At 43.7% G+C, this 72089-nt stretch overlaps 1 protein-coding gene across 1 annotated transcript; it reads left to right on the forward strand.

Annotated features, from left to right (window-relative positions):
* Positions 1 to 221: 221 nt before the first annotated feature.
* On the forward strand, positions 222 to 45050 carry LOC124038232 (ras guanyl-releasing protein 3-like). The gene is given in 18 exon segments (XM_046353829.1): positions 222 to 629; positions 16249 to 16432; positions 17720 to 17822; positions 20445 to 20507; positions 21453 to 21584; positions 21689 to 21836; positions 22218 to 22391; positions 30737 to 30808; positions 30810 to 30854; positions 31393 to 31668; positions 31864 to 31944; positions 32086 to 32199; positions 32579 to 32694; positions 34735 to 34882; positions 36593 to 36629; positions 36752 to 36901; positions 36995 to 37359; positions 44317 to 45050. Coding segments are annotated over 17 exon segments (2103 nt in total). The 5' UTR covers positions 222 to 629; positions 16249 to 16362; the 3' UTR covers positions 44326 to 45050.
* The last annotated feature ends 27039 nt before the right edge of the window (positions 45051 to 72089 follow it).

Consider the following 72089-nt stretch of genomic DNA (forward strand, 5'->3'; position numbering starts at 1 on the left):
TGTGTGTGTGTGTGTGTGTGTGTGTGTGTGTGTGTGTGTGTGTGTGTGTGTGTGTGTGTGTGTGTGTGTGTGTGTGTGTGTGTGTGTGTGTGTGTGTGCGCGCGTGTGTGTGTGCACGTGTGTGTGTGCGTGCCTGTGTGTTTCAGCCCTTGAGTGCCATGCATACAGGGACCTTTGAAATGTTTGGATCCTTTTTTGTGTGTGAGAGAGGGAGAGGGAGCGCTCAGAGTGCTCAGAGAGGGAGAGGGAGCGCTCAGAGTGTAGAGCACAGACAGAGAAATGGAGTGTGTTCAAGAGAATGTGTTCAAGAGAGTGTTCACTAGAGAAAGAGAGAGAGAGCGAGAGAGAGCAGGCACACAGACACAGAGGGCTGTGATCACATGCTTCTTTCTCTGCACAGCACGCTGTTTTTGTTTAGCCTTTCTGGTGCAGCTGAGAGCGAGAGTCGCTCACACTGTCAGAGAGCACCGCTGCCTAAGCTTGAGTGGAAAGTTTCCACAGCATGACCAGAGTCAGGACTCTACTACTCCTGCCTAAGCTTGAGTGGAAAGTTTCCACAGCATGACCAGAGTCAGGACTCAACTACTCCTGTCCCACTGAGAGTAAGCCATACCGAAGAAGAGACAGAGGTAAGAACAATATGCGACACAGCAAATTCAGCTCCAGCTGAGACTGGAGACTCTCACAGTGTCTGTCAGACTCAGCAACTGAACTATAACGCACATCAACAAAGGCTCTTTTCACCTGAATGTTGAAGTTGAGTAGAGATTTCAGGGAGACGGGCAGGAAAAGAAGGTGGTGTGCTGTTGTTGGAGGATAAATATTTGATTGAGAGAAGTTGGTGGAACAGGTGTTTTTGGACAATGTGTTTCCTAAAGAAAATCGGGGAGAAATCCCACCCCGTTTGTTTGTTAATGAGCTCTGGAAATGAGTTGCTACCATTGCAGTAACTTATAACTCTGCCAAAAATATGACCGAGTGTCAGCGTCTGGGGCACATAGAGAGATGCACTACTTTAATTTAGCCTCAAGGCCAGTCTGATAAGCAGTGTTGCAAGTGAGGTGGTATTTGCTGTGAGCGTGTGTCCGTGTAAAAACTTAACAAAAAAAGTGTGTGTGCATGTTGATGTACACTGAACAAAAATATAAACGTGTCAACTGTTCGTCTCATTTTTCATGAGCCGAAGAAAAAGATCCAAGAAATGTTCCATATATGCACAAAAAAGCAAATGTATCGCAAATTGTGGGCACAAATTTGTTTATATCCTTGCTATACCCTTGTTAGTGAGCATTTCTCTTTTGCCAAGATAATCCATCCACCTGACAGGTGTGGCATGTCAAGAAGTATTTCTGTCTGTACTAGAGCCCTTTTGTGGGGGAAAACTCATTCTGATTAGCTAGGCCTGGCTCCCCAGTGGGTGGACCTGGCTCACCAGTGGGTGGGCCTATGCCTTCCCCACCCATGGTTGCGCCCCTGCCCAATCGTGAAATCCATAGATTAGGGCCTCATTTATTTATTTCAATTGACAGATTTTCTTCTTTGAACTGTAACTCAGTAAAATCTTTGACATTGTTGCATGTTGCGTTTATATTTTTAAAATCAGTATACATACTGTGTGTGTGTGTGTGTGTGTGTGTGTGTGTGTGTGTGTGTGTGTGTGTGTGTGTGTGTGTGTGTGTGTGTGTGTGTGTGTGTGTGTGTGTGTGTGTGTGTGTGTGTGTGTGTGTGTGTGTGTGTGTGTGTGTGTGTGTGTGTGTCCAAGACATTAAATTTAGCTTTGCCCTGTGTCACCCATGGCGTGTTTGAAGCGTGGCTGATGACATCACAGAGGGGTGGCTCCTTGACAGCCTCATTGAGATTTATAAAAGAACATGAATTTAAGAAAAGGCAGTTAACATGTGGGGGTTGTGGGGGGATGCGGCAACTTACCTACAGTGAAGATGATCACACATCTTGCACACAAGCTGTCCTTGTGTAATCAACACAGAGGATGCTAAAACAGTATAGCAGTTTAATTAAGTTAGTGTAATAGTTGATGATATAATAGCTATATTGGGTAAAAATATAGTAATACTATGATCATAATGCATAGTAATAGCGTTACCACTGCAGACTTTCTATGCGTCAATGTTCGGCAGTAGCAACAGTAGCTATAGATCCTGAGAGAACGGAGGACACTATATTCTAGTCACATGCTTGTTTTATTATTCCTTTCTTTACCTAACTTTTCTGTCTCTCTCGCTAAGCTGTTAGATAGGCAACATAAAAGATCATTCCCCTTTTGAAAACGTAATGTCAAAGTACATCTGGAGCTTGTGACTAGACAGAGAGTGCCTCAGGCACTTGACAGTCCTCCCCACACCTATATTGCCTGTCAGGTCCCAGTCAGATACCAGCCTGAGATAGCCAGGTACTCCTCTCTTCCTTCCCTCTTTCTCTCTCCTCTCTGTCTCTCGATCCCTCTCTCCGTTCTCTCTTTCCTCTCCCTCGCTCTCTCTTCGATCGGCACCCCTATCTGCTCCACCTGCACCTGCCAGCTGATTAATTATGACCAGCAGACAACTGAGAGGGAGAGATAAATCACTACCATGGGAGAGTGCTCTCTTCCTCTGTGTCTTTTACTGTCTCTTCTCCACCGTTCTCTTTATCTCCCTCTCTTCCTCTTCCTCTCTCTCTTTCTCTCTCTCTCTGTCTCTCACACACACACAACGGCGTCATGCCCCCATCAACACTGTCTCTCTCCTCCTCCACTGACGTAGCATATCTTTGCTCCGTGGCACATCAGAAGGAACCACTTACTGAGGAGAATGGGGGGGGGGTAGAAGTAGTCTTTGCATGGTCCAGTCAGTGTGCCCCCTCTGCAAAATACCACAGACAGATCTTTTTTTATTATGATGATAAAATGTGGTCTTAAAGATTAAGTCTGGTACCTGATTTAACATAAAAATAAATAAAAAAATAGGACAAACCTGAGGGGAAAGGTTCACAAATGTTCACACACCTCTTTTCTCTCTCTCTCTCTCTCTCTCTCTCTCTCTCTCTCTCTCTCTCTCTCTCTCTCTCTCTCTCTCACACTCTCTCTCACACACTCCTCTCTCTTTGCCTCTCCCTCCTTCTGTTTCCAGCAAGGCTACACAGATTGTTATTTGCAGAGCAGCCGTGGGCCGGGGCTTTTGTTTCCAGTAAACCCTGGGGCTATTTATAGAGTGTGTGTGTGTGTGTGTGTGTGTGTGTGTGTGTGTGTGTGTGTGTGTGTGTGTGTGTGTGTGTGTGTGTGTGTGTGTGTGTGTGTGTGTGTGTGTGTGTGTGTGTGTGTGTGCATGTGCGTGTGCGTGTGCGTGTGCGTGCGCGTGCGTGTGCGTGCGCGTGCGTGTGTGTGAGCTTTGTCTATCAATACTTGCCGATGTCTAGTTTGACTGGCCTCTGACCTATATATTTATAGTTTTCTGTATAATTGTCCAGTCAGACAGAACTCTTCCACCCCAAAAATGATGTCATTGTTCTTCCCTGCTTGTCCATGAATACCCCTCGGAAAATTAATTGAGGCCCTCTAGGTTCTGGGCCCTCCTCGTTGAGAATCCCTTTTCTAGGGGGTCCTCGGAGTGTTCTTGTGCACGCGCCAGTTCTGCCACCATTTGATCGGAGGAGACAGAGAGAAATATCCTCACCACCACGTATGACATTGGTGTTAAAGCAAAAAAACACGTAGTCCCCCACCACAGACACCGGTGGACCATGTTTAAGTACATTTGTTTACAGGTAGCTGCACACCACAGCTCATGTGAAATAACCAGCTTTCCCACAATGCAACACATTCTACTGTAAAGTTGTCCACCTCATCTCTCTGGGACAATCCCACTGGATTCGTAAGAAAACTCCTCATCGTTGGAAACACATTATTTTTTTGTTGATGACATATTCTGTTTGTTGCCAAACGCTCTGAAATTGAGCGAGCTTGAAATATTGGCGTATCTTGACAAGAGAACCTAGTCCAGAATGAAGACTCGCATACATTAATCATAACGTGCTACATAATAGATTAAGTGAACTGCATGACAAAACCTGGAGAGGATTCTTAGCAAACAGCCCACCATGCTAGCTCACTCACACACATACTTAGGCAGACAGGGATGTACACACACACACACACACACACACACACACACACACACACACACACACACACACACACACACACACACACACACACACACACACACACACACACACACACACACACACACACACACACACACACACACCAATCTACTCATGGGGTTGTTACATAATAAGAAGTCAGCATATCACTTAAAGAGACAATGTGCTGATCAAACCATAAACAAGCCGCCACTCAGCCACTGATTTGATAAATACACTCCCCTTGTTTGGACATTGAAGTTAAAACTTTTGATTTGGCTCTGTACTCCAGCATTTTGGATTTGAAATGAAATATTTGAGGGTATTTTCCTACATATCTGTTTTATCGTTTAGAAATGACAAACTTGTTGGATGCATTTGCAGTTTGTTTTCGTTGTGTTTCAGATTATATTGCGCACATTGGAAATGAATGGTAAATAATGTATTATGTCATGTTGGAGTCACTTTTACCCGAAATAAGAGTATAATATGTTTCTGAATACTTCTGCGTGAATTTGGATGCATTCTACCATGATTACGGATAATCTAGAATGAATCATGGATTCATGGAGGAGTGAGAAAGTAAGAGGAACAAGGATCCCCCCCCCCGTTATGATTGAGAGGTTAGAATGTCTTGCAAATGCATCCAGCAAGTTTGTGGAGTCGCAAGCTTGACGTAGTCATTGTGTGCTTGGAATATGGGACCAAATACTACACTTTTGACTACTTTAGTACACATTTATACTGCCTATAGAAAGTCTACACTCACTTAAAATTAAAAGTCACAGTGGGATTGAAATTGATTTTATTGTAATTTTTAGTCATTGATCTACACAAAATACTTCATAAGGTCAAATTAAAGAGAAAATTCTACACATTTTTACCAATTAATACAAATGTAATAACTATATAAATATAGTCGTTGCATAAGCACTCACCCCCTTTGCCTTAACAAATCGCATAATAAGTGATAGGGACTCACTCTGTGGAATAATAGGGGCTTTGACATTACTTTTTTCATGACTACACCTTCCTCTGTTGCCCATACATGTGACATCTGTAAGGTCCCTCAGTCAAGTATTGAATTTCAATAAAGAACTGCAGTGATTGGTAGATGGATAACATTAACAAGACATTGAATATCTCTTTAAGCATCGTCAACTGTATAATTATGCTGTGGATGATGTATTAAACAGCCCAAACACATCACAGATGCAGTGGAACCTTCTGAACTGAGCTGCAGGAGAGGAAGGAAACTGCTCAGGGATGTCAAAATAAGTCCATTGGTGATTTTAAAACAGCTAGAGTTCAATGGCTGTGATGGGAGAGAACTGAGGATGGATCAACAACATTGTAGTGAATAAACAATTATGACCTAAATGACAGAGTGAAAAGAAGATTAAAAATATAGAGAATATTCTAAAACATGCATATGTATGTACCAATGCAGTAAAGTAATAATATTAAAAAACATTGAAAGGAATACACTTTTGTCCTAAATGAAAAGCCTTATATTTGAGGAAAATTCAACACATCACTGAGTAATTGCCTCCTTAATTTCATGTGTGGTGGTGGCTGAATCATGGTATGGGAAATGCTTGACATTGGCGAAGACTGGGGAGTTTTTTAAAAATGAAACGGGATGGAGATATGCACAGGCAAAATCTGAGAGGAAAACCTACTTCAGTCTGCTTTACAGACACCGGTAAAGGAATGGACCTTTCAGCAGGACAATAATCTACAACACAAGGCCAAATCTACACTGTAGTTACTTACCAAGTGAATGTTCCTGAGTGGTCAAGTTACAGTTTTGACTTAAATCGGCTTGAAAGTCTTTGGCAAGATACGTAGGGGATTGTGGCTGAGAGACTGGGCTGGAGAATTTGAACTACTCTCAAATTCATAGACAGTGCAATAGATGTAAAATTACAGTTTTAATTATGTTTTGAGGTGCTACAGTGTTTGTTTACAAATGCATAGTTTTTTTATTGGGTTCTGATTGGGTTAGACAATTGAACTAAGCGTATGGGCATTCATACAGTTGAAGTCGGAGGTTTCCATACACTTAGGTTGGAGTCATTAAAGCTCGTTTTTCAAACACTCCACAAATGTCTTGTTAACAAACTACAGTTTCAGCAAGTTGGTTAGGACTTCTACTTTTTCCCAAAATGGTTTACAGACAGATTATTTCACTTATCATTCACTGTATCACAATTCCAGTAGGTCAGAAGTTTACATACACTAAGTTGACTGTGAATTTAAAGAGCTTGGAAAATTCCAGAAAAGTTTGTCAAGGCTTTAGAAGCTTCAGATAGGCTAATTGACATCATTTGAGTCAATTGGAGGTGTACCTGTGGATATATTTCAAGGCCTACCTTCAAACTCAGTGACCCTTTGCTTGACACCATGGGAAAATCAAAAGATATCAGCCAAGACCTCAGAAAAATAGTCTTGCTCATCCTTGGGGGGAAATGTCCAAATGCCTGTAGGTACCAACTTTATCTTTTCAAACATTAGTATGCAAGTATAAACACCATGGGACCACGCAGCTGTCATACCGCTCAGGTAGGAGACGCTTTCTGTCTCCAAGAGATGAACGTACTTTGGTGCGAAAAGTGCAAATCAATCCCAGAACAACAGCAAAGGACCTTGTGAAGATGCCAGAGGAAACAGGTACAAAAGTATCTATATCCACAGTATCACGAGTCCTATATCGACATAACCCGAAAGGCCACTCAGCAAGGAAGAAGCCACTGCTCCAAAACCTCCAAAAAAAAAGCCCGATTTCGATTCGCAACTGCACATGAGGACAAATAATAGTACTTTTTAGAGAAATGTCCTCTGGTCTGATGAAACAAAAATAGACCTGTTTGGCCCTACTGACCATCATTATGTTTGGAGGAAAAAGTGGGAGACTTGCAAGCGGAAGAACACCATCCCAACCATGAAGCACTGGGGTGGCAGCATCATGTTGTGGGGGTGTTTTGCTGCAGGAGGGACTGGTGCACGTCACAAAATAGATGGCAACATGAGGAATGAAAATTATGTGGATATATTGAAGCAACATCTCAAGACATCAGTCAGGAAGTTAAAGCTTGGTTGCAAATGGGTCTTCCATATGGACAATGACCCCAAGCATACTTCCAAAGTTGTGGCAAAATGGCTTAACAAAGGATAGGATATTGGAGTGGCCATCACAAAGCCCTGAACTGAATTCTAAAGAAAATGTGTGGGCAGAAGTGAAAAAGAGTGTGTGAGCAAGGAGGCCTACAAACCTGACTCAGTTACACTAGCTCTATCAGGAGGAATGGGCCAAAATTCACCCTACTTATTGTGGGAAGCTTGTAGAAGGCTACCCGAAACATTTGATCCAAGTTAAACAATGTAAAGGCAATGCTACCAAATACTAATTGAGTGTATGTAAACTTCTGACCCACTGGGAATGTGATGAAAGAAATAAAAGCTGAAAGAAATCATTCTCTCTACTATTATTCTGACATTTCACATTCTTAAAATAAAATGGTGATCCTAACTGACCTAATACAATGAATGTTTACTAGGATTAAATGTCAGGAATTGTGAAACTCAGTTTAAATGTATTTGGTTAAGGTGTATGTAAACTTCCGACTTCAACTGTATATTATTCAGGAATCCATGAGTATATATGATGAACTTAAAAGTCCAATAATGGATGTAGCAAACATAGATTTCCCCTTTAAGCCCTGTTTATACCTGGTTATAACATGCTTTGTGTTTCCTGATCTTGTCCACATTCTGATTGTGCCCACATTTCACGAGGTTACACATGATGTTGAAATGTGTCTCTTAACCACCGTTGTTCCTGTAAAAAGAAAGCGAAGATAATTTAACTAAATGACTATCACCCCGTAGCACTCACTTCAGTCATCACGAAGTGCTTTGAGATGCTATTTAAGGGCCATATCATCTCCACCTTACCCAACACCTTACACCCACCTCAATTTGCATACCGCCCCAACAGATCCACGAACGACGCAATCTCCCTTGCACTGCACACTGCTCTATCCCGCCTGGACAAGAGAAATAACTATGAATCCTGTTCATTGACTACAGCTCAGCCCTTGTGGGGCCACACAAGGGTGCGCTCTCAGCCTCCTCCTGTACTCCGTGTTCACCCATGACTGCATGGCCATGCACGCCTCCAACTCGATCATCAAGTTTGCAGACGACACAATAGTAGTAGGCTTGATCACCAACAATGATGAGACAGCCTATAGGGAGGAGGAGAGGGCCCTCGGAGTGTGGTGTCAGGAAAACAACCTCTCACTCAACGTCAACAAAACCAAGGAGATGATTGAGGACTTCAGAAAACAGCGGGAGCACCCCCCTATCCACATAACCGGGACAGCAGTGGAGAAGGTGGAAAGTTTTAAGTTCCTCGGCGTACACATCACTGACAAACTGAAATGGTCCACCCACACAGACAGTGTGGTGAAGAAGACGCGGCAGCGCCTCAGGAGGTTGAAGAAATGTGACCTGTCACCTAAACTGTGGCTTGTCATCCAAACTTTTACAGATGCACAGTCGAGAGCATCCTGTCGGGCTGTATCACCACTTGGTACGGCAACTGCACCGCCCACAACCGCAGGGCTCTCCAGAGGGTGGTGCGGTCTGCACAACGCATTACCAGGGAAAAACGACCTGCCCTCCAGGACACCTATAGAACCCGATGTCAAAGGAAGCCCAAAAAGATCATCAAGGACAACAACCACCTGAGCCACTGCCTGGTCGCCCCTCTACCATCCAGAAGGTGAGGTCAGTCTCTCTGGGACCGAGAGACTGAAAAATAGCTTCTATCTCAAGGCCATCAGACTGTTAAACAGCCATCACTAACACAGAGAGGATGCTGCCTACATACAGACTTGAAATCATTGGCCACTTTAATAAATTAAAAACTAGTCACTTTAATAATGTCACTTTAATAATGTTTACATATCTTGCATTACTCCTCTCATATGTACAGTATATACTGTTTTCTATACTATCTACTGTATCTGAGTCTATGCCGCTCTGACATTGCTCATGCATATACTTATATATTCTTAATTCCATTCCTTTACTTAGATTTGTGTGTATTAGGTATTTGTTGTGAAATTGTTAGATATTACTTGTTAGATATTGCTGCACTGTCAGAACTAGAAGGACAAGCATTTCGTTACACCCCGCAATAACACCTGCTAAACACGGTGTATGTGACCAATAACATCTGATTTGATTTGATTTTACAACAAGTCTAGAGCCTAACTTTCATACGCACGCAACACGTGAGTTTGAAGTTTGGGGAAGATAACTTTCACCGTAAAAATGCACCTTCATAATAAAAGCATTACATGCACAATCGCTTTTGCAGTCACTTTGATGATGGTTTATCTTGTGTATATTCCCCTGGTGTACATATGTATAGATTGCATTTTGATAGTGCTACAGTGCTATGTGGGTTGTTACTTGGATTCGTTGGATTTATTTCTTGCCTTTCTTTTCTGCTGTTTTTCTTTACATTTTTGCTGCTTGACATTTGACTGCATTGTTAGGATCTAGTGATAATGATGATCTAGAGGGTGTAACTGTTCAGCATGGAATCCCGTCCCTAGTGTGTTTTAACGTGTACACATGGGCTTGTTACTGTGTTGTCATCAGTTGCTGTTGTTACCTCAGCCAGTAACCTCAGGCACCTCAGATACATGATTGGGTTGTGTAGAGGTGTTGGTATCAATAGTGTGGTGGTCAGGCAATGGTGATGGGGGTAGTTGTCAGAACAGGTGGGATTGTAGAGGTGTGTGTGTGTGTGTGTGTGTGTGTGTGTGTGTGTGTGTGTGTGTGTGTGTGTGTGTGTGTGTGTGTGTGTGTGTGTGTGTGTGTGTGTGTGTGTGTGTGTGTGCGTGCGTGCGTGCGTGCGTGCGTGCGTGCGTGCGTGCGTGCGTGCGTGCGTGCGTGCGTGCGTGCGTGCGTGCGTGCGTATTGAGGTTACTTTACCGGATTCATCCTATCCTCCTGATAACAACAAATAATATAAAACTGTTCCATATTTATATAGTGCCCTCAAAGCTGCTATATGAGGACACCCTTTGTGTTGAAATTTGAAATTTCCTTAGTACTCCAATGTTTACCCCAAATGCGCCCACATTCATATAGCAGTGTGTCTAGCTGTGGGATTGCCTATAGTGACCATTTAAGTATTTTAAAGCTGTATAGAGAGGGGTCTCAAGGGTAAAGCTTCCTGAAAAACAGACAGATTACCTGCTGTCAATCTGTGACAAACAGAAGGACACATTACACACTTTCTTGGAATATGAACACGAGTGGCAAGAAATATATAGCCTTTGCACCCAAGGCCAATCGTATGGGATCAATTCGATTCAATTCAAGGGGCTTTATTGGCATGGGAAACATGTGTTAACATTGCCAAAGCAAGTGAGATAGATAATATACAAAAGTGAAATAAACAATCAAAATGAACAGTTAACAGGGATCCATGTCATCTAACTGTAGCTAACATGTCATCTAACTGTAGCTAACTGTAGCTAACATGTCATCTAACTGTAGCTAACATGTCATCTAACTGTAGCTAACTGTAGCTAACATGTCATCTAACTGTAGCTAACTATAGCTAACATGTCATCTAACTGTAGCTAACTGTAGCTAACATGTCATCTAACTGTAGCTAACTATAGCTAACATGTCATCTAACTGTAGCTAACTGAAGCTAACATGTCATCTAACTGTAGCTAACTGTAGCTAACATGTCATCTAACTGTAGCTAACTGTAGCTAACATGTCATCTAACTGTAGCTAACATGTCATCTAACTGTAGCTAACTGTAGCTAACATGTCATCTAACTGTAGCTAACTGGTCATCTAACTGTAGCTCTACAGGCTTTCTGCTTCCGCCCTTGGAGCCGGAGCATACACACGTACTTGTACATCCATATCCGAACAATCAATCAAATATTTATGAGGCATATAGGAAATGAGTCAAACATGAAAATGCAAGATTATAAATAACACATGACCCTTTCCTTCACGATGGATGCTCTGTTTCGGCTCCTGCGCCTCTTTAATGCAGGAAGGAATTCTGTTCACCTCGAATTGACATTTTCAGAACAAGCTTCCTTCCCTCTCATTTCTCTATGGTTCACTTGTGTTGTGGATGGCATTATGAAGTAGCGATACTGAGTCGAGCAGGGCTTCTTTTCAACAGAGAAGTGTTTTCACTTACTGTACCTCCCGTCTGCCCACATTCACTTCCATTTTCATATGCTGTAGTACCTAATAGTACTAAGTACTGCTATAGTACTAAGGTGCCCATACCTAAGTAGTTTCCGTCATATTGCTTCCATCCGTCCGCTCCTATCAGCTCTGGACAAGGGGGGTGACTAAAGGTGGATAGAAGGGGTCAAGCTTTGGAGTGTCCTTGTGGAGAGTAGGGCTGGAGTTGCCTGCCTCCACGGTGGCACGGAATGGACAATTAATCAATTTTCTGATCCAGGTCCTCCTCAGGCTCAAGGCAGCAGACTCTTCACGCGAGGAGCCGTGTGCTGCACGCTTCTGTACACCACTGCCCTGATGTGGCTACCACAACATTCTGCTCACATTTCATTCTGTTAATCACATTTCAGAGCTAAAGGCTCTTCGACATGCAGAATGTTTTCCAAGCACCCACAGGGTGGTCTTAAGGATTCAAAGATCAACAGTGTCATGGGTATATATATAGAAGACACATAAGGGATGTTTACCCCTGGGCAACAAACTCAACAGTCATTCGGTGTCATGTAACTACTGCACGTAAGATACAGTAGTCGGTGCAATAATATTACCTACACGCTCCCTGCTGTATTTGTGGAAGTATAAATGCGAGGTCCTAATGGATTTACCAAATGGAGGTGTTGCTAACATTCGTGTTGCCATTAAGTGAGTAAGTAGCCTTGAATGAGCCTTGGCTTGTGTGCGCTAGAACAGTTAATATCCTGTTTCTGTAGTATGAGGCAGCTTGATGTACAAGTACACCCCCTGGACAGGACACTAGTCTATTGCAGGGCCTTACCCCCAATCTAACTCCTTATTGCTGAGAGCCAAGGACAGACTCATCCCAACCTTTCAGGGCGGACACTCGAACCACAAGGCTACTGTGGTTAGTCTATCTAGAACCTAAAAGGGTTATTTGGCAGTCCCTATAGGAGAACCCTTTGAAGAAACCGTGTTGGTTCCAGGTGGAACCATTTTGACTGGACATGCTTGTGGAGAAACATGCCGTTTCCAGTTGACAGCTGATGCTTATGTTGGTTCTGTCTGTCCCTCTGCACTATGGGGTCAGAACAACATTTACAGCATAGACTAATTATGTCATTCAGGACGCTACTGTACAACTCTGTGTTCACAACTGTATTGACCAAATAGCTCACTGTATGCTTTGAGCACAAAATGTATGGTGAACCTGGAGTCAAAGCAGTAGCCAAGTTGGAGACCTTTGGTTGTTGGTTTATCAGTGCTCCTCTCAGCTGATTGAAGTGTGACCCTCCAAGGCTGCTTGGCATTTGGCTTTTGTCTGCACTCTGGCTCTGTGCGGAGCTACACAAAGGCAGACTGTGTGACTGACTGCACAGGGAGTTGGAGGTGAAATACCCAGAATAAGGGGTAGAAGTTTGTAGGATTTTAGACCAATTGTTATGGCTCTTGTAATTGCTTCAAAGTCCATGAAGTGGAGATCATGTTGCAGATCATGATGGAAAACAGTGGTGCATGATCAACCTCTTATCCGTTAGGAGGGCTGCTGTTAGTGCCTTTATGCTTATTAATCAACTGTAATTGCTTGAGATTAACAAGCTTGGGCATATCTGTCATGATGTCCAGTTCGGCTCTAAGCATCTGCTGTTTTGTTTCAGTGCAGTGATAGGCTATTGGCTAGGTAATAACGTAACAGAGTCACATATTTCCACTGAGTTGAATGTTGATCAAATCTTCCTCACGCTTTTGCTCTTCCCTTTGCATAGACTATTGACATAATATGTATTTATCAATATATATATATATATATATGCATACTATTCAAATGCAATATATACTGTCTGTTGTAGAACATTTACATTTCACATTTTAGTCATTTAGCAGACGCTCTCATCCAGAGCGACTTAATCACGGAACTAGTGTACATCAGTTTGTTACATTTCAAATGCACCTGAAACTGTGGTAGGCAGGAGGCTTGAGATGGGATTGAAGTAGGTAGCTTGACATGAATCTCCATGGCAGAGTTGATTAATGTTCGCACCAAGGCAATCCGAGACAAGGCCTTGATTTACGTATGTTTGTCGCCGAGCCTTAATTAAGAAAGGTCGCATTCAGTCAAGGCCATGGACATCATCCATCTTAACATTAACGACGATGAATCGGAGTCGAAGGACACATAGTAGTCAGTACGGTAACACATCCATTCTATGTCCATCTTTTAAGATCTTATCAGCTCTGTCTGCAGCTAGAGAGAGCTCACTAATCATCTTACAGTCAAGGGACAAGGGCTTGATTTCATTTCCAGAAAAAGCATGTGACGCGCGCACGCACGCACGCACGCACGCACGCACGCACGCACGCACGCACGCACGCACGCACACACACACACACACACACACACACACACACACACACACACACACACACACACACACACACACACACACACACACACACCACTCCTGACCCTAACCCCCGCCAATAATTAGCCAATCAGCGTTGAGCTGAGCTCAACTACGGGTTGTCCTGGTGCAGCAAAATGCTCACCAAGGCAGGCCATGTCTGGTCTGTTTGGAGGTCAGTTTGGATTTGGCTTCACACCAATCAAATCACATCCTAAGCAAAACGTCATTTTCATTTCTGGTCTGTTTGAAGGCCAGTTTGGATTTTGCTTCTCACCAATCAAATCACATCCTAAGCAAAACGTTATTTTCATTTCTGGTCTGATTGTGTTGATGTCCTGCTGTATCTAGCTTGCTAAATTAGCCCTTTCCTAAGCCATGGATGGAGATGGGATTTGGATCATTGGCTTGTACAAATAATTATGACGGCGATTCTGATCTAACCATAAATGAATATGTTGTGCCACTGGCCTGAGATGATGGAAGTGCAATATGAAGCCTAGCCCTTTCAGGCTCACGTTAATTAGCAATCTAACTTAGCTGGTTGATTGTTGCCCATGTGAGGAAGTCAGGCATCAAGCATTTGATCTAGGTAGCCTATGACAACAAAAACTAAAAGTGCATTGTATGACAGAGCCATAGACTGCTTTGCCAACATGAAAGAGAGGAGGATGGCATTGTCGTTCAACTGCTATGCCACTTTGTTTACATACTCATCTCATATGTATATACTGTACTCGATACCATCTACTGTATCTTGCCTATGCTGCTCTGTACCATCACTCATTCATATATCCTTATGTACATATTCTTTATCCCCTTACACTGTGTATAAGACAGTAGTTTTAGAATTGTTAGTTAGATTACTTGTTGGTTATTACTGCATTGTCGGAACTAGAAGCACAAGCATTTCGCTACACTCGCATTAACATCTGCTAACCATGTGTATGTGACAAATACAATTTGATTTGATTTGGTTTGATTTGAACTTGTTTGCATGTAGGGTGAGTCAAAAAAGAATAATATTTGCAAGCAAGCACACACACACACACACACACACACACACACACACACACACACACACACACACACACACACACACACACACACACACACACACACACACACACACACACACACACACACACACACACACACACACACAGACAGAAATCAGTACCAGTCCACATGATATTTCGCAACATAAATAGTTTTTGGTATCTATAAGTTGGTTTTCAGAGTATTAAACTATGCATATATATATATATAGCCTTGTTGATTTGATGATGTTTGAATGTTTAAATGGAAATGGTTCTGGAGTAGCGGAGGCAGCGCTCCTGTTCTCTTTGTGCTGACTTGCGGTAACTCTGTGGTTCAAAATCAGTAGTTGTTTCGTAAACTGTCGAAAACAACTTGCTTTACCATTTTGCCGGTCATATAACTGTTTGTTACAGGCAATGTTTGCTTTGGGGACTTCACAGATGTTGTTCTCTGGTTTAGTAATGAATCAAACATACGTGTGGTTGGATTTATTCCACCACTGTGTGACTGTTGTCTTTTTGTTGTCCCGGCCTTCTTGTACATCACGGTGGTGATGGGTTATAGAACGCACAACGCAATTATCACAATATAGGTTGTAATATGTTTTTTTTACTGGCTTGTCCTCCTCAGTGATCTTACCCACGTCACCACTACCGCAACCAATCCAAATCAGCCACGGTTTCCAAAACCACCAACCAAATCTTTCGATGACGCCACCTCTAATGTCATCACTACAGACAACTCGCTCTGCTATATCAACCTTTATTGTTGTGTTGTAAAATCTCATCTGAGAATCTTTAAAAAATAGAATAACATTCTAAAATGACATTGTCTGTACTTTCTTTAACTTTGTGTTGGCATCAGTGGCGATACGATATGAACTGACAATCACTGATATTCTTCAGACAGAGAGAAACCACAGTATCCAGATTACATAAACCCAGTCCCCAACCAGGCCATTGCAGTTTTGTCCGGCTCACTGGGCCTGAAGAGTATTATGCAATTTGTATGGAATCATGAGCTGTTTTGGTGGTATCACGCACTGAGCACATCAGAAAGTCATTAAACATTGATGGCTGCCATGGGAGTTCTCAGAAGACTGCCCAGCTCCTGCAGATGTGGAGGACAGGAGCATGACGCTGGAGGAATCCACTGAACCGGCTTTTTTCACTAGCCACTGTTGTCTATTGAAAAACCTAGTACAGCATCCATGTCGTGGTCATATGTAACGTACATGGAAATACATCTGGTGAATTGACTGTGTATATGTTCACAATTAGAACAGCAATTATGATCGTGTGCTGATGAATAAACGACATCCACACCCATGTCTCCATGTGTTTACAATAATCCTATGAAGGGATGTAAGCAATGTTTGTTTAGCCTGGCGTGTCTCCTCTTCTCACAGAGAGCTCCTGAGCAGGCTTTGACCCCTGACCTCCAGGTGTGGAGGTGTACCATGTGTTCTCCCGCTCGGGGGGCGTGAACCCATCTCTGCTGTGAGGAGTCGTCCTGTGGGACCATGGGAACATCGACGCTGGGGAAGGCAGCCCCCCTCAACATGCTACTGGATGCCTGCGTCCAGGCTTTTAGTGAGTGACCAATCAAATCATGTGACATTTTATTTGCCACATACACATGTTTAGCAGATGTTATTGTGGGTGTAGCAGAATGCTTGTGTTGCTATCTCCAACAGTGCAGTAATATCTAACAATTCACAACAATACACACAACCTATAAGTAACATAATGTAATTAAGAAATATATAAATATTGGGACGATCAATGTCGGAGTGGCATCGACAAAAACACAGTAGAATAGAATACAGTATGTACATATTAAATTAGTAAAGAAAAAGATATAAACATGACTAAAGTTACTAGTGTTCCATTATTAAAGTGGCTAGCGACTTCAAGTCTATATATATGTATATATGGCAGCAGCCTCTAAGGTGCAGGGTTACGTAACCGTGTGGAAGCCGCCTAGTAATGGTTATTTAACAGTCTGATGGCCTTGAGATAGAAGCTGTTTTTCAGTCTCTCGTTCCCAGCTTTGATGCACCTGTACTGACCTCGCCTTCTGGATGATAGCGGGGTGAACAGGCAGTGGCTCGGGTGTTTGTTGTCCTTGATTCTCATTTTGGCCTTCCTGTGACATCGGGTGCTGTAGGTGTGCTGGAGAGCAGGTAACCGCACCACCCTCTGGAGAGCCCTGCGCTTGCGGGCGGTGCAGTTGCCTGGTATGGCACAGAAACACAATGGGGAAGCTAACTCAGTGGTGTGTGATGTGATCCATACCGTATACACTGAGTGTACAAAACATTAGGAATGTCTTTCTAATATTGAGTTGCACTCCCTTTTGCCATCAGAACAGCCACAATTAGACTGGGCATGGACTCTACAAGGTGGCGAAAACATTCAACAGGGTTGCTGGCCCATGTTGACTCCAATGCTTCCCACAGTTGTGTCAAGTTGGCTGGATGTCCTTTGGGTAGTGGACCATTCTTGATACACACGGGAAACTGTTGAGCGTGTAAAACCCAGCAGCGTTGCAGCTCTTGATACACTCAAACCGGTGAGCCTGGCATCTACTACCATACCTCGTTCAAAGGCACTTAAATCTTTTGCCTTGCCCATTCACCCTCTGAATCGCACACGTAAACAATCCATGTCCCAAATGCCTCAAGGCTTAAAAATCCATCTTTAATCTGTCTCCTTCACTTCAGCTACACAGGTGACATCAACAAGGGATCCTAGCGTTCACCTGCATTCCCCTGGTCAGTCTATGTCATGGAAAGAGACCGGGTTTAGAATGTTTTGTACACTCAGTGTAGATGTGTTCTCATTGTTCCTTTTCTATGGTGTGATCCCTCTCCACAGATGACAATGGGGAGTTGCAGTCCAACCCGCTCCCTCGCACTCTGCTGCTGATGCATCGCTGGTATGTCACGTCCACAGAGCTGGCCGGGAAGCTGCTCGTGAAATATCCATGTAGATTCTCATCAGACCAACAAAGAACAGTTGTCATATGCCATTTAAAGCCTTTGGTGGTGTTTAGAAATGGCAGAGTATATACTGTAATATGGGCACTATGGAATGCTGTGTTCCCTGACTGTGCCAAATGTATTTTCTGGGTGGACACTGACTAACCCTGAGTGACTTTTCCTGAGTATACAAAATATCTTGTTTATTTTGAGGGATAGTTTTTCAGTCAACTGTTTGTGTCATTTCTAGCAACCAATTATGATTGGTTGATCGCACAGCTCTGGGTTAAGGCAGATTGTCCTATCAAAGCTACTGGAAGAATTAGACGTGTTAAGTGCAAGTGCATTTGAGAGCAAAGTTAGAGATGGAGAACCGCTTCAAAAGGAAGAGCAACCTGGATCGAATCGATAGCTATTAGCGTTCCATTCCTCTTTATGATTTGTACCTAGTGTGCCTTGACTGTGCATTTGAATCTGATTCAGTTAGCAGGGTCCTGGACAGTGTTTTCCTGGAGACTCCATACCACTAAGTGGTTTGATGTCTTTGCTTCTGGTTAGACACCCTGAGATATTACAATGCCTGGCGTCAGGCCTCTCCACTGACGAACCCCATCTTATCCCTGCTGCTGGTTGGAGTAATGGCTGTGGTGCTCCTGATGGAAGATTCCCCTATTTGCAGATCTACAATCAGATTAGCCATCACCCTAACTCCAATCCTAACCTTACCGTAAGGAAAGTGCTACAAATATCTAACCTGGGACCAGTTTGCAGAAACTCTCACCTTCTCCATGCGGTATGAAGCTGCCTCAGAGTAGAGCCAGAGCAGAGAGCCTCTTTCATGTGACAGAATACGAAGGCACTATTCTGCCCTTTCTCTCACTTTTTGCTTTTGCATTAACCCAACAAAATATACAGTACTTATCGTTGTCCTTCAGATGTTGCTGAGATGTATTTTTAGCTCCTACACCTAATGTGTATCTCATTGAATTGCCTCCACGTTTGTGAGTTAGCCCATGAGAATATATTTCAGTGTTCTGGAGAGAAGGTGAGACCAACTGATTGTGTGTGTTTTCCACAGTCATGTATACATCCAATAAGCATCCATCCTGACCCTCCATGGTGGGAGAGTTTCATAGTACCACAAAGAAGGCAGAGGTTAGTCTTCTCTGCTGCATGGTTGGGACTATATCCTGGGCAGAGAAATAGCTGGGTTCCTTTTGAAAGTGATAGTAGGCAGGCTACGCTCCAGACCTGGCTCCCTGCCCAAGGCCTCTCCAAAGCTACTTCTAAAGAGCTGCAGGTAACTGCCAAAATAAAGGAAACACCAACATGAAGTGTCTTAATAGGGCGTTGGGCCACCACGAGCCGCCAGAACAGCTTGAATGCGCCTTGGAATAGACTCTACAAGTGTCTGGAACTCGAGGCATGCGACACAATTCTTCCACTATAAAAATACTTAATTTGGTGTTTTGTTGGTAGTGGAAAACACTTCTCAAACGTCGCTCCAGAATCTCCCATAAGTGTTCAATTGGGATGAGATCTGGTGACTGAGGCATGCACACACACACACACACACACACACACACACACACACACACACACACACACACACACACACACACACACACACACACACACACACACACACACACACACACACACACACACACACACACACACACACACACACACACAGTCTTGTAGAGCTAACCATTTGGGGACACACAATTCAGTCCCATTCAAAATCTTATTTTCCCTGACCCCTAAACCTAACCCCAAACCGTACCCTTACCCTTACCTTAACCCAAAAACCTAACCTTAACCCTAACCCTAAAACTAACCCTAGCTCCTAACCCTAACATAATGCTAAACCTAACACTAATTCTAACCTTAACCCTAAACCCCCTTGAAATACCGTTTGACCTCGTGGGGACTAACAAAATGTCCCCAGTTTGTCAAATTTTTGTTTGTTTGACTTCTGGTTGACTTCTGGTCCCCACAAGAATAGTTAAATACGTCAACCCCCCCCACACACACACACACACACACCTTTAAACCCCCTATGCTCCTTTTGAGACCCCTCTTTCAAAGTCACTGAGATCTCTAGCCATGGTTAAAGTTGCAAAATTCCGGGCACTTTTTTATACATGATCCTAAGCATGTTGGGATGTTAATTGTTTAATTACCTCATTAACCACACCTGTGTGGAAGGACCTGCTTTCAATATACTTTGTATCCCTCATTTCTCAAGTGTTTCCTTTATTTTGTCAGCTACCTGTATATTTCGACGGTTCGAGGAGGAAAAACATTGGCAAGTGACAATTATTTAGAGAATGTGCACATGCATTGGTAGAGAGGTTCATAACATGGCCAGACCTTTCATTGTTTTTACATTTCCACATACTGGGCATTCCTCTTTGAACACTTAAGTTATTCTTCATTAGAGGAGACATTTTGTCCAACTGATAAATGTGCAGCTGCTTCTCATGAAAGCTGCTGTTTTATTGTTGTATTTTTTGGGGGGGGGGGGGTTGTTGGAAATGTGGAATGTGTGTCCATTCGTAATAGGGCTTGGGACACGGTCTCCAAAAAGTGCTAAACTGTCCTTGACACAACCCCACATACCGTGACTGCCAGGGGGATGAGTGCCAAAGAGCGAGACTGAAGATCTGCTATTTAATGAGGTAAAGAAAACACTGCTACATGCCAATGAGTTTCTTGCTCTTTAGTATTGAAGATGTTTTGTATTGCTAGGCTGAAAATGCCCTGAGGGTTGTAGGCTCCTCTCTTGGGGCTCTGTGACTGACTGGCTGGTGCAATGAGAGTTGAGAGGATGTCATTACAATTGATAAGCCAGTGGCTGTCCTCATGGGACGTGGACCGCCGCCTGCCATCTGAGGTGGAGATACTGTGTTGTGCGAAAGCGTTCAGTGAATTAGGAGTCTGGTGATCTATTATTTACCCCAAAAACGTCCTCAGGCGATCTTCAACAGAGTACACAGACACTCATTTTCACTGGTAACCCCTTTAAAGCGATTCTCAACCACCGTCTGCCAATCCATTAAAAAATGTGTCCTATTATTTTGTGTGCAACCTTTACATGAAAGGAAATACTAAATAAATCATCTGAATTTAATGTTAACTACTGTAACGAGGGGCCATACTAAAGTCCATGTTATATTTTGCATTGAATTTGTATCTGAAGGGGGAATACCACAATGGCCATTCCCTTGTCAATGGTTCTCTGTATTCATTTGTTATTTCCACATTAGGGAAACATGATTTGTTGGGTTGATAAAATCTAGGCCACGTTTATGACCATGGTTGCTGGACTTGCCCATCTCACCACTCCCCTTAGCCACATCACACTACAAATCACTGAGCAAGGAGCCCCCGGCAGTCCTTGTGCAGGGTCAGTACCCTCAACTCTACCTTCTCCTTCTGAGACTATGGTGTCATTGTGAATCATTCCTATTCTATTGGCACTGCTGCTTGGGGCTACACACTATGATGTTCAGCCAGACTGCCCAGCCATAATGCCCACATGCAAACAGTAAACATATTGCGTAACTGCTAACATATTAGTGCTAAATCAGCCATCCGCGTGTGTGTGTGTGCGTGTGTGTCAGGTACTGGATTACGGTGTTTCCTGCAGAGTTTAACCTGGACATGGGCCTTATACGCCTCACTGAGGAGTTCAGAGACGTGGCGGCTCAGCTGGGCTGTGAGGAACACTACAAACTCATTGACATCTCCACCATGTGAGGAACTACCCAAGGATGGGCACGTGCACGCGCACACGCACACGCACACGCAGTCAGTAGAGAGTTTCCAGTTTCAACAGACTGTGTGTGTTTCTTTCTAGCCCGTCATATGACTGGATGAGAAAGCTGACCCAGAGGAAGAAGCAAGCCAAGAAGGGCAAAGCCTCACTCCTCTTTGACCACCTGGAGCCCATGGAGCTGGCGGAACACCTCACGTTCCTGGAGTACAAGTCCATCAGGAGGATATCGGTGAGTGTCCCTGGTGGAAAAAGACTTGTGCCCTTTCCTCCCTATCTAACCCCTGTGTGTGACATTCCTCAAGACTCTTTCCAAGAGTGCTTTTTCCACAGAACTCTTTTTTTCCTTCCTGTTACTAACTACAGAACAAAGCTTTGGCTGTCAACTAACTTCATCCCCAGGATAATTGCGCACCACCACAGAGTATGTTCTTAGATACGTTTTGCTCTACGTTTCAGTTTGTTTTATTTGCTGGGCAGTTCACTTGTAAATTCACCAGCGACTGAGGGCACACTGTATACTGAATATGCCAATGACGCCTGTGTTATTAACTCAGCGGTACTGTACATGTCACGTACACTAACTCTCTCTTTCTCCAACCCCCAAACCCAGTTCACAGACTACCAAAGCTATGTGATGCACGGATGTCTGGTGGACAACCCAACGCTGGAGCGCTCCATCGCCCTGTTCAACGGAGTCTCCCAGTGGGTTCAGCTCATGGTGCTCAGTAAGCTGACACCCCAACACCGTGCTGAGGTCATCACCAAATACATCAACGTGGCCCAGGTAAGAAGAGGGAGATGGTATCTCTCTCTCTCTCTCAAATCAATTCTAATGGTTTATTGGCATGGGAAGCAAATGTTAACATTGGCAACGCAAGTGAAGTAGATAATAAACAAAAGTGAAATAAACAATAACAATGAACAGTAAACATTACACTCACAGAAGTTCCAAAAGAATAAAGACATTTCTAATGTCATATTATGTCTATATACCGTGTTGTAACGATTTGCAAATAGTTCTCTCTGTCTCTCTCGCTCTGACAGCTGGGGAGGTGCTGTTTCACGCTTCTTCATTTTCTCCACTTACATCCAATATTCCAAAACTCCTCACAATTTAGAGTGTAAAACCCACCCACTTTGACACAGGCAATTGTAAAGGAGGTTAGGGCAATTTATTGAGGCATACATTCTCATTAACTGTACAGCACTAGCCTCCAGAGTGGTGCAGTGGTTTAAGGCACTGCATCACAGTTTCTAGCTGTGCCACTAGAGATCCAGGTTCGAGTCCAGGCTTTGTCGCAGCCGGCCCGCGACCGGGAGACCCATGGGGCGTGTCATGTTTTGTCTTAGATTGTCTTGTCATTTTGCTTTTCCCTCTGTTCATTTTCCCCCTGCTGGTCTTTTTAGGTTCGTTCCCCTTTTTCTCTCTCCCTTCCTCTCTCTCTTCTCTCTATCGTTCCGTTCCTGCTCCCAGCTGTTCCTATTCCCCTAATCAATCATTTAGTCTTCCCACACCTGTTCCCTATCCTTTTCCCTGATTAGAGTCCCTATTTCTCCCCTTGTTTTCCGTTTCTGCCCTGTCGGATCCTTGTCTATTGTTCACCGTGCTGTGTCTGTGTATCGCCCTGTCGTGTCGTGTTTCCCTCAGATGCTGCGTGGTGAGCAGGTGTCTGAGTCTGCTACGTTCAAGTGCCTTCCCGAGGCAACCTGCAGTTCTTGATCGAGTCTCCAGTCTGTTCTCGTCATTACGAGTGGAATTATGCCTTATGTTTGTAAATTTACTTTACTGGATTAAAGACTCTGTTTTCGCCAAGTCGCTTTTGGGTCCTCATTCACCTGCATAACAGAAGGATCCGACCAAAGAATGGACCCAGCGACTACAGATGCTCGTAACACTGCCGTCGAGATCCAAGGAGCCATGCTCGGCAGACACGAGCAGGAATTGTCTGCTGCTCGCCATGCCGTGGAGAACCTGGCCGCTCAGGTTTCCGACCTCTCTGGACAGTTCCAGAGTCTTCGTCTCGTGCCACCTGTTACTTCCTGGCCTGCCGAGCCTCTGGAACCTAGGGTTAATAACCCACCTTGCTACTCCGGGCAGCCCACGGAGTGCCGCTCCTTTCTCACCCAGTGTGATATTGTGTTCTCTCTCCAACCCAACACATACTCTAGCGAGAGAGCTCGGGTTGCTTACGTCATTTCACTCCTTACTGGCCGGGCTCAAGAGTGGGGCACAGCTATCTGGGAGGCAAGGGCTGATTGTTCAAACAATTACCAGAACTTTAAAGAGGAGATGATTCGGGTTTTTGACCGTTCAGTTTTTGGTAGGGAGGCTTCTAGGGCCCTGGCTTCCCTATGCCAAGGTGATCGATCCATAACGGATTACTCTATAGAGTTTCGCACTCTTGCTGCCTCTAGTGACTGGAACGAGCCGGCGCTGCTCGCTCGTTTTCTGGAGGGACTCCACGCAGTGGTCAAAGATGAGATTCTCTCTCGGGAGGTTCCTTCCAGTGTGGACTCTTTGATTGCTCTCGCCATCCGCATAGAACGACGGGTAGATCTTCGTCACCAAGCTCGTGGAAGAGAGCTCGCGTCAACGGTGTTTCCCTGCTCCGCATCGCAACCATCTCCCTCCTCTGGCTCAGAGACTGAGCCTATGCAGCTGGGAGGTATTCGCATCTCGACCAAGGAGAGGGAACGGAGGATCACCAACCGCCTGTGCCTCTATTGCGGATTTGATGGACATTTTGTCAATTCATGTCCAGTAAAAGGCCAGAGCTCATCAGTAAGCGGAGGGCTACTGGTGAGCGCTACTACTCAGGTCTCTTCATCTAGATCCTGTACTACTATGTCGGTCCATCTACGCTGGACCGGTTCGGGTGCTACATGCAGTGCCTTGATTGACTCTGGGGCTGAGGGTTGTTTCATGGACGAAGCATGGGCTCGGAAACATGACATTCCTTTCAGACAGTTAGACAAGCCTACGCCCATGTTTGCCTTAGATGGTAGTCATCTTCCCAGTATCAGATTTGAGACACTACCTTTAACTCTCACAGTATCTGGTAACCACAGTGAGACTATTTCTTTTTTGATTTTTCGTTCACCTTTTACACCTGTTGTTTTGGGTCATCCCTGGCTAGTATGTCATAATCCTTCTATTAATTGGTCTAGTAATTCTATCCTATCCTGGAACGTTTCTTGTCATGTGAAGTGTTTAATGTCTGCCATCCCTCCCATTTCTTCTGTCCCCACTTCTCAGGAGGAACCTGGCGATTTGACAGGAGTGCCGGAGGAATATCATGATCTGCGCACGGTCTTCAGTCGGTCCCGAGCCAACTCCCTTCCTCCTCACCGGTCGTATGATTGTAGTATTGATCTCCTTCCGGGGACCACTCCTCCTCGGGGTAGACTATACTCTCTGTCGGCTCCCGAACGTAAGGCTCTCGAGGATTATTTATCTGTGTCTCTTGACGCCGGTACCATAGTGCCTTCTTCCTCTCCGGCCGGGCGGGGTTCTTTTTGTTAAGAAGAAGGACGGTACTCTGCGCCCCTGCGTGGATTATCGAGGGCTGAATGACATAACGGTTAAGAATCGTTATCCGCTTCCCCTTATGTCATCAGCCTTCGAGATTCTGCAGGGAGCCAGGTGCTTTACTAAGTTGGACCTTCGTAACGCTTACCATCTCGTGCGCATCAGAGAGGGGGACGAGTGGAAGACGGCGTTTAACACTCCGTTAGGGCATTTTGAGTACCGGGTTCTGCCGTTTGGCCTCGCCAATGCGCCAGCTGTTTTTCAGGCATTAGTTAATGATGTTCTGAGAGACATGCTGAACATCTTTGTTTTTGTCTATCTTGACGATATCCTGATTTTTTCACCGTCACTCGAGATTCATGTTCAGCACGTTCGACGTGTTCTACAGCGCCTTTTAGAGAATTGTCTCTACGTGAAGGCTGAGAAGTGCTCTTTTCATGTCTCCTCCGTTACTTTTCTCGGTTCCGTTATTTCCGCTGAAGGCATTCAGATGGATTCCGCTAAGGTCCAAGCTGTCAGTGATTGGCCCGTTCCAAGGTCACGTGTCGAGTTGCAGCGCTTTTTAGGTTTCGCTAATTTCTATCGGCGTTTCATTCGTAATTTCGGTCAAGTTGCTGCCCCTCTCACAGCTCTTACTTCTGTCAAGACGTGTTTTAAGTGGTCCGGTTCCGCCCAGGGAGCTTTTGATCTTCTAAAAGAACGTTTTACGTCCGCTCCTATCCTCGTTACTCCTGACGTCACTAGACAATTCATTGTCGAGGTTGACGCTTCAGAGGTAGGCGTGGGAGCCATTCTATCCCAGCGCTTCCAGTCTGACGATAAGGTTCATCCTTGCGCTTATTTTTCTCATCGCCTGTCGCCATCTGAACGCAACTATGATGTGGGTAACCGCGAACTGCTCGCCATCCGCTTAGCCCTAGGCGAATGGCGACAGTGGTTGGAGGGGGCGACCGTTCCTTTGTCGTTTGGACAGACCATAAGAACCTTGAGTACATCCGTTCTGCCAAACGACTTAATGCCCGTCAAGCTCGTTGGGCGTTGTTTTTCGCTCGTTTCGAGTTTGTGATTTCTTACCGTCCGGGTAGCAAAAACACCAAGCCTGATGCCTTATCCCGTCTGTTTAGTTCTTCTGTGGCTTCTACTGATCCCGAGGGGATTCTTCCTTATGGGCGTGTTGTCGGGTTGACAGTCTGGGGAATTGTAAGACAGGTTAAGCAAGCACTCACGCACACTGCGTCGCCGCGCGCTTGTCCTAGTAACCTCCTTTTCGTTCCTGTTTCCACTCGTCTGGCTGTTCTTCAGTGGGCTCACTCTGCCAAGTTAGCTGGTCATCCCGGTGTTCGAGGCACTCTTGCGTCTATTCGCCAGCGCTTTTGGTGGCCGACTCAGGAGCGTGACACGCGCCGTTTCGTGGCTGCTTGTTCGGACTGCGCGCAGACTAAGTCGGGTAACTCTCCTCCTGCCGGTCGTCTCAGACCGCTCCCCATTCCTTCTCGACCATGGTCTCACATCGCCCTAGACTTCATTACCGGTCTGCCTTTGTCTGCGGGAAGACTGTGATTCTTACGGTTGTCGATAGGTTCTCTAAGGCGGCACATTTCATTCCCCTCGCTAAACTTCCTTCCGCTAAGGAGACGGCACAAATCATCATCGAGAATGTGTTCAGAATTCATGGCCTCCCGTTAGACGCCGTTTCAGACAGAGGCCCGCAATTCACGTCACAGTTTTGGAGGGAGTTCTGTCGTTTGATTGGTGCGTCCGTCAGTCTCTCTTCCGGGTTTCATCCCCAGTCTAACGGTCAAGCAGAGAGGGCCAATCAGACGATTGGTCGCATACTACGCAGCCTTTCTTTCAGAAACCCTGCGTCTTGGGCAGAACAGCTCCCTGGGCAGAATACGCTCACAACTCGCTTCCTTCGTCTGCTACCGGGTTATCTCCGTTTCAGAGTAGTCTGGGTTACCAGCCTCCTCTGTTCTCATCCCAGCTTGCCGAGTCCAGCGTTCCCTCCGCTCAAGCGTTTGTCCAACGTTGTGAGCGCACCTGGAGGAGGGTGAGGTCTGCACTTTGCCGTTACAGGGCACAGACTGTGAGAGCCGCCAATAAACGCAGGATTAAGAGTCCAAGGTATTGTTGCGGCCAGAGAGTGTGGCTTTCCACTCGCAACCTTCCTCTTACGACAGCTTCTCGTAAGTTGACTCCGGGTTCATTGGTCCGTTCCGTGTCTCCCAGGTCGTCAATCCTGTCGCTGTGCGACTGCTTCTTCCGCGACATCTTCGTCGCGTCCATCCTGTCTTCCATGTCTCCTGTGTCAAGCCCTTTCTTCGCACCCCCGTTCGTCTTCCCTCCCCCTCCCGTCCTTGTCGAGCGCACCTATTTACAAGGTACGTAGGATCATGGACATGCGTTCTCGGGGACGGGGTCACCAATACTTAGTGGATTGGGAGGGTTACGGTCCTGAGGAGAGGAGTTGGGTTCCGTCTCGGGACGTGCTGGACCGTTCACTTATTGATGATTTCCTCCGTTGCCGCCAGGATTCCTCCTCGAGTGCGCCAGGAGGCGCTCGGTGAGTGGGGGGTACTGTCATGTTTTGTCTTAGATTGTCTTGTCATTTTGCTTTTCCCTCTGTTCATTTTCCCCCTGCTGGTCTTTTTAGGTTCGTTCCCCTTTTTCTCTCTCCCTTCCTCTCTCTCTTCTCTCTATCGTTCCGTTCCTGCTCCCAGCTGTTCCTATTCCCCTAATCAATCATTTAGTCTTCCCACACCTGTTCCCTATCCTTTTCCCTGATTAGAGTCCCTATTTCTCCCCTTGTTTTCCGTTTCTGCCCTGTCGGATCCTTGTCTATTGTTCACCGTGCTGTGTCTGTGTATCGCCCTGTCGTGTCGTGTTTCCCTCAGATGCTGCGTGGTGAGCAGGTGTCTGAGTCTGCTACGTTCAAGTGCCTTCCCGAGGCAACCTGCAGTTCTTGATCGAGTCTCCAGTCTGTTCTCGTCATTACGAGTGGAATTATGCCTTATGTTTGTAAATTTACTTTACTGGATTAAAGACTCTGTTTTCGCCAAGTCGCTTTTGGGTCCTCATTCACCTGCATAACAGGGCGGCGCACAATTGGCCTAGCATTGTCCGGATTAGGGGAGGGTTTGGCCGGCAGGGATGTCTTTGTGACTCCTGTGGTGAGCACGCTGACATGTATTGTGTTTCCTCTGGCACATTGGTGTGGCATGTTTCCGCGTTAATCAGGCATTATGGCTAGAAGCAGTGTGGCTTGGTTGGATCATGTTTCAAAGGACACATTCTCCTCTTCCGAGTCCATACGGGAGTTGCAGTGATGAGACAAGACTGTAAATACCAATTGGATACCACGACAAAGGGGTAATATTTTTTTAAATATATAAACTGTACACACTTGAAATGAATAGGGGTTTCTTTCACCACCTTTTTGTGCAGAACATCTCTCATTATAAGTATGTGAACATCCCGAATGAGAAAGAGGAAGGGAAAGGGACTCATGTACCATATATTAATCAGACAGTTTGCTGAGCCAGACTTGCATTAAATCATCTGTATCAATGGAGCTGGAACATTGTCAATTAGATCATAAGGTCATTGAAATCTACTGCTGCCCACATACTTTATTTTGTCTTATAGAAAGTCTTTCTCTTATGCCATCCTCATGTATTTTTTATTTGATTTGATTTGACAATTTAAAATACATAACAATGTTACACCCGGCAACAGATACATATACAAAATACATATACATATATAAAAACGACATGGCACAAAGTCGGTGGCACTGCCTCTGGTGGCGTAAGAATGTGAGTCATTTACACGGAACCCAAACCGGCTAAGTACGTGCGCCATCGTGTGCCATCGTGTGCCATCGTGCATAAATCTATTTTGTCGCCCCACACCAAACGCAATCACGACACGCAGGTAAAAATATCAAAACAAACTCTGTAACAATTACATTAATTTGGGGACATGTCGAAAAGCATTAAACATTTATGGCAATTTAGCTAGCTAGCTTGCACTTGCTAGCTAATTTGTCCTATTTAGCTAGCGCATGCGAGTGGTGGAGTCAGGGTATTACTGAAGTAAAATAGCTTTTAAGATGCATGGGGACTATGACATACAGGATGTTGTGGATCAATCTCAATTTCAGATGAATGACCCTTTCATTAACCATTTCATCCACTAGAGTTCTCTGAGTTGAGAAAGGCCATCATGAGAATGAGGGCTAAGGTTCAGTGTTACCCTTCTTATCAACAATTGAAGTCTAGTCCTATAGCTTATTGTGAGAAATTGTATTTCATAATGCTGTTTAGCAGGTTGCATATCACAACATATCTCAACATTAATCCACGAGAACTTTCACAAAAATCATTACATAGGTGACCTTGAACTCGAACCTGCATAGTATTTTCAATAGTTATGGTGGCACATTGTCGTTGAATTACTTTTGATCCATCCCCTTGGTCTTTTTGCGATAAACCAAACAGATCAGTGCAGGCGGAATCCTTGCGCTATCTGACGTAAGACAATGTTATGTTAGCACAGGGCATCCCTCCAGCAATAACGTTTCATCATTATGTGATTCTCCATGTCTAATTGCTGTGTGCAATGGGGGGGGGGCATGCTATTAGGCCTTTCAATCTCATCAGAGACCGGTGGCTTCTCTCTACCATTATCATCTACCAGGATTTAGATAAAGGAATTATTTAGAAGACTAATGACAAGCACTCGTGCTCATGTCTGCCTCCATTGCTTATGCAGGTCATCTGTCAGCTACAATGAAATGGCCTACCCTTTAAATGCAGAAGCGTGACCGTTTAACTCAAGAGGGCTCTTAAGTTTTTTTGTAAAGCTTCTCGCATTTTAAATAAGATGTTCAAGCACTTTCCCCTCATGCAATTGATTCCATAAGCACAGTGTAAAGAGATCAATTTATGTTGGTTTATGTTATTTTAGGTACAGTTTTTTTATTAAGGTTATTTTAGGTGGTCTCACAAGTGGTGCAGCAGTCTAAGGCACTACATCGCAGTGCTTGAGGCGTCATTACAGACCCGGGTGAGTTCCCAGGCTGTGACACTACCGGCCGTGACCGGGAGTCCCATAGGGCGGTGCACAATTGGCCCAGCATCGTCCGAGTTAGGAAAGGGTTTGGCTGGGGGGGACTTTACTTGGCTCATCGTGCTCAAGCGACTCCTTGTGGTGGGCCGGGTGCCTGCAGGCTGACGTAGGTTGTCAGTAGGACAATGTTTCCTCTGACACATTGGTGTGGCTGGGTAAAGTGGGCGGGTGTTAAGAAGCGAGGTTTGGCGGGTCATGTTTCTGAGGAAGCATGACTCGACCTTCACCTCTCCCGAGCCATTTGGGAAGTTCCAGCGATGAGACAAGATCGTAATTGGATACCACAAAATTAGGGGAGAAAAAGGGGGTAATTTTTAAAATATATTTTAGGTTTGTTTGTTGTTTATTGTAATTTTTTCTTGCACTGTTTTCTCTTCCTAGTTATCTCTATTTCTCTCTATCTCTCTATTTCTCTCTCTCACTCTACCTCCAATCTCTTCCACTTTGTTCCATGCCACTCTGTCCTTCAGAAACTCCTCCAACTGCAGAACTTTAATACACTGATGGCCATGGTTGGAGGTCTGAGCCACAGCTCAATTTCCCCGTCTGAAGGAGACCCACTCTTATCTAGCACCCGAGGTCAACAAGGTCAGCACGTACGCCTGCATGTGCTCTGTCACAGCCTCACTAATATCATCTGATCGGGTTCTACACTTGAATTGACTTTAGATCATGGTCATAATCATTTAGCGTCTGCTAAGGAACAATGTAGGTCAATTCATCAACTGCCATGTAGTGATGGTTTCAGAAAACACACCACTCAGAATTGGCATCATCTTCATTTCCTGCCATTTGATGTTACATTCAGTGTTGGGGAATTGTGAACCACATGTAATTTAATTACATTTAGCAGAAGATTGGTGGTAGTTGAACTAAATTAAAATCTTGGTAGTGTTTTCAATAGTTCATAACTTTTTTTGCCATGTGGTGTAGAGACTCCAGCACATTTTTTAAAGGGAAGCTTTAATGTAGCTTAACTTCTTCCAGTGTGAAGTAATTGGTAGCTTGGTGAACTATATTTTCATAGTAGATTCCCCGGCACTGGTCACTCTCTCTGTAGCTTTCCGGTGCTGTATCTAATATTGATACTGTCCACTACTTCCTGCCGTCCTACCCCTCCCATCAGATCTGGAATGAGATGACGGAGCTGGTCTCCTCCAATGGGAACTACTGTGCTTACCGCAAGGCCTTCACAGACTCCGAAGGCTTCAAGGTCCCCATCCTGGGAGTCCACCTGAAGGACCTGATCGCCGTGCACGTGGTCTTCCCCGACTGGGTGGACGACGACAAGGTGAACATCGTAAAGATGCAGCAGCTCTACCTCACCTTCAACGAGCTGATGTCCCTGCAGAGTGCTGCAGCCCAGGTGGAACCAAACATGGACCTCATCTACCTGCTCACTGTAAGTGTCCCGGCCTAAAAGGTCCCCCGTCAACAGGAAATGGACTTGTTAACCGTTCTGTCACATTTTTCATTTCAGTGGGTCTCAAACCACATTTTGTAGGATCATACAGATGAGTAACATGATCATAAATGGCTTAGATATTGCAGAAACACAAAGTCTATTTTCATGTTTAATCTTAAGGGATTTCCCCAGCTCTCTCTAGACCTTTACTACACTGAAGATGAGATATATGAGCTATCCTTGTTAAGGGAACCACGGAACCCAAAGTCTTTGGTAAGTCTCCATGTTGGGGTCTATAGGCTGCATTGTTGGATCTATGGCTATTATAAATATCAACTGAAATGTATAAAGAACAGAAATAATATTGGATACCTGAGTGGTCCTATCTTCACTCCATCTTAACCCACTCCACAGCCTACTTCTCCAACAACCCCCAACAAGCCAATGGCCCCTCTGGACTGGGCATCAGGGGTGACAGCCAAACCTGACCCCAATGTGGTGAACAAGCACATCAGGAAGGTGGTGGATGTAAGTTGCTTCCATTACAGTAACACTGATCTGCGTAAATAAAGGCACCTGCATAAAGTCCAGGAGGACATAGCTTAGCTGTGGTCTGAACTGAAATTCTTATTTACTGATGAAATTACATTGTAGTAGAAATCTAAGTTTTCAAAAAAAACAACAAGACATGTTATTATCTATAAAATGAGTTACCCATTCAGAAATATCTCATAAATGACTTCAAGAATCAATCTGTGGCTATTTCTGTCACAATACCAAATATTTGAGTAGGTACTGTATATGAACCATTTCCACAATGGTTCACAACAACTACTAAAATATGAATCACACAATTGCTGGTGCTTGAAGTCATTGAAGTCCTTTGTTTTTGTCTTATTCTGGGAAGTCTGTATTCAGGAACTATGACCATGACCATGATGGATACATCTCTCAGGAGGACTTTGAGAGTATTGCTGCCAACTTTCCTTTCTTGGACTCTTTCTGTGTGTTGGACAAGGACCAGTGAGTGACCCTGTCTACCATTGACATTTTAAAGCTTCAGAAGTGTCACAGCTAAGTCACCTCATCCTCCTCTTCTATCTCCCTCTTTCTGTCACCAACAAACACTCTCTCACATCGCCTCTTTCTCATTCATACACACACAGGCACCAAGCACGCACACGCGCACACACACCCAACCCACACAAGCACGCACGCACCCACCCACAAATTCAAGTTCCACACCTGCAACCACATTTTGACATTTCCACACTAACCCATCTCCTCATACATCTCACCTTGTTGGCCCTTCACATATGCACCCCATATTTCTCTCACTCTCTTTTATACACAAACACAGTAATGTGATTCTTGTGCCTAATATTTGCCCTTAACCTCTTGGTCCTACCTGGCACGCAGGCGTCCCATCTAGAGCTCTGGAAATGCAAATGCGCTACGCTAAATGCTAATAGTATTAGTTAAAACTCAAACGTTCATTAAAATACACATGCAGGGTATTGAATTAAAGCTACACTCGTTGTGAATCCAGGCAACAAGTCAGATTTTTAAAATGCTTTTCGGCAAAAGCATGAGAAGCTATTATCTGATAGCATGTAACACACCAAAAGACCCGCAGGGGACGTAAATAAAATAATTAGCATAGTTGTCACTACACAAACCGCACAAATAAAATATAAAACATTCATTACCTTTGACCATCTTCTTTGTTGGCACTCCTAGATGTCCCATAATCACTATTAGGTCTTTTTTTCCGATTAAATCGGTCCATATATAGCCTAGATATCGATCTATGAAGACTGTGTGATAAAACGGAAAAAAATAGCGTTTCATAACGTAACGTAATTTTTTTAAATTCAAAAAGTCGACGATAAACTTTCACAAAACACTTCGAAATACTTTTGTAATGCAACTTTAGGTATTAGTACACGTTAATAAGCGATAAAATTCATCAGGAGGCGATGTCAATTCTATAGGTGTCTGTTTCGAAAAAATGTCTTGGAGAGAGCTCGACCAAAACATCCGGTCGGAGACCGGAGGGAATCGATTCCCTTGATTCGGTTAGACCAAGAATCAATTGCAAATCAAATGACAAGACTCTAGACAACGTGTGGAAGCTGTAGGCACTGAAACCTCGGTCTCATGTAATTCGATTCACTTTGAACAATTCCTTGAAGTCGCGGATGGATATTTATTTCCATTTTCAGTGATCAGATATTCCTGCACTTTTCGATGAAATGCACGTTCTGTTATAGTCACAGCCGTGATTTAACCAGTTTTATAAACGTCTGAGTGTTTTCTATCCACACATACTAATCATATGCATATACTATATTCCTGGCCTGAGTAGCAGGGCGCAGAAATGTTGCGCGATTTTTAACAGAATGTTCGAAAAAGTAGAGGGTCGACTTAACAGGTTAAAGCAGTTATGAGCATCCAAGATGCAATAGGACTGCAACTGTGGGTGTTCTAAAACCCCTGTGATTTCACAGGCCATCACCCATTTTTCTTCACACAAACCTACAGTATGAATGAGGTCATTGGTGTTGTCAAACTTCCTATCGTAAATCTGCAGGAAAACACTCTGACGTCACAACAGAGTTACATCTGCTTTAGCCCTGCCCTGCCTTGAGTAGGAGTGGTGCTTTGTCACCATGGCTTGAGCGGGGGGAGGTGGAGGTTATGGCAGCCCATGAAGGACACGCAGCGCCACACACAGTCCTCTGCCCTCGTGTCCTGGGTGGTTCGTCTGTTCACTGGAACGCCTCAAATCGCATTTCAGATCGCCTGAGCAGCTCCATGACTCAGGAAATAGGTCTGGGAGGCTAAGCTCCTTAGGAGGGAGACTGGATACATGCAGAGGCTGGAGCTGCTACAAACCACCTGGGTGTCTGATCTAGAGCATTTTTGTAGGTCTCTCCATGTTTGGATAAGACATAAATAAGGGTTGGGATTTACTGTAATGTTTGCAGAACAAAAGCTGTCATTCTCGCCATCTTATTATTCTCTTATCTATATTCTTTGTCTTCTCCCCCCTCACTCCAGAGATGGCCTGATTAGTAAGGATGAGATGATGGCTTACTTCCTGAGGGCCAACCCCTTGCTCCAGTGTAAAATGGGCCCTGGTTTTATCCACAACTTTACGGAGATGACGTATCTGAAGCCTACCTTCTGCGAGCACTGTGCTGGATTTGTATGTATACTGTGCACCTTGTGAGAAACATGAACTGTTTATGCTCAGCGACACAGTGCAATTTCGGTTGGAAGAAAAGTAAAGGCTTTCTGGTAGCTTCTGTCAGAAACTCTGTGCTATATATTGCCGTCAACTTAGCGCAAGCCCTCAGTCAGCTACCAAATGATACAGTGCTGAGAGAAGATGTCCATCTTTATTCCTTGAAGTTGATACCCCATGGCTCTTCATGGCCTTCTGAGACAGAGATTATTCACAGTGTATAGAGGGGTTTCAAAAAACAGACATGCAATAATGTTGACATGAGTGCAGGCTACATTGTTTAAAGGTTTATAAAGAAACACTGACTAGCGTTGGTGGAACAATAATGCAATTTACATGGTGATGGCAACACTCACATAGTCAACAATGAAAGCATGCACGTCTTCCATGAGAGAAGAGTTGCATCTCCAAACACGTACACAAATTAAGTTCCCTCTAGCTTTCTATTTGTGCTGATTTAGGCATCACTTAGTGAAAATAAATGAGCATTTCTATAGATAACTCCTCCTATTCTTAAACGAGCATGCACACAGGTACACAAATAAAACACACGTACGAATCTACAGGAAGGGTGTTATGAGACATTGTATCCTGTTTACAGTATTCACCCCCCCAAAGTCAATACTTTGTAGAGCCACCTTTTGCAGCAATTACAGTTGTAAGTCTCTTGGGGTATGTCTCTATAAGCTTGGCACATCTAGTCACTGGGATTTTTGCCCATACCTGAAGTTCAAGGGTTCTGCTGGTGTACAGCAATCTTTAAGTCATACCACAGATCCTCAATTGGATTGAGGTCTGGGCTTTGACTAGGCCATTCCAAGACATTTAAATGTCCCCCTTAAACCACTCCAGTGTTTGTTTAGCAATATGTTTAGGGTCATTGTCCTGCTGCAAGGTGAATTTATTTTAATTTGATTTATTTCACCTTTGGAATCTCCATCCCAGTCTTAAATCTCTGGAAGACTGGAACAGGTTTCCATCAATAATATCCCTGTATTTAATGCCATCCATCATTCATTCAATTCTGACCAGTTTCCCAGTCCCTGCTGATGGTGTTCTCAGGGTGATGAATGTAATTGGTTGCACCAGATCTTATTTAGGGGCTTCATAGCAAAGGGGGTGAATACATATGCAGGCATCACTTTTCCGGTTTTAATTTGTTCAAATTTTTAGATTTTTTTCCATTTCACTTCACCAATTTGGACTATTTTGTGTAAAATCCATTTTAATCGCAGGTTGTAATGCAACAAAATAGGAAAAACGCCAAGGGGGATGAATAGTTTGCAAGGCACTGTAGATGCTCAACAGATGCCCATACTATCTGTTGATAAGTAACTGCAGGCTATGGTTTCGGTGAGGTTTCGAATAATGGTTAAGGTTAGAGTTAGGGTTACTAGATAGTTGAACTGTTATTGACAGTCTGTAGAGAATCTACAGCTGGACTATCCAAATAAAGTGTTACTGAATGTTGTGCTAAGAGTTGTGAAAGTATACTACATATTTGTGCAAATTGCACCAAAGCGATTGTAAAAGAAAAACGGTATTACACAATGGTTAACAATGACCCCTCTGACCATATTTGCAGCATGAAAATGCTTCCACATTACAAATCCTAACACTCCTTTTTCCACCTCCCTCCTATTCCTGCCCCTCTGGACATGTTGCTCTTAGCTCTGGGGAATAATCAAACAGGGATACAAGTGCAAAGGTAGGCTCTATGGACTGTAATGTTCACGTGTATAGAACTACATATTGAATACATTTGGGATTTTTCAATGCGTGCACTGTGAGGGCTTTGGCCTGACGATGCTGTTCTGTGTTCTGTTTCAGATTGCGGTGTGAACTGCCATAAGCATTGCAGAGAGCTGTTGGTACTGGCCTGTAGGAAGCTGCCGCGTTCCACCTCTTTGCAAAGTGTCTCCCCTGGAGGCCTGACCCACAGCTCTCTACCCAGCAGCCCCACCATGCCCACCTTCAAGGGTACAGCAGCACTTCAGTGATACACCAACAGCGATTCAACTAACATGGTCTTGGTCTGTGTGTTTCATTCCTGTCGTACTGTCCTCCATGCAGATGAGGACGAGATGTTTGAGTTCCCCTCGGTGACACCTGGAGGTTCTGACCTGGAGCATAAGTCCATCACCCTGATGACGTGCTCAGCCCAGCGGATATCTGTGGGTTTACAGCGGGCCACCACCAGCCAGGCCACGCAGACGGAGCACCTGTGGTCAGAGCACACCTGGGGGGCTGGGGATGGGGGCTCCCACACCTTCCCCAAGATGAAGTATCGACCACACCGGCAGGCCTCCAAGAGCAAAGGCTTTGCCCGCTGGGAGAACGAAGCCCAGAAGGAGCCCAGGGGTCGGCGGGGATCCCAGGAGCAGACGGACAGACCTGCAGAGGTGGTGCAGAACGGGATAATACCACACAGAGAGAAGGTAATTGCTGCTGAGGGGTGTGTGTTGAGTGTGTAGATGGATCAGGGGATCTCTGTATATTGGTCTGTATATTGGAAAGTGTGAGTACCTGTGTGTGTGTGTGTGTGTGTGTGTGTGTGTGTGTGTGTGTGTGTGTGTGTGTGTGTGTGTGTGTGTGTGTGTGTGTGTGTGTGTGTGTGTGTGTGTGTGTGTGTGTGTGTGTGTGTGTGTGTGTGTGTGTGTGTGTGTGTGTGTGTGTGTAGTGTCTTTAGGGAAGGTTAAGGTTATTTTAATTATCTGTGACACAACATATAGTGATCACATTGAGTCTCCCATTATCTATCATTCTCCCCCAAGTGGTAATTAGCCACATTCTGTTCGTTCATGTTGATCCTCTCTCATGGATGTTTGAAGACTGTATTTTCTTTCTAACAAAAGACCAATTACAGCCTTACAGTTATTATTGTGTTATACATGTTTTCTTATCAAACACAAATGGATAACCTGGCCAGATCAGATTCAGGGATGCAGAATAACACAGTGAATGATGAATCTATTTTGCATATGGCCTCACAACCTCATAATATGTTGTTATTAAAAGCCTCATTTATTTCCCTCCCCTTGGAAACAAGGGATTCAGTTACAGGGCACCGAGGGGCATTTTCTCTTTCATTCATTGGGAGTATCTAGATCAGGGATCATCAACTAAATTCAGCCATGGGCCAATTTTTTATGAAACGGATGGTCGGGGGGCCGGATCATAATAAAACAAATCATTTGTAGACTGCAAATTGACCGCAAGAAGCCTAAACAGAAACATAATCATTTCAATCCTTGATTACATTTGGGGACATTGCCCTGCGTAGGGTGCTGTCTTTCGGATGGGACATTAAAACGGGTGTCCTGACTCTGTGGTCATTCAAAATCCCATGGCACTTATTTTTTCATTTTTAATTTCACCTTTATTTAACCAGGTAGGCTAGTTGAGAACAAGTTCTCATTTGCAACTGCGACCTGGCCAAGATAAAGCATAGCAGTGTGAACAGACAACACAGAGTTGCACATGGAGTAAACAATTAACAAGTCAATAACACAGTAGGAAAAAAAGTATGAGTAGGGGTGTTCCAGTGATGTAGTGGTGAAACAGTGACATACAATCTGAATGACCTATAAATGATAAATCCCATATTGGTCTTTCACAGTCAGGCCAACCCTAGCTGGCCTATAGTAAGCCTACTATTGAAACAGTCTGAAGTTCACAGGTTTCAGATTTTCTCACATTATTCAGGTTTTCATTCTCAAAGTCACACTTTTTTTAAACAGAAAAACATCAGTGATAGGTTCTAAGCCCATAACAATGGTTAATCCACATTAGGAGACCACTTTTGAGTTCCGGGAAAATCTGAGACATTTAGATTTTTGAGAGTAATTACCCTTTAATTCAAGTGTGCAGGCACACGAGACGGAGTTTGCAAAATAAATGGCCACTGGATTAATGCAAATAATCATCATGATATCATTCTGACAACAAGGCATGGGCTACTTTGTAGCTAGTTAACATTTAGAGGTTTTCGGGAAAGCCTTTCCTTCTACCAGAAGACGGTTTGGCCTATCGTTTTACTTCATATTATGAGGCATGTCTTATCTTATCTTACTTCAAAGTAGCCTATAGCCAATAAAGCAAAGCAGTTCGACACATACAACGACACAGAGTTACACATGGAGTAAAACAAACATACAGTCAATAATACAGTATAAACAAGTCTATATACGATGTGAGCAAATGATTTGTGATAAGGGAGGTAAAGGCAAAAAAAGGCCATGGTGGCAAAGTAAATACAATATAGCAAGTAAAACACTGGAATGGTAGATTTGCAGTGGAAGAATGTGCAAAGTAGAAATAAAAATAATGGGGTGCAAAGGAGCAAAATAAATAAATAAATAAAATAAATACAGTAGGGAAAGAGGTAGTTGTTTGGGCTAAATTATAGGTGGGCTATGTACAGGTGCAGTAATCTGTGAGCTGCTCTGACAGTTGGTGCTTAAAGCTAGTGAGGGAGATAAGTGTTTCCAGTTTCAGAGATTTTTGTAGTTTGTTCCAGTCATTGGCAGCAGAGAACTGGAAGGAGAGGCGGCCACAGAAAGAATTGGTTTTGGGGGTGACCAGAGAGATATACCTGCTGGAGCGCGTGCTACAGGTGGGTGATGCTATGGTGACCAGCGAGCTGAGATAAGGGGGGATTTTACCTAGCAGGGTCTTGTAGATGACATGGAGCCAGTGGGTTTGGCGACGAGTATGAAGCGAGGGCCAGCCAACGAGAGCGTACAGGTCGCAATGGTGGGTAGTATATGGGGCTTTGGTGACAAAACGGATTGCACTGTGATAGACTGCATCCAATTTGTTGAGTAGGGTATTGGAGGCTATTTTGTAAATTACATCGCCGAAGTCAAGGATTGGTAGGATGATCAGTTTTACAAGGGTATGTTTGGCAGCATGAGTGAAGGATGCTTTGTTGTGAAATAGGAAGCCAATTCTAGATTTAACTTTGGATTGGAGATGTTTGATGTGGGTCTGGAAGGAGAGTTTACAGTCTAACCAGACACCTGGGTATTTGTAGTTGTCCACGTATTCTAAGTCAGAGCCGTCCAGACTAGTGATGTTGGACAGGCGGGCAGGTGCAGGCAGCGATCGGTTGAAGAGCATGCATTTAGTTTTACTTGTATTTAAGAGCAATTGGAGGCCATGGAAGGAGAGTTGTATGGCATTGAAGCTTGCCTGGAGGGTTGTTAACACAGTGTCCAAAGAAGGGCCAGAAGTATACAGACTGGTGTCGTCTGCGTAGAGGTGGATCAGAGACTCACCAGCAGCAAGAGCGACATCATTGATGTAAACAGAGAAGAGAGTCGGTCCAAGAATTTCACCCTGTGGCACCCCCATAGAGGCTGCTAGAGGTCCGGACAGCAGACCCTCCGATTTGACACACTGAACTCTATCAGAGAAGTAGTTGGTGAACCAGGCGAGGAAATCATTTGATAAACCAAGGCTGTCGAGTTATGCAATGCCCACTGAAAAATAAGTGGGTATACCCTCCACTAGACCACTGGTGTGTTCACCCTGGTTTCATGGCTAAATTCCCAACCTAGCTACATTCCTTCATGGCCACCTAATTATCCCCTTCATTCCAAATTGGCATATATCACCTCTCCACCTGATAGCTGAGGTGGAATTAGCGTTCTGGCACAAAAATGTTTGCCGTGCATCACTGAGATGGCTGGTACACATTGATGGTGGATGATGTGAGTTTCCCTCTACTATGCAAAGCACTTTGAGTACCTCAGTTGATAGAAAAGCGCCACATAGGCCTAAATCCAATCAATTATTATTTATTATTATTTGTATAAGATCACATATGTCTCTCTATTATGCCTGGAATATTTGGGCACAAATGTCCAAAATTGAAATCCCTCGAAGCTGATGTTTTAAAGTATTTTATGTCCAACAATGAATTATTATTTTTTAAAGATGGTGGCCTGTGTCAAAAAGTTGATTTTCATCCGTTTATAGAGGTTAAATAAAAACCTGATATTTTGTCTCAAAAGCAGGGAGTTGAATATTTTATCGAGACAAATCATGCTGTTATAACCTGAGGCACTAATGGTATTATTAGGTCATCTACCTTAGGAATATTTGGAAATACATGAAAGGTGGTGGAAGACGCTGGCTCCTCTATTTTTAGACATTCAATCAAACATATTTGCAAGTGGTTTCCATCCTAAGAGCCTCAACAAAAGCCTCAACAAAACTCACTACCAAATATTGCTTTATCCCATTATGAGACACTGTTATTTAGTATTTATTATGATCCCCATTAGGGGGCATTACGGCCACACAAAGGGGATGCCGCTGGGAAATTTGAGGCATTATCAAGTGTTTCTCAATTTGTGAATGACAGACTGATGAAGTGCAATGTAGCCTGTGCTAAAAACAAAGACGAGGTCATGCCTTTCAAACAACTTTTTCAAATCATCATTCGAGTCCCATCATGCAGTGTTAGAATGTATTAAAAATCAAAATACTTCCTCAAAACGCTTCCTCCGGCACTTTGGTGCGGCTGGCTTCCGGGTTGGATGCGTGCTGTGTTAAAAAGCAGTGCGGCTTGGTTGGGTTGTGTATCGGAGGACGCATGACTTTCAACCTTCGTCTCTCCCGAGCCCGTACGGGAGTTGTAGCGATGAGACAAGATAGTAGCTACTAAACAAATTGGATACCACAAAATTGGGGAGAAAAAGGGGTAAAATTCAAAAAAATACAAATCCAACGTTTGAAAACAAATACTATACTAATACTAATACTATACTAATACTATAAAATAATTCCACGGAATTCTAAACAAATCTTGTCTGCTAAGTGAACTAGTGTAGCCCACAGCCATATGGCATAGCCAGATCAGAGCCTAACGTAAGAACAACTCAGAGTATGCTATTCTGAAAATGTAATACATTTTCTTCATATCATGTTTCTTTAGACCTGTCTAAAACAAATAATGGATTTATTGTGAAGGTGTAGGCTAAATTACATAGATTTATTAGACTTGCGTGGAAGCCAGAAGATGCTAAATGTGTTTATGTTAATTAACGGCGAGTTACTATGAGACTGCCAGTTATTTGCACGACAATCAACGGCTGACAAAATGTCATGACCACCACAGCCCTATGTGAGTGTGTGTGTGTGTGTCTCTTCACAGTCCGCCATGTGCTGTGAGGTGCTTTCAACACGTCAATACCTCTCATAAAGAAGTAGTGATGCAGTCAATCTGATCTGTACTTTGAGCCAGGAGAGATTGACATGCATATTATTGATATTAGCCCTCCATGTACATTTAAGTGCCAGCCGTGCTGCTCTGGTCTGGGCCAACTGTAATTTGCCTCTGTTCTTCATTTTGGCATCTGACCATATAACTGGGCGGTAGTCCAGGTGTGATAAAACTAGGGCCAGTAAGACTTGTTTTGTTGATAGTGATGTCAAGAAAGCAGAGCAGCGTTTTATCACAGACAGACCTCTTCCCCATTTTAGCTACCGTTGCGTCAATATGTTTTGGCCATGTCAGTTTACAATCTTGGGTAACACCAAGGTTTAGGGTTTAGTGAATGATTTGTCCCAAATTCAATGCTTTTAGTTTTTGATACATAGCAGGCTGTTTTGTCGGCTGTTTGAACTAGTGCTTTGGTATTCTTGGGTAACGGAATTATTTTTGCTTCCCTCCAGGCCTAAGGAAACACACTTTCCTGTAGGCTTAGATTGATGAGATGGCAAATAGGAATGGCAATATAGTCCGCTACCAACCTCAGTAAAATCTGTACAAGTTGTCAGTACCAGGTGTTTTGTCATTATTGATAGACAACAATCATTCAAAATGTTCCACACTCACTTTACAGAATTCAAAATGACAATGCTTGTCTTTCTTAATTTGGTCAGTTATGCATGGACACGAAGGTTCGGAGTTTGTTGTTAGCATGTCATACCTAAATTTGATAATCTTGCCAATGAAAAAGTAATTAAAGTAGTTGGTAATATCAGAGGGTTTTGTGATGAATGAGACATATGATTCAATGCAGGATGGAGCTGAGTTTGCCTTTTTCCCCAAAATATAATTTATGATGCTCCAAAGATTTTACTATAATCTTTTACATTTCTTTTTGTTTCATTGTAGTTTCTTCTTCTATTTGTTTAGTCACAGGATTTCTCAATTTACAGTACGTTTGCCAATCGGCTGTGTAGACAGACTTATTTGCCATTCCTTTTGCCTCGTCCCTCTCAACAATAATGCTTCTATTTCTCATCATCCACAGGGATTTAGCCATTTTTAGGGTCAGTTTCTTACTGAGTGCATGATTATTATACTGAACAAAAATATAAACGCAACATGTAAAGTGTTGGTCCCATGTTTCATGAGCCAGACAAAAGATTGCACAAAAATAGTATTTCTCAAATTTTGGCCGCACATTTGACAGGAAATCAGCATTTCTCAGTTTCCAAGGTAATCCATCTACCTGACAGGTGTGGCATATCAAGAAGCTGATTTAAACAGAATGATCATCACCCAGGTGCACCTTGTGCGGGGGACAATAAAAGGCCACTCTAAAATGTGCAGTTTTGTCACACAACACAACACCACAGATGTCTAAAGTTTTGAGGGAGCGGGCAAATGGAATGCTGACTGCAGGATTGTCCACCAGAGCTGTTGCCAGATAATTTTCTGTTAATTTCTCTACCATAAGCCGCCTCCAATGTTGTTTTAGAGAATTTGGCAGTATGTCCAACCGCAGACCATTTGAAACCACTCCATCCCAGGACCTCCTCATTCGGTTTCTTTACCTGCAGGATCATCTGAGACTCGTCACCTGGACAGCTGATGAAACTGAGGAGTATTTCTAACTGTAATGAAGCCCTTTTGTGGGGAAAAACTCTGATTTGCTGGGCCTGATTCCCCAGTGGCTGGGCTTGATTCCCCAGTGGCTGGGCTTGATTCCCCAGTGGCTGGGCTTGATTCCCCAGTGGTTCGGCAAATTACCTCCCAGGTCTAATTCATTTATTGAAATGTACTGATTTCCTTATATGAACTGTAACTATGAAAAATTGTTTTCATAAATATGTCAAGTGCGGCATCTGGTTGCTCCTCAATAAACAATACAACACAATGTTCTTTACATCTTCAACATAGGAATCACTACAGAACCTCGTTTGTATGATCTCTTATACACTATTTTAGGCCCAGCCTTCAGAACGTAAAACCTTATCATTGGCCAATTTCTTACCAATGCAATCTAATTGTAAAGAAAAACAAGAATACAATAACTGAATGTCTATTTACAGTAGTGACTTCTTGGGAATACCTGGCTAGTGTGTTCCTGTCTTCTCTCCTCTATCGTGAGCTCTGAGTATGTGACTACAGTAAGTGTCTCTCCTCTTGCACTCAGGACAGCTGACTTGGAGACACCAAGGGCCGAACCCAGGGCTCCAGGAGGCCCTTGGAAGCACGCATCAGGAAGCTCTCCTCACTGGGCGAAGTACTTGGCTGCTTGAGGCCCTCGTTTGGTGACCTGGAGTAGGATGGACAGGTGTTCAGTGAACCACATATGAATACTGATGTTTAATCCCGAACCAGGGATGTGACTGATGGGACTGAAAAAGCCCTTGTCCTCAATGCTCCCCAGCTCTACACACCCTGCCTTCACAACCCATCAGTGTCATTGGAAAAGGATCCTGGACTACTTACAGTACATGTGATTTAGGTTTGTTGGGGCTCACCAGTGTTTGACTGACTGAACGTAAATGAGCAGGTGTCCACCTGTGCCTGTATGAATGTCGGAGCATGCTTCCTATTGAATTTCTGTGTGGTCTGTGGAGCGCATATGTGTGTTATCTACTGTTGATTTGCTGAAAGAATTAAGTTATTTGGGTCACGTGGCTTAGTTGCAATAATGTATCATGTTTGATTGACATTTTGAGGACACTGTGAATGTTTTATGATGGACTGGGTGGGGGATGCAAAGTGAGAAAGCATTTGGAGATGTGAGAATGCATTAATAAGATATCAAGATGTAAAGCAATAGAAAGTTAAAGGTGAAGATGAATATGAGGGGAAAAGTGGCAGGTACATTGTTTCTAAGGGTAATGGATTAAAAGTGGCATGACATGTGGCATGACAACTGATGGTCGTTTATGAGCCCGTTCTGGAATACAAGAAATGGTACTTGTTGTGTTCGCATGAAGAAAAGAACAATACAACCACTGAGAGTTGTGTTATACATTTAAGGAAAAGTTGTCTTTTGGTTAGTCAAGAAAGCGTTATTGTTTTCAGTCTTATTATTTCAAAGGGATTTGAACTCTGTATCCACTCAGGACAATGAGGTAAACTACAGATACATTACATTTATTTATGGGTTTAGGTATGTGATATTTCATATAGTCAGGCGATTCAATGTTTAAAGTATTCCGGTTATTTCAAAGCATTGCAGGATGAATATGTGAATATGGGTCAACAATGTTTCTCATTGTCCACATAAATAGAGACACCATTTGAGTGACCTTTTTTCATCAGCTGAAGAATCAAGCCTGTTGCATTCAGGCAGAGGTAATGGAATCTCCACTAAGCCTTCAGTCAGTGGAGCACTGATTACGCACTTGCTTACAGTGGCACCAGGTGTGAGCCCAGGTGCTTGTGCTGTGGTTGCCAGGCATCAGTTGAGTGAGCAGGTAAGTTCCCCCATCACCAAGGATACAGCAGGTTACGTAAGGGGAGGGAGTTTATTTTCATCTGTAGAGAGACTTCTCGTAGGGCCTCAAGGTAGGGACAAGTAGGTACGGGCAGGTGAGTTTGACATGGAGGTCTCTGTAATGACAATAGAGTCTGACCTTCTGTTCGACACAGTAAAACAGAGCCAAGAACAGGACTGCAGGGTCAGAGGATTCCATGTTGGGGGAGGAGCATGGGGGAAATATTGTGTATATTTGCAAGATATATCCAAGGCTTCATATACAAGAGCTAAAAAGGTCCAATGCAGCCGTTTTTTTTATCTCAACATCAAATCATTTTTGTGTAACAATTAAGTACCTTACTGTGTTTCTTTTTGACCATTTTAATTGAAAACAAACACATAGATTCTTAGCAAAGAGCAATTTCTCAAGCAATAATTTTGCTAGGACTGTCTGGGAGTGGTCTGAGAGGGGAGGGGAAAACTAGCTGTTATTGGCCGAGAGGTTTGGAACTCTCTTTCTTATTGGACTATTAACTCATTTACCTCCTGGTGATGTCACCAGGCAGACCAAAGCTCTGTCCCACCAAAACAGGCTGAAAGTTCAGGCAGTCTTTTCAAACAGCTCTTGTGCAAAGGGCATTATGGAAATACACTGCATATAAAACACAGGAAATTGCGTTTTTGACTGCACTGGGCCTTTAAGGGATGACAATGATTCAGTGCTTCGTGGGTGACACGAGTCAGTGCAATATCACTCTCCTTGCTGCTGGACTACTCATGGATAATGTGTTATTCCTGCAAGGTCTCCTAAACCCACAATATCATCATACCTGGCTGAAATCAAGGACAGCAAAGTGTTGTGATGCCACGGAGGTTCTTTCCAAATGCTTGGCCGAGCTGCTTTCGAGTACATTGGTTGCATAAGTTCTCATTGATCTTGGTGCCAGATCTTATATAGCTCTACTGGGCTTGTTACGTGTTGGGTATTGAGAACATACACATGCATGTATAATGTTACACTAATGAATGCCACTCAGCTGACCTTTGAATTCTCTGCTTGTCTCACACTCACATACACTTATATATACAAAAGTATGTGGACTCTTCAAATTAGTGGATTTGGCTATTTCAGTCACACCCATGCTGACAGGTGTATAACATCAAGCACACAACATTAGCAGTAGATTGGCCTTACTGAAGAGCACAGTGACTTTCAATGTGGCACCGTCATAGGATGCCACCTTTCCAACAAGTCAGTTCTTCAAATTTCTGCCCTGCTAGAGCTGCCCCGGTCAACTATAAATGCTGTTCTTGTGAAGTGAAAACGTCTAGGAGCAACAACAGCTCAGCCGCAAAGTGATAGGCCACAAAAGCCCACAGAACGGGACTGCCGAGTGCTGAAGCACGCAGTGCCTAAAAATGGTCTGTTATCAGTTGCAACACTCACTGCCGAGTTCCAAACTGACTCTGGAAGCAACGTCAGCACAATAACTGTTTGTTGGGAACTTCATGAAATGGGTTTCCATCAGTGGAGGCTGCTGAGGGGAGGACAGCTCATAATAATGGCTGGAACGGAGCAAATGGAATGGCATTCAACACATGGAAACCATGTTTTGATAAGATGGCTTCGAAGAGGATGGCTGACTTTTTACATGCTCCTAACCAACAGTTTTTTTACAACTTATTTCTTAACTTATTTTGTATGTAATGTTTCAGCTACCGTCTCCTATGACTGAATATAACTTCTGGACATCAGAACAACGATTACTCACCACGAACTGGAAGAAGCTATATCCCTTAATGAATCCGACGAGAAGGATATACTGCTTTCCTGGGAACAGGCCCAAATCCCCATAATTTGCGTGACGAAAAGACGGAGGAAAAGAGGGCAAAGTTCGGGCTGCCTTCTGAGAATCCGTAGGCGAGCGAGTAAACTCCCACTGCCATCCGTTCTACTTGCTAACATGCAATCTTTGGAAAATATAATTGATGACCTACGATTACCCTACCAACGGGACATTAAAAACTGTAATATCTTCTTGATTCACCGAGTCGTGGCTGAATAACGACATGGATAATAGAGCTGGCAGGATTTTCCATGCACCGGCAAAACAGAGAAGAAGCTATGTCTGGTAAAACGAGGGGTGGGGGTGTGTGTCTTTTTCTCAATAACAGCTGGTGCGCGATATCTAATATTGAAGAAGTCTCAAGGTATTGCTCGCCTGAGGTAGAGTACCTTATGATAAGCTGTTGACACACTATCTACCAAGAGAGTTCTCATCTATATTATTTATAGTCATCTATTTACCACCACAGACCGACGCTGGCACTAAGACTGCACTCAATCAACTCCATAAGGCCATAAGCAAACAAGAAAATGCTCATCCAGAAGTGGCGCTCCTAGTGGCCGGGGACTTCAATGCAGGAAAACTTAAATCCGTTTTACCACATTTTTACCAGCATGTCACATGTGCAACCAAAGGGAAAAAAACTCTAGACCACCTTTACACCACACACAGATATGCATGCACGACATGTACTCAAAGCATCCGCGGACCAACTGGCAAGTGTCTTCACTGACATTTTCAACCTCTCCCTGACCGAGTCTGTAATACCTACATGTTTCAAGCAGACCACCATAGTCCCTGTGCCCAAGGAAGTGAAGGTAACCTGCCTAAATGATTACCGCCCTGTGGCATTCACGTCGGTAGCCATGAAGTACTTTGAAAGGCTGGTCATGGCTCACATCAACAGCATTCTCAAGGATACCCAAGACCCACTCCAATTCGCATACCGCCCCAACAGATCCACAGGTGACGCAATCTCAACCATAATTGGGTAGAACAGGCTCATGGTAATGGCTGGAGCGGAAATAAGTGGAATGGTATCACATACATCCAACACATGGTTTCCATGTGTTTGATGCTATTGCATTTGTTCCGTTCCAGACAGTATTATGAGCTGTACTCCTCTCAACAGCCTCCACTCGTTTCCATGGCTGATCAGCCGCATACAAGCCGAAGATAACCATGCGCAATGCCAAGTGTCGGCTGGAGTGGTGCAAAGCTTGCCGCCATTGGATTCTGAGGCAGTGGAAATGCGTTCTCTGGAGTGATGAATCACGCTTCACCATCTGGCAGTTCGACAGACGAATCTGGGTTTGGTGGATGCCAGGAAAACGCTACCTGCCCAAATGCATAGTGCCAATTGTAAATTATGGTGGAGGAGGAATAATAGTCTGGGGCTGTTTTTCATGGTTTGGTCTAGGCCCCTTAGTTCCAGTGAAGGGATATAAATATATGACGCTATAGCATGCAATTATATTCTAGATGATTCTGTGCTTCCAACTTTGTGGCAACAGTTTGGGGAAGGCCCTTTCCTGTTTCAGCATGACAATGCCCCCGTGCACAAAGCAAGGTCCATACAGAAATGGTTTGTCGAGATTGGAGAGGAAGAGCCCTGACAACTCCCTCAAACACCTTTGGGATGAACTGGAATGGCGACTGCGAGCCAGGCCTAATCGCCCAATATCAGTGCTCGACCTAACTAATGCTCTTGTAGCTGAACGGGAAGCAAGTCCCTGCAGCAATGTTCCAACATCTAGTGGAAAACCTTCCCAGAAGAGTGGAGGCTGTTATAGCAGGGGACCAACTCCATATTATTGCCTGTGAGTTTGGAATGAGATGTTTGACGAGCAGGTGTTCACATACTTTTGTTCATGTTGTGTAATTACCACAAAATGACTTTGCTTGTTTTGAAAAAGGTTCTGAGTTATCATGTCTATAAGGGATCTTACGACAATAACAACTTCACTTCTACAACGACATACTTTTTTTTGTATTTGGGACACATTCCAACAAGACTTTATATTATTTCTGTCAAATTATTGTCAACAATATTGATGACACTATTATCAACATTAACTGGCCTACTTGAGAAAAGTGTGTTCTCACTTGATTGTACGTTTTTCATCTATTTTCATACTGTCTAATGTACTGTTTATGTCGAGCATTTTCTAGCATTGTTTAATTAGCCATTCTGTGCCAATTTGATTTTATTTGTTGATGTGGCAAATGTATACACATTTTTATAATGTACTGTATAAAACTACAGATTTTCAGCACCTAGTATTCAGTTTAGAATTGTCAGATTGTTATTGAAGGTTACCACAGAAAACTCTCATTCAATGCTTTCCTGAAACTAATCATATGGCAGTGTTTTTACTCCTTATGTATTTTTTGAAACAGTGCAATGTACCATCTCTAGCCCTGTTACCTGCTGACAATCTTTGTTTGAGGGAAAAGTAAAGCCAACACATATTCTGAGGCCAAAAAAACTGTCACTGCAGTCCAATATCAGATCCATTATTAGAGAGGCAGAATTCACCAACTAATCAAACTTGAATACTGGATTTCTGTATATAATTTGAATGCACCCCTGGCTGAAGCTGAAGCGCGGCTGGGTCATGCAGCAAGACAATGATTCAAAACACACAATCAAGTCCACATGAAAATGGTTAAAAAGCAATAAAAAAAAGAAACTTCATAGGCTACATCCAAATATATACATTACCTCTGTCAAAATTACCATTTTTATTTATGTGTTAAATGCATTACCTTGATGGATTATGTTGGGGTTATGGTCTTTAAAAACATAGTGTATTTTTGAAAAAGGAAAAATAAAGAAAAATAAATGATGATCATATAACGTATTTATAGAAGTTTTACATTATTCCTATGAACCATCTGCTGCTAGTAGCCTACTCATTTCCCATATCTTTTCATATTTCACTTTTATGTATAAATCTGCTCTATACTGTGCTTCAATGTTGTCCTGTTCCATCTTGTCGACCATGTGCTATGGGTTGATTTGCCAAATCTGTCTTCTCTCTCTATCCCTACTTAGAACTATGTGTGTTGAATCTTCACTGGGGGGCACCATGTCTTAAAGATAAACCCCTGGAGTGCTAAGAATTCTGTTTCTCCATATGTGGCATGTAAACTATCGACCTTTACACTGTAAACAGCCAAATAAAGAATCGACTCCTGTTTATCAGACTGGAGTACCAGTATTTTTTGAACATGTTGAACCAGTGGGATGTAGAGAGGGAAGATGGGGTGTCCACAACAGGATGTCTCCCACAGAAAGCAGATACAGTTCATTTAGATCTAATTTAGAAAGAGGAAGCAACATCTGGGAAAATGCCTTTCATGTTCTATTAAAATGTCTGAAATCACTGTCATCTAAAGTGAAATGGGAAATGTAAAATGTGTGTTATCAGACACCACCCCCTAGTGGTGGCCAAATGGCACAGATCATCTACAATTTATCATTGTAAATCAAACATGCCAAGTGATATGGAAGCTCGTTCCCGCCACTAAAGAAATGAACCTGACTACCAGTTATGAGATAGTAAGTCGGAATTATGAGTCTTTGTTATGAGATATGTAAGTCATATATAAATTCATGTCATAATGAGATACTAAGTCAATTATGAGATAGTAAGTAACTTTCTCATACAACTAACTTACTATCTCATAAATGACTCATTATGAGATACAGTCCTGTAAAAAGTATTTGCCCACTTTCTGAATCTCTACTTTTGCATATATTTTTTTAACTGAATGCTATCAGATCTTAAACAAAACCTAATATTAGATAAAGAGAACCTGAGTTTACAAATAACATTTAAAAAAAGATCTACTTCTTTTATTTATTTAACTAACAAAGTTATGCAACACCCAATTCCCCTGTGTGATAATGTAATTGCCTCCTTACACTGAACAACTGGTTGTGGCACCTTTCACTGCAATGACTGCAACCAAATGCTTTCTGTAGTTGTTGATCAGACTCTCACATCGCTGTTGGGGAATTTTGTCTCACTCTTGCATGCAGAACTGCTTTAACTCAGCGACATTTGTGGATTGTTAAGCATGAACTGCACGTTTTAAGTCCTGCCACAACATTTACTAGGCCATTACAACAACAAGAAAAATGTTGTTGCCTTTTGACCATTTTCATGTAGACTTGATTGTGTGTTTTGAATCATTGTCTTGCTGCATGACCCAGCTGCGCTTCAGCTTCAGCCAGGGGTGCAACTTTGGCTTTAGAAGTGGGGGGGGACATCAAAGCCTACCTCGGAGGCGTCCGCATGGTCCTAAAGCACACCATTGCCTCGTATTGTATCACATTCCAATGATAAAACTGCAATTTCAGAATGCCCCCCCCCCCCCGTCCTCAGTGAAAGTTGCGCCCCTGGCTTTAGCTTACAGACAAATGGCCTGACATTCTCCTGTAGAATTCTCTGATACAGAGCAGAGTTCATGGTTCCTCCTATTAAGCCGTCCAGGTCCTGAGGCAGCAACGCATCCCCAAACCATCAAACTACCACCACCATGCTTGACTGTTGGTAAGAGGTTCTTATTGTGGAATGTAGTGTTTGTTTTTCGCCAGACATAATAGGACCCATCTCATCCAAAAAGTTGATTCAAGTTTGCCAAGAAGCACCTGGATAATCATCAAGACCCTTGGAAGTATGTTATTTGGCAGATGACATTGGTCCCATTATGCCTGGCTTACTATCTCATAACGCGTAGTCAGTTTTTTTTTGGGGGGGTGAGCTTCCATTATATGAGAATAGGATAGCTGCCCAGATTACTTCAGTGACTTCCCACAGACAGTACCTCAGAATCAGAATCACCTTTTTTCACCAAGTACATTTACACATACTCAGAATTGTACTTGGAGATATGGCTGCTAGTGATAGACAGCATTTAGAGGAAGAATACAGAGTTTAAACAAAGGTTACATACATTATATACAACTAGGTAGAGTGAGCATAGCGCTGTAAGAGAATCAGCGGATATACAAATGTACAGTGGGTGTACAGTTGCTATACAGTGAATGTACAAATTTACAGTATCAGTATGAATATATTTAAATGCAGAGAAATGAACAGAGTGCAATGCAGTATAGTGCAGTTATTTTGTGTACAGTTCAGAGATGGCTTGATGCGGTGTGCAGCATAAAAGTTCCTAGTCCTTTAGTCTCTATGGGCCAGATAGCCAGTTGGTGAGGGCCACAGCCTCTGGGAAGAAACTTTTCAGGTGGCGGGAGGTTTTGGTAATGAGTCACCTGAACCGCTTGCCAGAGGTGATTTTTTGGAGGAGGGGTTTTGGAGGAGGGATCAGCGATAATATTTCCTGCACACTTCCTTGCCCTGGAGTCATGCAGGACTACGATTGAGGCTGGTGGCAGCCCTCTCTGCAGACAGGACCATGCGTTGCAGTTTGCCCTTGCAGCGGGAAGACCCAAACCAGATGGTGATGGAGGACGTGAGGATGGACTCAACAATTGATGCGTAAAACCGGATCAGAATTGACTGGGAGATTGAGTTTTTTCAGCTGCAGCAAGTAGTGCATCCGCTGGTGTGCCTTTTTGTTGACTGTTGTGATGTTGTCCTCCCACTTCAGGTTGTGGGAGATGATGGTCCTCAGGAATTTGAATGATTCCGCAGTGTTAGCAGCTGAGTTATCAATCTCGAGGTGGAAATATTTGTCTGTGTTAAACTGGAACTCAATAACCTGAGGATCTGAGGGCCCATGCCAAATCTTTTCAGCTTCCTGAGGGGGAAGAGGCATTGTCGAGCACTCTTCATGATTGTGTTGTGTTTGGACATGATCAGTCCTTAGCGATGTGGACATCGAGGAATTTAAAGCACTCAACCCGCTCCACTACAGCCTCATTGATGTGAATGGGGGCGTGTTCAGCCCTCCATTTCCTGTAGTCCAGAATAAGCTCCTTTGTCTTGCCCACGTTGAGGGAGAGGTTGTTGTCCTGGCATAACACTGCCAGGTCTTTGACCTCCTCCCTATATACGGTCTCATCGTCATTGGTGATCAGGCCCACCATCATCGTGTCATCAGCAAATTTGATGATGCTGTTGGAGTTGTGCGCAGCCATACAGTCGTGGGTGAACAGGGAGTACAGGAGGGACCTCCCCTCACCACCATGGGGGGCGGCCCCTCAGGAAGTCCAGGATCCAGTTGCAGAAGGATGTGTTTAGTCCCAGGTTCCTTAGCTTAGTGATAAGCTTCATGGACACTTTGGTGTTGAATGCTGAGCTGTAGTCAATGAACAGCATTCTCACATAGGTGTTCCCTTTGCCCAGGTAGGAAAGGGCAGTGTGGAGTGCGATTGTGATTGCATCATCTGTGCATCTGTTGGGGCGGTATGCGAGTTGGAGTGGGTCTAGGGTATCCGGGAGAATGCTGGTGATGTGAGCCATGACCAGCCTTTCAAAGCACTTCATGGCTACCGAAGTGAGTGCAATGGGGCGGTAATCATTTAGACAGGTTACCTTCGCTTCCTTGGTCACCGGAACTATGGTGGTCTGCTTGAAACATGTAGGTATTACAGACTCAGTCAGGGAGAGGTTGAAAATGTCAGTGAAGACACTTGCCAGTTGGTTGTGCATGCTTTGAGTACACATCCTGGTAATCCATCTGGCCCTGCGGCTTTGTGAAAGTTGACCTGTTTAAAGGTCTTGCTCACATCGGCCACTGAGGGCGTTATCACACAGTCATCCAGAACAGCTGGTGCTCTCGTGCATGCTTCAGTGTTGCTTGCCTCGAAGCGAGCATAAAAGGCATTTAGCTCATCTGGTAAGCTCGCGTCACTGGGCATCTCGGGTTTCCCTTTATAGTCCGTAATAGTTTGAGCCCTGCCACATCCAACGAGCGTCAGAGCGGGTGTAGTATGATTCAGTCTTAATCCTATAATGACACTTTGCTTGTTTGATGGTTTGTCCGAGGGCATAGTGGGATTTCTTATAAGTGTCCTACTTCTTGAAATTGGCATCTCTAGCCTTTAGCTCGATGCGGATGTTGCCTGTAATCCATGGCTTCTGGTTGGGATATGTACGACATTGCCAATGCACTTATCGATGAAGCCGATGACTGAGGTGGTATACTCCTCAATGCCATTGGATGAATCCAGGAACATATTCCAGTCTGTGCTAGCAAAACAGTCCTATAGTGTAGCATCTGTGTCATCTGACCACTTTCATATTGAGTGAGTCCCTGGTACTTCCTGCTTTAGTTTTTGCTTGTAAGCAGGAACCTGGAGGATATAATTATGGTCAGATTTTCCAAATGGAGAATGGTGGAGAGCTTGTATGCATCTATATGTGTGGAGTAAAGGTGGGCTAGAGTTTTATTATCTCTAGTTGCACATGGGACATGCTGGTGAACATTTGGTAAAACTAATTTCCAGCATCGGTCTGTGGTGGTAAATAGACAGCTACGAATAATATAGATAGTGTGGTCTACAGCTTATCATAAGGTACTCTACCTCAGGTGAGCAATACCTAGAGACTTCTTTAATATTAGACATTGTGCACCAGCTGTTATTGACAAAAAGACACACACCCCCACCCCTCGTCTTACCAGGCGTAGCTTCTCTGTTCTGCCGGTACATGGAAAATCCCGCCATCTCTATATTATCCATGTCGTCGTTCAGCCACGACTCGGTGAAACATAATATATTACAGTTCTTAATGCCCCATTTGTAGGGTAATCGTAGGTCATGAATGTTATTTGCATGTTAGCAAGTAGGACGAATGGCAGTGGAAGTTTACTTACTCACCTACAGATTCTCGGAAGGCAGCCCGATCTGCGTCCTCTTTTCCTCTGTCTTTTCTTTACGCAAATGACAGGGATTTGGGCCTGTTCCCGGGAGAGCAGAATATCCTTGTCTTTGGACTCGTTAAAGGAAAAAAGGGGATCTGGAAAGATACAAATGTAAAAAGCATGTCAAACATAATTTTATATGTGAGAATTGTCAGAACAATCTGAGATACAAAAAATATTTTCTACCTACGCTGACGTGGAATCACCCCCTAGTTCACAACCTCATTCAATTGTAGCTGCTTGCAATGGACAGGAATCTAAACAGTTTTTACTTGAATATCAGTGGGAACTTGACGGCTGGTGAAGAATTCCTCAGATGCCTTGCAGCCAATAAGCCAGTCCCTGACTTCCTCAAAGGACTCAACCTGTCGGACACAGGGAAGGCAGTCAAGGCACCAGGTGTACCAGAAGACCTGGGCTGTGAGAGGCAAAGTCTCCGGAGAAAATCTTGTAGTCCAGCAAAGGAAAGCAGGAGCAAGAGCCGAGCAAAGAGCAAGGTGAGAAGCAAGAGCCGTCCGCGCAGCAGAAGTCGTACCGAGGAAAAGGCCAGGCAAGAAGCAAAAGCAGACCACGGAGCAGGAGTCACAGTCGTGGAAAGAGCCAGGTCAGAAGCAAAAGCAAGGCTCGTAGTAGCAGCCAAAGCCGAGGGAAAAGTCAGACAAGGAGCAAAAGCAGAGCAAGGAGTAGGAATCGCAGCCGTGGAAAGAGTCAGGGCTGAGTGGAACATCACCCAGATCACAGGGACAAAAGGAGCCCCAGTCGGAGCTGTAGCAGCAGCAGCATCAGTAGTCACGCCTCTTCTTACAATGACCTGCTCCAGTGCCTCAAACTGGAGGACAGTATGCCTTCCATCAAGAATGTCATTCTCACAATCCAGATATAGTATGAGAACGAAGTGTCATCATGGGGTATGGTAAGTTAATGAATGTTCTACAGACCTTGTGAGATCCATTTTGCTGTAAAACTATCAATTATATCTGCAGTGAAAAAGGATAGGCAATCTAACAAATGTAAAATAAATTCTCACAATACAACTCATTGTCTTTTCTATTTGTTCCATAGGCCAATAACTTCAGCAGAGAAATCCAGAACAGCAGTATTCCAGGTTGGCCAGTCTCGGCCAGAAGACAGGAATTTCTTCAAGTTCCGGATGGGCCTAATCCAGTCAGTGGACAGGAAGTTTCCCAGATGAGACAGCAGGAAATTGACAGCAATCTCCTCCCCCACAAGAGAGTGGGCTGTGATTTTGTCTGGCTGCAGGATACTAGGGAGGTCTCGCCTGTTCAGAAACTGGAGGAGGTTGAGGATGAGGAGGACTTTCTTTATGGGAATGAGGATAACCAGGCAAAACAACACCCTGCCACCCTGCCTTTTGCACAGTCCACAACAATTACCCAGCAAAGCTCTGCAGAGGTCTCACCGGCAGGCCCTCCTTACTATCAAAGCATGCCTCTGTTCGGGAACCATGGTGAAATCCAGGACTTCAAGATGCCTCTTCCACTGGTCCAGTTCAGTGTGAGGCCTGAATCTAGGGTTCAGCCTGTCCCTCCTGCTCCTGATGTGAAACCTGCCCCTACTGTGAAGGACTGTGAGAAGATCAAGACCATGCTGAAAACCATTGGGCTGAATCTGGGCACGGCGGAGATCAGTAACTTGATGATCAAGCTGCAGCAGCAGATGGATGAGAAGATGACGGAGCAGAAGGATGAGAAGATGCCGGAGCAGAAGCAGGAGAAACTGCCGTTACCAGCACCAATGCTGCCTCTTCCTCTTGTAGCTGGGGAATCACAGGAGCCCAGACTGGCCTCGCCAGCACTTGGAACAGCACCAATACGACAAGCACTGAAGTCTTTACAGTCCATTATTAAAGGTGAGAGCAGTCTATATACAACACATTCACTCTTACAGGAAACATGTGAATCTATATTACTTATCTGACTAATTGCATTTCACTTGCTTTCTTAGCAACAAGGGAGAAAGGTGCAGAGAGTGATCCACATGATCGCAACCATTCCCAGAGGAATTCAGGCAAACAAAAAGGTCATTTACCTGGCAGTATCATTCCAATCACACTCTTTTCTCTGAGATAAAACTAATTATTGCTGATGATAACTACTCCTGATGTACAGTACCAGTCAAAAGTTTGGATACACCAATAATTCCAGTTTTTTAAATGTATTTGTACATAGTAGAATAATAGTGAAGACATCAACACTATGAAATAACACATGGCATCATGTAGTAACCAGAAAAAGTGTTAAACAAATCAAATATATTTTATATTTCAGATTCTTTAAAGTAGCGACCCTTTGGCTTGATGACAGCTTTGCAGACTCTTGGCATTCTCTCAACCAGTTTCATGAGGAATGCTTTTCCAACAGTCTTGAAGGAGTTCCCACATACCCTGAGCACTTGTTGGCTGCTTTTCCTTCACTCTGCTGTCCAACTCATCCCAAACCATCTCAATGACGTTGAGGTCGGTGATTGTGGAGACCAGGTCATCTGATGCAGCGCTCCATCACTCTCCTTGGTCAATTGCCCTTACACAGCCTGGAGGTGAGTTTTGGGTGCTTGTCTTGTTGAAAAACAAATGATAGTCCCACTAAGCGCAAATGAGATGGGATGGCATATCGCTGTAGAATGCTGTGGTAACCAAGCTGGTTAAGTTTGCCTTGAATTCTAAATAAATCACCATGCTTCTACACCCGTATTGCTTGCTGTTTGGGGTTTTAGGCTGGGTTTTTGTACAGCACTTTGAGATATCAGCTGATGTACGAAGGGCTATATGAATACATTTGATTTGATTTGAATCACCCGACAGTGTCACCAGGAAAGCACCAGCACACCACCTCCTCCATGCTTCACGGTGGCGAGCCACACATGCGAAGATATTCCCATCACCTACTCTGCGTCTCACAAAGACACAGCGGTTGGAACCAAAAATCACAAATTTGGACATCAGACCAAAGGACAGATTTCCACCGGTCTAATGTCCATTGCTCGTGTTTCTTGGCCCAAGCAAGTCTCCTCTTCTTATTGATGACCGTTAGTAGCAATTCGACCATGAATGCCTGATTCACGCAGTCTCCTCTGAACAGTTGATGTTGAGATGTCTGTTACTTAAACTCTGTGAAGTGTTTATTTGGGCTGCAATCTGAGGTGCAGTTAACTCTAATGAACTTATCCTCTGCAGCAGAGGTAACTCTGGGTCTTCCTTTCCTGTGGTGGTCCTCATGAGAGCCAGTTTCATCATAGTGCTTGAGAGTTTTTGCAACCGCATTTGAAGAAACTTGAAATTTTCCAGATTGACTGACCTTCATGTCTTAAAGTAATGATAGACTGTCATTTATCTTCTTGACATTTTATGGACTTGGTCTTTTACCAAATAAGGCTATCTTCTGTTTACCACCCCTACCTTGTCACAACACAACTGATTGGCTCAAACGCATTAAGAAGAAAATAAATTACACAAATTAACAAGGCACACCTGTTAATTGAAATGCATTCCAGTTGCCTACCTCATGAAGCTGGTTGAGAGAATTCCAAGAGTGTGCAAAGCTCCCATCAACACAAAGGGTGTCTACTCTGAAGAATCTGAAATATAAAATATATTTTGATTTGTTTAACACAATTCCATATGTGTTATTTCATAGTTTTGGTGTACAAATAAAGAAAAGCCCTTAGGTGTGTCCAAACTTTTGACTGGTACTGTATGTTGTGGTGTGTAAACTGTAAAAAAAACTGCATTTTAATATTCTGATGAAATGGGTCTGTCTAGAGCAAAGATGACCAGGTGAGTCAGAGGAGATCGAGACAGGACCAAATTAAAAGCAAAGAGACTCTTGTGAAGGAACTGGAAGATTTGCTAAAGCAGGATGGTACAATATTATTCATTATAGACCCATCTTTTCTGTCTACATAATTTAAGCATTATTTGTTGATTCTATCATTACTTGCTAATAGAATGACTCTTAAAGGCCTTTTCATTCCTATATTTTTCAGGGTCTAGCTTTTTAATTCCTGTCATCGGGGTCTACTGCCAGAGGTGTAAGGAGTTCTTTGAAGACATGACCACTGCTGAGAGCCACGCAGCAACACTCCACTGGGATGAGATTAGCATGGCAAGTACATTTTTTTTAACCTTTATTTAACTAGCAGCTATAAAAAAAACAAAATAAATACAGTTGAAGTCGGAAGTTTACATACACGTTAGCCAAATACATTATTTTAAGAATGTGAAATGTCAGCATAATAGTAGAGAGATGATTTATTTCAGCTTTTATTTCTTTCATCACATTCCCAGTGGGTCAGAAGTTTACATACACTCAATTCGTATTTGGTAGCATTGCCTTTAAATTGTTTAACTTGGGTCAAACGTTTCGGGTAGCCTTCCACAAGCTTCCCAGAATATGTTGGGTGAATTTTGGCCCATTCCTCCTGACAGAGCTGGTGTAACTGACTCAGGTTTGTAGGCCTCCATGCTCGCGCACGCTTTTCAGTTCTGCCCACAAATTTTCTATAGGATTGAGGTCAGGGCTTTGTAATGGCCACTCCAATACGTTGACTTTGTTATCCTTAAGCCATTTTGTCACAACTTTGGAAGTATACCTGGGGTCATTGTCCATTTGGAAGACCCATTTGTAACCAAGCTTTAACTTCCTGACTGATGTCTTGAGATGTTGCTTCAATATATCCACATCATTTTCCTACCTCATGATGCCATCTATTTTGTGAAGTGCAACAGTCCTTCCTGCAGCAAAGCACCCCCACAACATGATGCTACCACCCCCGTGCTTCACGGTTGGGATGGTGTTCTTCGGCTTGGAAGCGTCCCCCTTTTTCCTCCAAACATAACAATGGTCATTATGGCCAAACAGTTCTAAAGGAGGGTCAGTTTTATAAACTTTTCTCCAATACTATAGAGCCATTACCATGTCGATCAACGCTCAAATAGAAACCTAGTTAACACCCCCGATTTTGACATCAACACAGTCGCTACAGTCCCATTACTTTTCTTTGTAGCCTCGTTTGAATGTTGCGGTTGCGCACATACGGAATGGGCTGAGTTTACGTTAGCTAGCTTACGTGTAATAACGCTTCACTAATGCAGTTATCAAATGTGGCAGGACACAATGAAGGTGGCTTCGGCAGAGTGGACAACCGACTCAATCAGAAAGTTGAGCAGGTAAAGACAATTTTGGACTCGCTATCCACGGTAACAGCTACCTACAAAATTAACAGTAATAATGGTTTGTTACCGTATTGAATCTGTTCAATTTTGTTTGCTAGTATTTGAGTAACCAGAGTGGAAAATATGTTGACATTTCTTCAATGGCGGAAGACCTTCAGAGATTCCACAGGTGAGGTTTATTTGACATAATTTCCCCCTGTACTCTTTCCACAGCTTTGCCTTTCTGAACACCTTCAGGGTTTATGCACATAAATAAAAGGTTAAATAAAATAAATAACTAGGCTTAATATTGTATCCTCAGCATGGACTATGGCAGGCGAAACAAGACTGCATTCAGGATTCAGGTGGAAAAAGGTCAGCAAAAACCTTTTCTTCATACAGATAACCAATCTATTATTTGACTTCGGAAGCCATTTTTGATAGTTTAATATTGCCACTGACGATCACAATATTTTCTTGCCTTTTGGCGAAAGTATGTTAGCCTGTCTCTCCGAGAGAAAACCAGATATTATTATTCTCGCTTCCTTTTCCCTTCTAGTCCATGGAGTGATATGCAATGAATCTGGACTGACAGATCTGGAGAACAAGCACTTAGCCAAGAGAGCCAAACACAGTCAGAAGGATGCTGGGTAAGGGTCACGCCATCTGCTCATAACCTTTTTGATTTGTCAATGCACCTGAGTGGCGTGACTAAACTGTTCATATTCTGGTATTTTACAGTGATGGCAGCAGTAACTCGGATGAAATGAGGAACTTCCCGAACAACTGTTACATAATCCTCTACTACCTCTTCCCGTAGAATTAATCTGTCAGTGTAACAGTATAATTTTAAACCGTCCCCTCGCCCATACCCGGGCGCGAACCAGGGACCTTCTGCACACATCAACAACAGTCACCCACGAAGCATCGTTATCCATCGCTCCACAAAAGCCGCGGCCCTTGCAGAGCAAGGGGAAACACTACTCAGAGCAAGTGACGTAACCGATTGAAACGCTATTTAGCGCACACCGCTAACTAAGCTAGCCGTTTCACATCCGTTACATCAGGTGTACCATCATTAGCTGTTGCTTATTACCATGTAATATAATAAATGGCAAAGAGCTTCAGGATGATATGCTAATAGACTAAACTTGTTTTTCCTTCTGATTATCCCTTGTCTGACCAGCCCATCAACCTCATGTCCCTGTACAAGAAGGGTAACCCAGAGAGTGGGACTTCTCCCAAGAGGGAACAGTCTGCATCAGACAGCCCTGCCCAGGCTCAGTCCACCCCTCATAGTTGTGGCACCAAGGTGTCTGCAGGGGGGTGGTTCAAATATTTCAAATATATTTCGTTTTTATATTATTTAGTGTTAGGGATAGAAAGCAGGCATGGGAGGCTAGGCTAGTCATTTGTGTTGAATCATTTTTGGGGGATGTCACTTTGCAACTGGTTGGCAGTAATACAAGGTGACGGGTCAGGTTATAGGCTTGATTTTATAATTTTAAACCCATCTCAATGTGACGTGGATTTTAAAGGAATAGTCTGTGAGAGAGACTGATGTAAAACAAAAATATGGTGGAAGTGAAACGGGACCTGTGCTGCTAACAGTGTAGCTTCTTTCCCTGTCACCATACTGGGCTCAAACCAGTGGTCCTCTGCCCGTAGACACACGTGACCGTCCTACTTGACAACATACCAACCGTTTGAGCTATAGAAAAATATCTTCATTCAATAGCTCATCCGCGACATTTCAAGCTTGCTGTGGAGTGCGCCTACGGTACATTCTTAACTCCGTTACATTCACTCCTTTTAAACTCACTACACAGCGAGCGACCCCAGCCGTTGAGCTGAGCCCAACAGCCGATTTGGGTCATGGCACCAGTGAAATAAATGGACGTCAGTGTGCTGCTACTCAGTTATTTATTTTACTCATTATTATCTATCCTGATGCCTAGTCTCTTTACCATGCCTTCATGTACATATCTACCTCAAATACCTACCTCGTACCGCTGCACATTGATCTGGTACTCCCTGTATATAGCTCCATTCTTGTGTATTTTATTTTATTCCTCTTGTTACTATTTTAAAACTGCATTGTTGGGAAGGGCTCGTACGCAAGCATTTTACAGTAAAGTCTACAACAGTTGTATTAGACTCATGTGACAATTTGATTTACTTGACAACGTACCAATCGTTTGAGCTATCGAAAAAGACCTAATCAATAGCTCCATCAGCAACATTACATAACTCTGTTTCAGAGCAAAACTCTTTCGCCCATGTTTACACCAATCCACTGCTTTTTAACTTTAGTAGAAAAGGCAGAATCTAGTAGGTAACCTAGAGACCTTTTATGTCTTTCTGTTATCTAGTGATCGCCAGTAATAGGGATGCACAAGCTAGGCCTATTTGAAACATTGCCATCTCCCAGCCACATTTACCTGCCAGATTCAGTAACTAGACAATCTTCAAAAAGCTTAGGTTTTTGGCTGAAGTTTAGAAAAAATCTAATTGAACATAATTCATGATGGATTTTAGTTAGTTTTGTAGTCAAGTATAATAGTTTTAGTTTTTCAAACGGGTTTGTTCATTATTTTGTTTTAATTATTTTTTGTTTATTATAATAACCTTGGTCTGCATGTTGTCCATATGTATCTGGTGGTGTGATTACATTTTTTTCCTCACTACTGTGCAAAACCTCTTTTTACACATTTCCTGGAAAAATCTGCAAATAATATAGTGGTTTCTAGGTGACTTATTCATTTCCCTCTGCGTTACCAGGAAAGGGAGTTGCCCTTGCTGAAGGTGTCTGCGCCAGAGCTGGTGTATGGGGTGTCAGGGGAGTCTGAGCAGAAGCTGAGAGAGCTGTTTGAGCAGGCTGTGGTAAGTGTCACTCCTAAGTAGGGCTGACACCATTTAGTCGATTGTTTGGTGGATAGGCTTTTGGTCGAGCAGTCGCAAATATACAGTGCATCTGAAAAGTATTCAGACCCCTTGACTTTTTCAAAATGCAATACAGCCTTATTTTAAAATGGATTACATTTGATTTTTCCTATCAGTCAACACACAATACCTCATAATGACGAAGCAAAAACAGGTTTAGACATTTTTGCAAATGTATATTAAAAAATATATATTTTACATAAGTATTCAGACCCTTTATTCAGTACTTTGTTGAAGCACCTCTGACAGAAATTACAGCCTTGACTCACTCCAAGGGTATGACACTACAGGCTTGGCACACCTGTATTTGGGGAGTTTCTCTCATTCTTTTCTGCAGATCCTCTCAAGCTCTGTCAGGTTGGATGGAGAGCGTCACTGCACAGCTATTTTCAAGTCTCCAAAGATGTTAGATTGGGTTCAAGTCTGTGCTCTGGCTGGGCATCTCAAGGACATCGAGACTTGTCACGAAGCCACTCCTGCCTTGTCCTGTTGGAAGGGGAACCGTCACCCCAGTCTGAGGAGCAGGTTTTCATCAAGGATCTCTCTGTACTTTGCTCCGTTCATCATTCCCTTGATCCATTCAGGCCAAAGAGTTCAATATTGGTTTCATCAGACCAGAGAATCTTGTTTCTCATAGTCTGAGAGTCTTTAGGTGCCTTTGGCAAACTCCAAGAAGGCTGTCATATGCCTTTTACTGAGGAGTGGCGTCTGTCTGGCCACTACTGTAAAGGCCTGATTGGTGGAGTGCTGCTGAGATGGTTGTCCTTCTGGAAGGTTCTCCCATCTACACAGAGGAACTCTGGAGCTCTGTCAGAATGGCCATCGGGTTCCTGGTCACCTCCCTGACCAAGGCCCTTTCCCCCCCGATTACGCAGCTTAGCTGGGAGGCCAGCTCTAGGAAGAGTTTGGTAGTTCCAAACTTCTTCCATTCTAAGAATGATGGTGGCCATTGTATTCTTGAGGACCTTCGATGCTGCAGATGTTACCATTCCCCAGATCTGTGCCTTGACACAATCCTGTCTCAGTGCTCTACGGACAATTCCTTCAACCTCATGGCTTGGTTTTTGCTCTGACATGCACTGTCAACTGTGAGACCTTATATATAGACAGGTGTGTGCCTTTCCAGATTATGTCCAATCAATTGAATTTACCACAGGTGGACTCCAAGTTGTAGAAACATCTCAAGGATGATTAATGGAAACAGAATGCACCTGAGCTCAATTTCGAGTCTCAAAGTTCCAACTTTCGGAACCAAGATGTTTTGTTGTTGTTGGGGAAAGCCCTACTCCTGAGTCCTTACTGTCAGGCTGCTACACAGGTTTTTTAAATGTCATTTTACAGAAAACTGCGGCTTTTTTTAAGGACAGCTTGCTCAAACTAACAATTCTGGTCATTTTACCCTTGAAGACCAGCTCCCCCTGCATCCTGTTCCTTGATGAGATTGATGCCATCACTCCTAAGAGAGGTGGCATCCAAGGACACGGAGAGATGGATTGTTTCTCAGCTGCTCACTTGCATGGATGGTGAGAGATGCTAGTGGAATACATTTGTTGATTTCATAATTTAGTACTTATGATAAAAATATCAATATGACATATTTTGTTGGCAGGCTTGGGAGAGGATCAATTCATGTTCTCTGGTACTTTTGGTTGAAGTTCATCGTCCCTTCACTCATCGATATGTTCCTCCAGACCTGAACTCTTTAGCTGTCACAGCCCAGGTGATGGTTATTGGTGCCACCAAACGGCCAGGCTCTCTGGACCCAGCGCTACGCCGGGCTGGACGCTTTGACAAAGAAATCTGTCTGGGGATACCTGACGAAGCAGCTCGTCTCAGGTGAGTGGGCTTGTCTCCTATAATAATAGTGGTGTTGACAAGAATGTGGTTGCTAGCTCTGGTGTTGCAACTGTAAGTCACCCGCCATGTGTTGATTCCTGCTCTCAGAATTCTGAAGACCCTTTGTCGGAAGCTGAAGCACCCTGAGGACTTTGGCTACCGGCAGCTGGCCCGTCTGACCCCTGGGTATGTGGGAGCTGAACTCATGGCGCTGTGCCGCGAGGCCGCCATGAGCGCCGTCGACAGGGTCCTGCTGGAGATGCAGGACAAGAACCAGGGGCTGGTCCCCAAGGCGGAGGGGAGAGGAGAGTCAGAAGGGCCTCAGGGCGCATGTCCTCTCCAACAGGGCTCAGAGGTCCAGGAGGTAGCAGGTGATGAGAGCTGTCGGCTTTAGCAGACACAGAAGGCCAGGAGATGACAGACCTAAGCAACGTACCACAGAGAGATGAGCAGCAGCCTCTGGCCACAGAGACAATCTTCAGGGTGATATATTTGACTCCATAAGCGTAGACTAGTTGTGTTTTTCACCAGGGCAGAATGCTGTACATAGTATGGGATCCACTATTCCCTCTGACCATTAAGGTGGGATGTTCACCAGATTCAGTGGTGTGAAAATGTTCCACTTCTGTCTTTACCACCAGGGGGAGCTGTGTCACCTGCTGTCTCTGCTGAGGAGCAGTGAATCTCTGTCTGACGAACAGATGGCTGGCCTGTGCATCCTCATGTCAGACATCCAGGGCTCACTGGCCAGCGTGCAGCCCTCTGCTAAGAGTGAAGGCTTGGCAGGCTGGAAGGATGTGGGGGGTCCTGCATGACATCCGCGAAGAGCTCACCATGGCCCTCCTGGTGGGTATCGCCTCGATAGGCCTGAAACAAAATATCTAATATGTTGGGCTCAGTGTTAGCCACTGCGCACCAACATATTAAGATTTGGACTTAATTTGAGCCAGGAGTTTTTCTGGTCAGGTCACATGGTCAGGAAAAACTCCTTGCCTCCTCCTTAAAGTATAATTGACCAGTTCCTTTGCTCTTGTAGCATCTAAGTTGGTCAAGTTCAATATCAACCTCTATCGTGGTTAGCTCTTTAAGAAACATTAAACCATCTACTCTAAAAGCACAACACCATACAGCAATTGTCCCCACCCTAGAAGGTATTGTCATCAGAACAAAGGAAATATACCTGTTCTGAGCATGTCATTTAGATCAATAGGGATTGACAGTGGGAACTTAACCATATATAATTGGCTTCCTCACCAACAACATGGTAGTTTGACTCGACTGTTATGATTTGAATAAGTAGCAACACAAGGAACCATATGTTCTCTTTGGGTTCATTTAACAACCGCATGATGTCAGTCAATTTACTCGGTCAATAGCAGTGTTCACAGAGTTAATGGCACATTGTAAATGGGGCCGGGACGATATCATTATCTATATATTTTTTCCATGGCAAAAATTAAAACGAGAAGCTGTCCGAACTCATTGGTTCTTTAAAAACCTGCTGTATGTAAAGTATTGTGTGCTACAGCTTGGAAAATACATTTGACTCTGGGTGACAACATAATGGTGTTTGTTTCTAACATTAGGGCTGTTTTGTCAGTGTTTTGTCTGCTTGCTACAATACTAACGAGTATAGTGATACTAGTATCATCTCGTCCCTAATTGTAAATGTTATATATACATTAAAATTGTATGACAGGCCTTTTAACTCTATCTAGCTCTAAACACCAGATTCAGACTGGATTGTGGTAGGGTGTATTTCAAATTTGATTTGTCACATGTGGAGACTACAACAGGTGTGGTAGACCTTACAGTGAAATGCTTACTTACAAACCCTTAACCAACAATGTCGTTTTAAGATAAATAAGTGTTAAAGTATTTACTAAAATAAACTGAAGTAAAAAATAAGAAAAATAACAAATAGTTAAGTAGCAACAATAAAATAACAGTAGCGAGGCTATATGCAGGGTGTACTGGTGCGAGGGCACAGGTTAGTCAAGGTAATTGAGATAATGTGTACATGTAAGTAGAGGTAAAGTGACTACGCATGGATAATAAACAGAGTAGCAGCAGAGTAAAAATGGGGGTGGGGGGACAATGCAAATAGTCCTGGTAGCATGCCAGCATTCATTCAATGTTGTTGACATCAGAAGGAATGCTGTGGTAGTGTGCTGTTTAGATGAATAAGGGCAGTGTGTGTGTAACTTTGTGTGTGTCCATAGGCCCATGTGCGTTCTCCTGAGCAGTTCAAAGCTCAGTGCTCCTGCAGGGGTGTTGCTAGCTGGGCCTCCAGCAGGCTGTGGAAAGACCCTGCTGGCCAAGGTACCATTTGCCAGCTGCTAAAATAAGTGGAATGTTTTAGGCTTGTTTTAAGTAATTAATCATTTAAAACAGTATACCATTTTCTCTTATTTCAGGCTGTTGCCAATGAGTCTGAACTTAACTTCATCTCTGTCAAGGGGCCAGAGATGCTGAACATGGTGAGACGTTCAGCTATACAGATTCCTGGAGTGCCTCGACGTCACTCTTTTCCCTGTGATCCTTTGCCCTGTCCAGTAATATTGCCTCTGTGTTGGTAGATCTGCTGAAATGTATATTTGTAACTGAAGTGCCCCACTGAAATCAATAGCATCGCCGTAGCTCTCGAAAGCGTTCTCACAGAGAGCAGGCTTAATTGATCCAACAGCCTTTTTCTTAACCTTTATTTAACCAGGCAAGTCGGTTAAGAACAAATTCTTATTTTCAATGACGGCCTAGGAACAGTAAGTTAAGTGCCTGTTCAGGGGCAGAACGACAGATTTGTACCTTGCAAGTTCAAACCCCCGAGCTGACAACCTTCCGGTTACTAGTCCAACGCTCTAACCACTAGGCTACTCTGCCACCCCAAAAAAAGTATTGTGCATTATTTACTTGGAGAGGGCTCCCGTTACCTGTAGTCACAGACATCAATAACCTTAATTGGCATTACATCAGATACCTTTCACACTGGGAGGTAAGATTCCTAACTCATGCCCACTGACTTTATATAATGTGAAGTAAAACACAAAGGATCCGGGGGACCTGAATTATTATCTTTGCATTATGTAGCTAAGATATTTTTGTGTCTCTTTTATTCAAGCTGTGCGTTTCGACATGAGTTAGACATCGTTGTGTCTCTTGTCCCTCCGTAGGTCGGAGAGAGCGAGCGATGAGATTGACTCACTGTGCCCCTGCTGCATACGGTGAGAGGGGCCAATAATCCGCAATCTGATGGTCACCATCGTTTGAATGGAGGTGGATGAGAATAGTATTGTTGACATGTGGGTAATGGTGGCGGTGTCCTCAGTCTGGAGCCAGTGTCTGTGTGGTCAACCAGCTGCTTACTGAGATGGACGGACTGGAGGCAACAGACCAGGAGGACGTCTGGCATAATTTCACTCCCTCACTGACATGGATATTCACAAAGATTATTATTCAGTGTTTTGGGGTATGATTATATTGACACATGTACAGTTTTGTATACTTGTATGAAGCTACAGTGCTTTGCGAAAGTATTCGGCCCCCTTGAACTTTGCGACCTTTTGCCACATTTCAGGCTTCAAACATAAATATATAAAACTGTATTTTTTTGTGAAGAGTCAACAACAAGTGGGACACAATCATGAAGTGGAACCACATTTATTGGATATTTAAAACTTTTTAACAAATCAAAAACTGAAAAATTGGGCGTCTTTTTTTGAACCTTTATTCAACCAACAAGCAAAATTATTCAGCCCCTTTACTTTCAGTGCAGCAAACTCTCTAGAAGTTCAGTGAGGATCTCTGAATGATCCAATGTTGACCTAAATGACTAATGATGATAAATACAATCCACCTGTGTGTAATCAAGTCTCCGTATAAAAGCACCTGCACTGTGATAGTCTCAGAGGTCCGTTAAAAGCGCAGAGAGCATCATGAAGAACAAGGAACACACCAGGCATGTCCGAGATACTGTTGTGAAGAAGTTTAAAGCCGGATTTGGATACAAAAAGATTTCCCAAGCTTTAAACATCCCAAGGAGCACTGTGCAAGCGATAATATTGAAATGGAAGGAGTATCAGACCACTGCAAATCTACCAAGACCTGGCCGTCCCTCTAAATTTTCAGCTCATACAAAGGAGAAGACTGATCAGAGATGCAGCCAAGAGGCCCATGATCACTCTGGATGAACTGCAGAGATCTACAGCTGAGGTGGGATACTCTGTCCATAGGACAACAATCAGTCGTATATTGCACAAATCTGGCATTTATGGAAGAGTGGCTTGAAGAAAACCAGTTCTTAAAGATATCCATAAAAAGTGTCATTTAAAGTTTGCCACAAGCCACCTGGGAGACACACCAAACATGTGGAAGAAGGTGCACTGGTCAGATGAAACCAAAATTGAACTTTTTGGCAACAATGCAAAACGTTATGTTTGGCGTAAAAGCAACACAGATAATCACCCTGAACACACCATCCCCACTGTCAAACATGGTGGTGGCAGCATCATGGTTTGGGCCTGCTTTTCTTCAGCAGGGTCAGGGAAGATGGTTAAAATTGATGGGAAGATGGATGGAGCCAAATACAGGACCATTCTGGAAGATAACCTGATGGAGTCTGCAAAAGACCTGAGACTGGGACGGAGATTTGTCTTCCAACAAGACAATGATCCAAAACATAAAGCAAAATCTACAATGGAATGGTTCAAAAATAAACATATCCAGGTGTTAGACCAAGTCAAAGTCCAGACCTGAATCCAATCGAGAATCTGTGGAAAGAACTGGAAACTGCTGTTCACAAATGCTCTCCATCCAACCTCACTGAGCTCGAGCTGTTTTGCAAGGAGGAATGGGAAAAAATTTCAGTCTCTCGATGTGCAAAACTGATAGAAACATACCCCAAGCAACAAAGTATTAACTTAAGGGGGCTGAATAATTTTGCACGCCCAATTTTTCAGTTTTTGATTTGTTAAAAAAGTTTGAAATATCCAATAAATGTCGTTCCACTTCATGATTGTGTCCCACTTGTTGTTGATTCTTCACAAAAAATACAGTTTTATATTTAACATTTAACATTTAAGTCATTTAGCAGACGCTCTTATCCAGAGCGACTTACCAATTGGTGCATTCACCTTATGACATCCTATCTTTATGTTTGAAGCCTGAAATGTGGCAAAAGGTCGCAAAGTTCAAGGGGGCCGAATACTTTCGCAAGGCACTGTAAAATCAAAATCATTGAAGTCATTCACCATTAGTGACGCTGTCCCTGTAGATATTATTGACCCTGCTGTGCTGAGACCAGGCCGTCTGGACAAGACCCTGTATGTGGGCCTCCCACCTCCGTCAGACCGACACGCCATCTTAATCACCATCACCAGGGTAACGTGGAATGCCATGGATGGAAGCTCACGATGTAAATGGTCCATGAGCCTCTCATAATGTTTGTTGCTGGGAGAAGGGTTGTTTCGTGATTACTGTGTCTGTCATAGGGGGGAAGCAAACCTCATCTGGAGCAGGACGTGAGTCTGGAAGAAATTGCCTGTGACGTGCACAGTGACTGCTTTGCGTGAGTGTCCCAGAGAAGGAAGGAGGGAGCAAAATGCATCTAAACCTGTCTGTCTGCTCCCCCGGGAGAAATAAAACCCACTCCCTTAGAACACCCTGATGGTTTTGTTACAGATGTTCATGCCGCCTTCCTCAACACAGTGGCTATAATAACCCAGTGGATATGATGTGTTTGAGTGTATGTGTAATGTGTGTCTGTGTTCCATGCAGTTGGGCAGACCTGTCTGCGTTGGTGAGGGAAGCCTCTGTCAATGCTCTGAGAGCCTACCTCCTGACTCAACCCAACCCATCTTACACAGGTAATACTGGCCTAAAGACATCTACCGTAATTTCCGGACTATAAGCCGCTACTTTATTCCCACACTTTGAACCTCGCGGTTTATACAATGACGCGGCTAATTTATGGATTTTTCCCGCTTTCACAAGATTCATGCTGCCAAAAAACTGAGCACCGTCACATAATGTGACGTCATTTTTGTTACAAGCCGTGTTTCGTTAAAGCCTATTTATTTTTGTTACAAGCCGTGTTTCGTTTAAAGGCTGTGTAAAGTTCATTTGTTTCAATGTACCGGTAGGCACCTGCGGCTTATAGACATGTGTGGCTTATTTATGTACAAAATACATCTTTTTTAATAATTCAGTGGGTGCGGTTTATATTCAGGTGCGCTTAATAGTCCAGCAATTACGGTAGGTCCTCTCTGCCTCTTTACTCTTTTTATTGTTTTATGGAACACTGCAAACTTGGTTTTCTGCTCACATGCAGTTCCCCATGTCTGCCATTTAGAAAGCTGGATTTCTGTTTACAATGCTTTCTAAGGCAAGATAAGTACCGTAGCCAAGGTCATAGCAATTGTACAGTATCCTCCACCAGGGATTTGCGCTATTAGCCTCAAGGTCACCAGTCCACTTCCGCTCCATCTGAGTGTGTACTTATTAACCCCTCAGGTCATAGCTACTCCAACGGCCCTGTGGCCGACATCAGGGTCAGCAAGCAGAACTTTGAGGACGCCTTCAAGAAAGTACGGCCGCCTGTGTCTAGAAAGGTGAGATGCATTGGGACATGGACATATGAATGACTGCACAGACATGCAAGGGGAAGAAATGGCACAGCAGCCATATTCGGAGGGGGCGTGGATGACCACACACCCTACCAGTCAAATCTCCTGCACTGTCATCATTTATCCAGTGAGTGACTCGCCTCGAATCCAAATAGATTAGATTTGTGTTTCTGGTAATGGCTTGTTGAGTTGCCTCGGTCATCCTTAGGATCAGCATTCCTAAATGTGGTCATT

The sequence above is a fragment of the Oncorhynchus gorbuscha genome, linkage group LG06 (genome assembly GCF_021184085.1).
Source record: "Oncorhynchus gorbuscha isolate QuinsamMale2020 ecotype Even-year linkage group LG06, OgorEven_v1.0, whole genome shotgun sequence".
In the NCBI taxonomy this organism is placed as follows: Eukaryota; Metazoa; Chordata; class Actinopteri; order Salmoniformes; family Salmonidae; genus Oncorhynchus; species Oncorhynchus gorbuscha.